The 72,089-nt window shown below is 40.8% G+C and overlaps 2 protein-coding genes, 2 long non-coding RNA genes and 3 pseudogenes across 4 annotated transcripts; 2 read left to right on the forward strand and 5 right to left on the reverse strand.

Moving 5' to 3' along the window:
* Nucleotides 1–707: 707 nt before the first annotated feature.
* On the forward strand, nt 708–1,914 carry LOC145055787 (uncharacterized). Its single transcript, XR_013685346.1, has 2 exons — nt 708–1,035; nt 1,544–1,914. It is a non-coding gene; the product is annotated as an uncharacterized LOC145055787 (long non-coding RNA).
* A 624-nt stretch (nt 1,915–2,538) lies between these two features.
* Nucleotides 2,539–10,582, reverse strand: LOC145049313 (protein FAR1-RELATED SEQUENCE 5-like). Its single transcript, XM_078997740.1, has 4 exons — nt 10,177–10,582; nt 9,649–9,857; nt 9,034–9,319; nt 2,539–2,564 (listed from the first exon to the last, which is right to left on the reverse strand). Exons 1-4 carry the CDS (start codon nt 10,580–10,582, stop codon nt 2,539–2,541), a joined length of 927 nt encoding a protein of 308 aa, XP_078853866.1.
* On the reverse strand, nt 4,134–4,261 carry LOC145056300 (5S ribosomal RNA; annotated as a pseudogene).
* Nucleotides 6,537–6,654, forward strand: LOC145056292 (5S ribosomal RNA; annotated as a pseudogene).
* A 3,492-nt stretch (nt 10,583–14,074) lies between the features above and the next one.
* On the reverse strand, nt 14,075–14,536 carry LOC145051915 (uncharacterized). The gene is made up of 2 exons (XR_013683865.1): nt 14,417–14,536; nt 14,075–14,313 (listed from the first exon to the last, which is right to left on the reverse strand). It is a non-coding gene; the product is annotated as an uncharacterized LOC145051915 (long non-coding RNA).
* A 2,175-nt stretch (nt 14,537–16,711) lies between these two features.
* LOC145051916 (DTW domain-containing protein) lies at nt 16,712–17,984 on the reverse strand. Its single transcript, XM_078999746.1, has one exon. The coding sequence runs from the start codon at nt 17,859–17,861 to the stop codon at nt 16,848–16,850; it is 1,014 nt and encodes a 337-aa protein (XP_078855872.1). The 5' UTR covers nt 17,862–17,984; the 3' UTR covers nt 16,712–16,847.
* A 49,996-nt stretch (nt 17,985–67,980) lies between these two features.
* Nucleotides 67,981–68,098, reverse strand: LOC145056285 (5S ribosomal RNA; annotated as a pseudogene).
* Nucleotides 68,099–72,089: the final 3,991 nt, after the last annotated feature.

Raw genomic sequence — 72,089 nt, forward strand, 5'->3', positions numbered from 1 at the left:
AATGGATTGTGTTTTAAATGTATTTTCATTGTTATAAGTTTCATCAAGTAATATATAATACAAATAAAAACATATAAGGTCAAAACTGAAGAATAAAGACTTTAAAAATAAAAAATAGACAATAAATATGAGACGGAGAAAGTATTATTTATGACTAGTACAATTTTATCAAACAGCTATTATTTATGAGTAATACATAGTAATCAGTTACGTAAATCTAAATTGTGCCTCCAATCTCTTACGTATTTCTCTTCTTCCATTTGTCGTAATTGAGACCATTGCTTACTTAAAGCAATCCCATCATTCTTAGTCCATTCATCCATTGCTTCTTATAGAGAATGCATTCCCTTTTGTGAAGTCAACGATTCACGTGCATGAAGCAATCAAAATGGGCGACAAATTTAATTGGAGCGTGTAGTGGATTTTTTTTTTTTGGGTGGGGGTAGTGTTTTCAATACTATATCCTCTCTAAAACAATTGTAAAAGAAAGATAATTTTTTTAATAAGATTTTTTATGTTAAACCGTATTGTCAAAACTAACTTTAAGATACACATATTAGAGAAATGATTTCTATATTTTATTTCTATAATTGTTCCTATCCATTTAAATCAAAACATTTGTCACAATTTTTCCATGTCATCTAATTGTATTTGATATTCCAAAACTACCCTTAATGAAACAATAAATAAAAGGAAAAAACCATGTATCAACTATCAATCCCCAATTCTCGATTATGACTATCTTGTGCAGGCCCTTCTTCATCTTCTTCTCGTCTGATGTTCCCCACCGGCTTTAGTCGACGTGTCCGCGCCGACTTCAATCGACATCTCCAGTCGGCAGCCAACCACCGACCGAAGACCATCGATACCTAACTAGCCACGCCACGCCACGACAAAACCATCGCCGACGGTCCCACATCTCTACCGAGAATCTAGCAAGTATCAGCTACAATCAGTTAGAAATTTTTGTGGCAATCATCCGAATTTCTTTGTGTTTGAAGAAGTTTATTTGGGTTCATTTAGTAGCAAATTGCAGTAAGCTAACCTGAGTTTTTCCATTTCTGATATTTGCATAACCTGATTTTTTCAGTAGCAATTTCCAAGAGCATTACTTGATTTTTCATAAGCAGATTCCAATTTTTTGAGAGAAATAGAGCACACGATTAACCATTTTTTTTGTAAATTAGTCAAAATTTCCACCTGTATATGTTTACCAAAATCTACTATTACAAAATCAGGGATCATATTGTTATGGGTGTGTGTAATTACACAAAATTGAACTTCACATTGATCTTTGTTTCATGGTTCCTCCTTTAGGTTTTTGAATCCCTTGGTAAATGGGGTAAACTGGTCAATTCGGATAAAGTTGGTTAGGAGTTAGAATGATGTTATAAGAAGTATTATAAATACGAATGGAGTTAGTTAGAATGAGTTACTTCAGCTTTGATTTAAGATAAAAGGCTTCATTTACGTGTGTTCCATTTTATCTTACTTTATGTAATTGATGCATTATCATTGTTTTAATGGGTTAAAGTTACTGCAGCTTCGATTGAATAAAGAAAGGATGTTATAAGAGTACATATGTGATCTAGTAGAAAAGGAGTATGCTCATTCAAGATCCTTGGCACTTGCTCAAGCTCAGGTGCTTAATGCCATGAAGAAATATCAATGGCAACCTAACAAGTAGTAGTAATAGATAAAGAGGCACCTGTAATGGCATCTTCAAGGCTTTTCTTATATTGCACTTTCAGAGCTTAATAGAGAGAACTTAATAGAGACGATATGTGGTTATATGAAAAATGTTCTATTCTTATCTTCTGAACATTGTAATAATCATTATTAAGATTGTTTGATATTTTACAATGTACTTATACGAGAATGGTTTAATATAGCAATGTAGTTTATTTTTGTAAACACTTTACATGAGTTGTATTTTTTGCATCTGGAATCAAATGTCCATTAATTTCATTTCTCGTTTAGGACACAAATGCCCTTGAATTGTTTTTTTTTTTTGTAAACCTAGACAAAAATGGCCAAATCTTCCATTTTGTAAATCTGGACAAAAATGCCCTTGAGTTAGAATGCACATAACTCAGTCAACTGAAGTCGGATTTACTTGATATTTTTTCAGCATGTAGTTTAGAGTTTGTGCTTCATTTTAGACTCTACAAACACATATTTTGGTTACATATTGAATCAGATATAGGCCCGGGAAGAATGCGTATCAATGTTGTTTAATTTCTGTTTCAACACTTTTTTTTTTGCAATCTGTCCCACTTTTAAAAATACACATAACTCAGTCATATGAAATCGGATTTACTTGATTTTTTTTCCAGCATGTAATTTAGAGTTTGTACTTCATTTTAGACTATACAAACACATTTTTTGGTTATATATTGAATCAGATATAGGCTCGGGAAGACTACATATCAATGTTGTTCAATTTCTGTTTCAGCTCTTACTTTGTTTTGTTCCATTTGTATGTACACAATATTAGGCAACCCCATAACATAATAAAAAGACCAAAATGCCCTCTACTCATATTCTTGTAGCATATTTTGATCCTTCACAGAATAAAATTACAATTATTCAATAAATGACAATTGTGTGTTTTATTTTGAAACCAAGAAATCCAATTCGTAACACTATCACAATGCTATTCGGGTCTTTCAAAATCATTAAATGCAAAATAAATGAAACTAAAATTTAATCTTTTTTCAAAAAACCTATATTATACTATTTCCACCTACTCATCGGTCTTTAACATTCAAATCGGTACATTAAGATCAAATTGGTAGTTCGGCTCAGCATTATAGGAATTTGCTCCATGCTCACGACTTGAATCTGGTTGATCTTGTTGTATGTTGTCCGTTTTTTCACGTACCTAAAAAACTCGGTTATTATAAACTATATTAACCAAATTAAGAAAAAAGTCTAAATACATAAAATATTACATTTTTCTTTGTTTTCTTCTTCATAACTTGTTATACTCTAGATTCCTTTCTCTTGGATGGTGGACGGCCTTTACTACGCACTTGCAAGGGTGGTAACAATTTCGTAGTCGAGTCTGAAACACGAACATCTTTAACTACCAAATTGATGTTACTACTACAACCCTAAACCGAATCATCATTTAACTTTTTTTTAGCCATATTTACACAATTTAGCAAGTACTCATACTTTTCGCGGGAATTAGCAATATGCGCAACCTCGTAAAAATTGGAACACAAGTGGTTAAATTATTTAGCGTTTTCACAACTCATCAAATCTTCATAAAAATTTATCACTAAGTAGTGACCATGCTTCACATCTTTCCTCCATCGAGACAAAATATACTGTTGATGGATTTCTTTAACATCCTTCTCAATCAATATTTTCACCACATGCCTACAAATAATTCCTCGAAACTCAAACAAATGACAAAAACATTGTATATCACATTCAATCTCATCACACCCAATGTAACACCCCCCTCTGGCACGTATCACAATATTGTCCGCTTTGGGCCACTCGGCACGAGGACTTCCCAGGGGGTCACCCATCCTGGTACTACTCCCGCCCGAGCACGCTTAACTGCAGAGTTCTTATGGGATCTGCTGCCCTCACGGCTTTAAAACGCGTTGTGATAGGGAAGGTATCCACATCCCTTATAAGGAATGCTTAGTTCTCCTTCCCAGCCGATGTGGGATCAGATCTAACCCACTTTCACCCCCCATTATAGCGTTCGATGTCCCCGTCGAACACATCGACCCGTGCCCTAGCTCTGATACCATTTGTAACACCCCCCTCTGGCACGTATCACAATATTGTCCGCTTTGGGCCACTCGGCACGAGGACTTCCCAGGGGGTCACCCATCCTGGTACTACTCCCGCCCGAGCACGCTTAACTGCAGAGTTCTTATGGGATCTGCTCCCCTCACGGCTTTAAAACGCGTTGTGACAAGTAAGGTATCCACACCCCTTATAAGGAGTGTTTAGTTCTCCTTCCAAGCCGATGTGGGATCAGATCTAACCCACTTTCACCCCCCATTATAGGGTTCGACGTCCCCGTCGACCACATCGACTCGTGCCCTGGCTCTGATACCATTTGTAACACCCCCCTCTGGCACGTATCACAATATTGTCCGCTTTAGGCCACTCGGCACGAGGACTTCCCAGGGGGTCACCCATCCTGGTACTACTCCCGCCCGAGCACGCTTAACTGCAGAGTTCTTATGGGATCTGCTGCCCTCACGGCTTTAAAACGCGTTGTGACAAGTAAGGTATCCACACCCCTTATAAGGAGTGTTTAGTTCTCCTTCCAAGCCGATGTGGGATCAGATCTAACCCACTTTCACCCCCCATTATAGGGTTCGACGTCCCCGTCGAACACATCGACTCGTGCCCTGGCTCTGATACCAACTTGAAACGACCCAAAAATTTCTTTTTTCAACATAACCAAAACCATAATTTGAGTGTCATATCATGAAACCATACATAATGCATCTCAAAATAATAAACCACGGTTCGGAAAACTGTATCATATCCATGACATATAAAAATCAGGAACTAAATCAACTCCCAGGATGAAAGCTGAAGCTGTGGTGTGTGCAATGCCATCAACCCGAGCTCCCCCCTCTGCTAGCGGAAGTACCTGAAACCAAAACTGAAACTGTAAGCACGAAGCTTAGTGAGCTCCCCCAAATTACCACATACCATACAATAATATATATATATATATATATATATATATATATATATATATATATATATATATATATATCAAGCACATACTGGGGCCTTGCCCCCCTCCATCGGACCGAAGTCCGAAGCTGACTGACCGGGACCTTGTCCCCTACATCGGACCGCAATCCGAAGCTCACATCAGACCGAGTCTGAAGCTGACTGGGACCTTGTCCCCTACATCGAACCTGAGTCCGAAGCTGACATCGAACCGGAGTCCGAAGCTGACCGGGACCTTGTCCCCTACATCGAACCTGAGTCCGAAGCTGACATCGGACCGAAGTCCGAAGCTAACTGATCATAACATAACGTATCACTTAGCATGAACACACATAATCCTGTCTGAGCCACGAAGGCTTCAAACATACTAACTACTGCGTCGGATAAAGATATGGATACTACTGCTAGCTAAACGGGCCGGCATTGTGGCCTTAGACCCGCTACTACTGGAAAGGAACTCACCTCGTGAATAGGCTGCTAAGTGAATAGCTCTGAGGGCTAACTGCTGCTGCTCCGGTATCTCCCCGGCTCAAATAACTCAGATTTGCCCTTGGATCTTTGCACTACACCTCTTCTCCTTGCTCCTTGCTTCTTCTCCTTCTTCAAACCTTCACAAAATGGCACAAAACACTTAGCTCACACAAGGGTGGATTAGGGTTCTTTCTCACAGTGTTCTCAGGGTGAGGGAGGCGAGAATGGGGCTATAAGGTGACTTAAATAGTGGGCAATCCGGGGATTTAGGGTTTCACCCAGTCGGATGGACTCGCCGAGTCAGGGATATGGACTCGCCGAGTCCCCGGCTCACACGTGCTCAAAGTCGCGACCCTACTCGGCGAGTCAAGCTATGAACTCGCCGAGTCCCTCTTGCAAAACTACAAAATAAATACCAAGGAATTACCATACCGGACACGGGTCGTTACAATTCTCCCCCACTTATCTCAGACTTCGTCCTCGAAGTCTGCTACGGCTGAATCTGCAAATATCTTTGGGTAGTGCTCCCTCATCTCCTCCTCAGCCTCCCACGTCCACTCAGACCCCTTCCGGTGCTGCCACTGCACCTTTACCAACTGAATTTCCTTGTTCCTCAAGGTCTTGGTCTTCCGGTCCAGAATTGCGACCGGTCTCTCAATATAATTCAGGCTGCTATCAACCTGAATATCCTCTAGGGGAACGACTGCTGACTCATCCACCAGACACTTTCTCAACTGAGACACATGGAAAGTGTTGTGGATCTGGCTAAGCTCCTCCGGAAGATCTAACCGATAAGCAACCCGACCCACCCGGGCCAAAACCCTGAAAGGACCAATAAATCTGGGGCCTAGCTTGCCCCTCTTCTGGAACCTGATGACAGTTGGTATCAGAGCCAGGGCACGAGTCGATGTGTTCGACGGGGACGTCGAACCCTATAATGGGGGGTGAAAGTGGGTTAGATCTGATCCCACATCGGCTTGGAAGGAGAACTAAACACTCCTTATAAGGGGTGTGGATACCTTACTTGTCACAACGCGTTTTAATGCCGTGAGGGGAGCAGATCCCATAAGAACTCTGCAGTTAAGCGTGCTCGGGCGGGAGTAGTACCAGGATGGGTGACCCCTGGGAAGTCCTCGTGCCGAGTGGCCCAAAGCGGACAATATTGTGATACGTGCCAGAGGGGGGTGTTACAAATGGTATCAGAGCTAGGGCACGGGTCGATGTGTTCGACGGGGACATCGAACGCTATAATGGGGGGTGAAAGTGGGTTAGATCTGATCCCACATCGGCTGGGAAGGAGAACTAAGCATTCCTTATAAGGGGTGTGGATACCTTCCCTATCACAACGCGTTTTAAAGCCGTGAGGGCAGCAGATCCCATAAGAACTCTGCAGTTAAGCGTGCTCGGGCGGGAGTAGTACCAGGATGGGTGACCCCCTGGGAAGTCCTCGTGTCGAGTGGCCCAAAGTGGACAATATTGTGATACGTGCCAGAGGGGGATGTTACACCTAACAGTATGAACAACTCTTTTTTTTTAGAATCTCCATGTTTCCATTCCATAATATCCGTGACATGAAATACATAGTGTGTACCATCCACTTTGACCAATGAAGAATTGCAAAATAACATACTGTGACATCCCCAAAATCTCGGCCAGAAAAGACCGATTTTCATTTATGCTTTTACATATTTTCAGAGTAAATCCTTTTGATTTGAAAGAGTTGCGGAATTTGTTCCCAAAAACAAAACATGATAAAACATTGTTTACCGAAGCATTTCATAAAAGAAATGTATTTTCATTATAATCAAAACTCGGGGTGTCATGTTCCGATACAGACCAATAAGCATAAACGAATACATTACAAGTCATATGACAAATATAAACATATGCAGACTTGTAAACAAAACAACTTGATGGTTCATCCATCTCATGCCCTTCCGCCACTACCTGTAATACAATTTAAAACTGAGTGGGTCAGGCTTGGGAGCCTGGTGAGCATATAGGGTTTTCAACCCACAATAAATATCATATTTAATTTTCACCAACCAACAATAACCCAATTACCCATTTCCGTTATTCTCACTTTAATGTCCCTAAAACAACTAACATAAGGGACCTAGTCTAAGAATATTTCATCGGGGCGACAACACATGCTTCGGGGGTACCTCAGCAATATAAGTCAAATAAGGCAACCATGAGGGGGGATGGAGTACAGCGAATGAACACCCAAGTTCATTAACACCTACAGGTGGCGAACCTGCTAATGTTTCCACAAGACTGTCTAGAATAGCCAGTGGTCGTCATCTAAACTCCGCTAGATGACTCAATCAAACAACAACGAGGGCTCTCATCTGTTTATTACACACCAACTGTCTACCCATGTTCTACCCAACATATTAGTAGATAAAAATATACATTTGTATACATAGTTTAAAGAAAACCTGTATAGCATGCTTTAATCAACACATATATCACATAACAGATGAGGCACACACACACATAACACATATCTCATAAAGAAATAAGCAGATCTATAAGATAGGAGAGAGTGAATACACATTCACACATAACACAACCAAATATATACACATAGCACGTATTTTTATATAAAATACTTCGTATTATTGTATTAGAAAGAAATAACTACACACTCACACTTATAAACAACAATATTCTTAATACACACGAACCAAACTTGTATTATTATCGTGTTTATGAAAGTTAGTATACACTCACTTGATCAGAAGATGATCCGACAGCACTACGGCTTATAGAAGTAGTATTCCTCAGTAGATCTGGAAGATCTCTTCGAAAATCGAACTTCTCGCGGGCAGAGCTTCGACTCGGGAACCGCACTTCTCGGGATCTTCGGAGTCTCGGGACTTGCCTCGGGGCTAGAGTATGATATCGGGGCTTCGGGGTATCTTCGGCACGAAAAACGATGCAAAAGACTAGAGAGAAGAGAAGAAATGAACAAGAAATATCGTTGTCTTCGGATCCCTTATATAGAGGCTGGAGCCTCGGAGTACGCGGGGCGTACTGCAGTACGCAGCGCGTAATGCTTCCGAAATCGTCACTGCATGCGTCATCCGAAGTGTCGACACTATCGGAGTACGCGATAGCGTACTAACGTACGCAGCGCGTACTCAGGATCACACCGGTGACTCGGCTTCGGATAAGGCTTCCGATTTTTGATTTAAATTTAATTACAAAATGATTAATAAACTTCGGAAATTCATAACTTCTTCATACGAACTCCGTTTTTGACGTTCTTTATATCCACGGAAAGGTGAGACCACGCTCTACGACTTTCGTTTAGACTCCGTCGGCTAATTTTGATTTTATTTTTATTAATTATTTTTAATAGGCCGCGACAGAAACTTTCGTTATAAATTCATAACTTCTTCGTTTGACGTCCGTTCTCGCCTAACTTTTTATCGCTTCGATACCAACAATGAGATCTTCGATTCTCATTTAGATTGTTTCGGCTAAAAACCGCTCGATCTCAAATCGAGTATTTCAGGCTGCATACCGCTAAGCCGGAACTTCGATAAATCATAACTTCCTCATACAAAGTCAGATTTGGGCGTTCTATATATATTCATAAACCTCGTTTCGACTACTACAACATTAATCAAAGATATTAAGTTTATTTTAAACTTAAATTTCGACGCTTATTTTTATTCTTAATTAATCAAACCACATAATTAAGCAATTAAGCACAAAACACATAATACTCAAATAATATAATCTTATTATTTCAAAACGGGTTACAAAGGTTAACCTAGACTATTATATTGCTACAAATGGCAAGCCCGGAAACATAGGCGTTACACATACCTCGTAACTCATCTTGAAACAACTTAAATATTGCATTTGTGTATGCTTCCTGAAACTGTCTCTCAAAATAAAACCCAGTTACTAATTTATAAGAACAATTGAGAGACTCAAAATCAGCCTTATTTTCTTTTTCAATCTTGCTTTTTAGTGCATTGTCATATTGCTCAACAAATTGTCGCAATGAGATTTTAGAATTAACATATGCATCAAAAAAAGCATTAATGCTTTCACTTCTTTGTGTATTAGACATCCCTGCCCAAAAGTTTTCTTTCACATATATCGGCACCTAACACATTCGATCATTAAATAAAGAACTTAACCACTCATTTTTTTTAAGTGCCTACTTTTCAACCAACTTGCGCCACCCATCTTCAAGCTCTTGAGTGTCCGTAGACTCATATACAAGGTTTTTAGAGTCTTCTTTATTAATTTATATTGAGGCAACCTACTTAATTTTTCAGTAATCTTTTTCATAATATGCCAAAGACAAAGATGATGATGAGAATCAGGGAATATCTGTGCCACAGCTCCTTACATTGATCGACATTGATCTGTTATTATTGCTTTTGGTGCCTGTTCATTCGTGCATTCTAACCATGACTTGAATAACCATACATATGTTTCTGTATCCTCTCGTGAAAGCAAACCACATCCAGATAAGATAGATTGTCCATGGTGATTTACTCCAACAAAAGGCGCAAACGGCATATTATATTTGTTAGTCAAATATGTGCTATCAAACGAAATAACATCCTCGAATGACTCGTATGTTGCCCTTGACCTTGAATCTACCCAAAATACATTTCGCATACGACATTCATCATCTATATCAATCACATAGAAAAAATTTGAAGCCCTTTTTTGCATACAGACAAAATAATTACGAAGTGCCTTGGCATCCCCAAGCCCAAGTCTTAGATATCTTACTTTTGTGATGTAAGATCTACAATCTGTCTCGCCAAAAGGCAAATTTTCATACCCTTTCGCTTCAACAACTAATGAGTGAAAAAATTAATTTAATGGAATTCTAGCATAATCATTCAACTCAAGTCTTCTTTTAGCATATGAATCCATTTTCTTATGTGATCGTTGGAAACGAGATTTTTTTGGGACTTAAAGCATGATTATGTTCGAGAAACATACTAGAGATAACACATCTTCCATCACCATATGCAATTACACTAATTTGTGCTTTACAGTTTGTTTTAGAAGACTTTTTATATGGTTTGCTTGTTTTAGGCACATATACCCCTCCTCTAGCACATCCAAGTGAATAGTATGTTTTAGCACAAGAATCTTTTGTTCTTGTACTAGATTTTCGTATACCAAATCCAGTATGGAATGCATATGTTTTAAAGTAATTGTAAAGGTCTTTTTCTGAATCAAACTTCATTCCAACTTTAGGAATTTTTTGATCTTGAGGATTGATATTTGTATGTTCTTCAACTGAATTTGCAGCCTCTTCAACTGAAATTGCAGCCTTTTCTATTGAAATTGCATCCTTTTCTACTGAATGTATAGCCTCTTTAACTGAATTTGCAATCTCCATGATCAAATATCAAATATTTTGTTAACAATAAACCAAAGATTTTATCAATAATAAAGCAACATAACCTACTATAAGTTGTAATATTAATCAATAAATAAGAGTTATCTTATTAGAAATATAACTATACAGTTATATTATAAATGCAAATATAACTGACCAATTTCTATAATCACTATTCACTATTATTCTATTTTATCCGTCACCTATAGCTGCCAACAGAAGTCTTAACAAAAGATAAAAATATTTAGAACCCACAAACAAAATCATATAGCTTCAAAAAGAAAAATGTAACAAGATCGAACTTTAAAACACCATTAGTGTGTGTAGCCTTCACATAATTAAAGCAAAATTTACCTGAATGTTGTTGTTGTGATTGTGGTTGCTGGCGCGCTTGGTTGCAGTTGTCATGAGCAACAGAATAACAAGAAGAAGGGTTTGAAATATTGAGAAAGAATCAGGATTGCAGGTTGCTACGAACGATCATGTATCTTACATGATATTTTTTTTTCCTTTTTTCTCAATTACTTCATTAAGGGCACTATAGGAATATCAAATTAAATTAAATGAGATGAAATATTAATGACAAATGACATAATTTTAGTGGATAGGTATATTAGTAGGAAGAAATAGTAGAAACCAATTTAATTTCTCATTAATTAATTATATGTTTACAATATAAAAGATATGATTATAAATAACCAAGTTATTAGTTATTTTAAAATACACGTTATCTAAAAAAAAAAAAAAAAAAAAAAACCTTTCATTTGGATATACGGATCTAAAATGGTAGGTGAATTTCGGATCAGTGGATTAATCATGATCGAGGAAACACTTAATATTTAATCAGATAAGTAATGAAGACAATAATGAGATTATGATTTATGACCGATACTTTTTTTTTATTCTTTCAACATAAATATATTTAAAACTCTAGTTTCTTGTAGCATTAAAAAGAAATCGTATATTGTATCTAAAAAAGAGTTTTATTATAAGCATCTTGAACCGAATTTTTTTGAATACACGACTAACCAAATATCATCTGAATTAAATAAAATATTTTAAATAACTTAATAATAGTAATTCATAACAAAACCTATGAAATTAATAAATTAAAACCAAACCTTTTAGTTACTTGACAACAACCACACATTGGAAGTGCATACCCCACACACACCCACAGACAAAAGAAAGAATCATAGTACTAGATTCGTGTTCACACTGGCTAGATCCGGTTCCTAATCCCTTTCACACATAAAATATATCCGGTTCGTCCGTTAAACCGGCCATCAAACCAACCAACGTCACTTACTTAATATAAATAAAATTAAATACAAATAATGTCCCCCAACTATTTTTAAATCACTAATTTTAGTTCAGTGACATATTTTTTTGGCATTTACTTCAACATAATTATTTTTTAATCATTAGTATTTGAAATCAACATCCTTAAAGATTAACATTATGTTTATGATTTTTCAATTATGAAAAAGAATGATGTAAAATATGTCGTGGACACTTACGACAACAATGATAAAGATCGATGATAAAGTTAAATCGACTAAAATACCCTCACTAGTGTATGTGTTCTATTAATATTTTCGATAAAATTTGTACTAATCTTTTTCTTCAAATGGTTTTACCGATATAATGTCGATAGTGAAAATGACCAAATATGATAATGAGTAGACAATTCAACAGTCATGAATACTTGATCTAATTAAATACATCATTTTTACATGTGTTTTTTGAATTCAACCGATATAGTTAATTTAATTTGGATTGAACATGACTTTTATTTTGTTATTACAACTTATAAGTAATTGTAATCAATGATGTTTCTTCAAACTAGTCGGACCTAATTAAAAAACAACAAAGGCTGAAATTTCAATTTTTATATAGCCGACTCAACGCATTTCGGGATTAATCAAACCATAATTGACTAAAAATCAAAATTATAAATGAAATCCATAAAAGGTAGGACCGAGCTTTTGCACATCTTGGTATGACTACCCATATTTGAATGTTTATCATAAATATTCAACACTTAATAGATTATTGATTGAACGGCATGTACACACAAAAAATAATAATAAATACTTTTGCAATCACAAATAACATACCAAAAACATATTAAATTGTATATATCAAGTCAATTATAGTATTTTATAAAGAGTAATTAAATATGCATTATGCATACAACATACGACGAAAATTTAAAAAGAATGAAGAGCCGACAGCAATATATAGTTGTTTATCAGATTATGATGATGATGATTAACCTTACAAATAATTAATATGTCAAGTATGAATGTAAAAACTATGTCATAAGCCTTTAGATTTTTGTATCTAATAAAAATTTTCAAGAATCTTTGTATGAAATAACTCTACCCTTGAATAAAATTATAATCAATCCATAAATTTCAACATCCTTAAGTACATAATTTTCCCTTTACTACTGCAAACTACTCATCCTTTTTAAGTTTTTTTCAAACTCTTTAACCTTTTTCATTTGACATGGTAAATAAATAAAAATAAAAAATAAAAATTACCCAAATGGATTCATTTAATATCTGCATACTACATTGAGTATATCACAATATATATCAACAAGGTTGATCGTTCAAGTCTAATCATGAACATATATAAATTTAAAGAGCAGTTTAAAAATATGTTATATTTGCCTTTCAAAAATAAAAATAAATTGATATTATAAAATAAGTAGCATTAATTATTGATTATTGAGTAATTGAGTTTGATAGTTGGGATAGGGTCAAACCAACTATACGTACTGCACCTGCCAGGTAGGACACATTGACACCATCCTACGTGGCCATCCACATCTCTTTTACCCTTTCTTCTTAACCTATACGTACACGCTTTTTGTATATATATATATATATATATATATATATATATATATATATATATATATATATATATATATATATATATATATATATATATCCACCCATCGTCACTCTTATATATTATTCATAAACACCAATCTGACTCCCAAATAATCTCTACTTTCTTCGTTAAATTTCTGAAAATCCAAGAAATCGAATGGGAAACTGCTTGAAAAAAGATTACGACAATCAATGGGGTGGCGATTACTGGGGATCACCAGCAACATCGCCAGAAGAAGCGCTACTTTCATGCGAACCTCGCAGTAAAGGTGAAAAGAAGTTGGTGGCCGGAGACGGAGATGGAGATTCCGATGACCTTTTTTCTTCTTCCGGCGGTAAAAGAAAAAGACGGACGACGGAGGTGAAAATTAAGATAACGAAGAAACAATTGGAGGAGTTATTGGGTATGCAGGAGATGCAAGGGCTGACGTTACAACAGGTGTTGACTCAGTTGATGAACAGCAGTAGTAATATTAATGGAGGATTTGAATCAAATCAACGGCCTTGGAGACCTGCGCTTCATAGCATACCAGAGTAACTGTAATCCTTTACATGTATGTATGTTTAGCAAATTAACCGAGTGTAGTGATTGAACCTATTTTTAATTTCATTTTTGTAAATAGTGTCTTGAATTCAAGATTTTCAGCGAGTATGAATTATAGGTTTTTCATGTAATGTACATAATCTTTCATTTTTTAAATCGACATGATAAGTTGAAATTACTAGCGGTTACAAATCATTCAAAGCAGTTTCCATGGCTTTCTTCCCTCTCCAGAGAATGATCTGTTCGTGTTTATACAATATAGGCACACAAGGTACCAGATCCTGTGTTAAAGAGCCAACAGTGAAACAAGATTATCAGATTTTTATCAAAAAAAGACATAAAGATGGAAACTTTTTATCAGAATATTTGTCAGAAAACACATACCCTTAGCTTCACAGCGATCCTTTTGCAATCGCTCATACCCACATGGGCACAATCGAGATTCACTACTTGTTCAACTTCAAAGGCCTCTCTCACTTTTTCAACCATATTAACATACACACCATTTCGAGTAACCAATGTCAAAGAATTTCCCAAATTTTGTCATTTTTTAACCATATATAAGACATATGGGTAATGGTCATGTACTTAGTCTTATGAGTGGAGGATAGCTAAGCCCTCGGTTTCTCATTTCTTTTGTTTCTTCAAATGTCAAGCCATCTGCAACATTCTTTATGATCTTCGGATAAATTGATGGATATGGCTTCCATCGCATCAAGGGAACGAGAGGTCTATTCTTGGAGTTGTAATTTCGTCCACGATAGAGTAGCACGATGTTAATCTGCCGATATATGATCTTCCCCCCAGTCTTGTCCTGCAAAATTCTATGAATCTGTCAGCCAAGAGCCCAAGACAAATGCTTTGTTACTGGATTCAATTCAATTTAGTAAAAGAAGTGCGAGGTCAAACCTCAAGGTGGTAACAGACATTGTCCATGTCAAGAGTTGGAATTCCTAAGCACTTGATCCTCACACCTTCAGCTTTCTTCCAATGGTTATGGATGTCATCGATCATGTTGTGGGTAACCCCACCCTTCCCTAACACATCATAAATGTCAATTTAATCCGATTAAATTGGGTTTCTACATGAATAGTTAATCAATTTGAAGCAATTTAGTAGTAAAGATGTGATTTTTACCCAAATTGATTTGGCCAGAGCAATCACTATGCCGATATCGTTCAACTAGTTTAGATACTTCTTCCTCTGATAATGGATTCCCAAGAACAGCATTCCTCTCTTCTACCTTGGTGATGTCGATTGCTTGCTGCAACGGAGCCACCGTGGCAGTTAGGGATGTGCGTTTGGACCAAATATCCGAACCGAAACCGAAACCCGGACCGAACTGACCCGAATAAGTTATTTGGGTCGGTTCTCGGGTATCTATTTTTGCCCAATTCGGGTTTTAGGTTATTCGGTCCGGGTTACTCAAATAAAGGTTTAATCGGGCCAAAAAGAGCGACCGGAAAGTGAATAGTCACTTGAACCGAATAACCCAAATGAACTGAAATGACTCGAATAACTCAAATAAACCGAAATGACCCGAATAACCCAAATAAGAAAATTCTATATTTAGTTCAAGAAAAAAAATATTAAATTAATATTTTTTTTTTCTGGAACTAGATATAGAATTTACTTATTTGGGTTATTCGGGTCATTTCAGTTTATTTGGGTTATTCGGGTCATTTCGTTTTAATTTGGTTATTCGGTTTGAAAACATAGTGTAAATGTTTATTTGGGTTATTTCGGTCCTTTCGGGTTAATAACCGAATTGAAACTCGTATTACCCGAACCGAACCGATCTTGTATTAGTATAATCGGTCCGGTTTCGGTTCCCAATTTTCATCCAATTCAGATTCGGGTCGGTTCCGGCCCGAAGCACGTCCCTAGTGCCACTTCATGTCCGTTCAAGTCAACCCGGCCCAAAAGGAGAGAATTTAGGGGTCTCTCGATACCTAATAGGTTCGACGGAAGGGTTGGTCTCAGAGTACGAACCTGAAATCAAAGGGTAAATTCGATTTTGTAGGAAATTCGTTCTTGGGGTTCTTGTTTGATGCATTTCCTTTGAGCTTCTTGTTGTTCTGACTTAAGGGGTTTGCAGTTTTGAGGATTGGGGAAAACGGTGGGTCGTCTTCAAAATGGGATTGTATCAGATGACAGAATATAAAGAGGATTGGTGGTCGGCTGTGGCTGTGGAGGTCGTGTCGCTGCCGTGTGAAAAGCTTTAGCATTTGCAGGTGAGAGGAGGAAGAATTTTTGTTCGGTGATCAAGGTTTAAGGTTTAGGGGTGAATTTACCGGTATCGTGCTACCATTTTACCATTTTTTTTGTTCTCAAATTTATTAATGATTGTTTCTATAATGATATTTCAGTTTTTTGTTTTAAATTGTGCAATAAAATGGTTTAAAAAGAATACATTTTATGCTAAAACCTAAACATGCAACATTTTAAGTAGTAACCAACAATTAGTTAATTTTTGTTCTAAATGGCAAATAAGTGAAACTAAACTTATAGTAAAATATGTATAGAAAATGGATTTATAAAACAGTCACATTTTTACTAGTGTATGAAATGAGTAGTTGTTCACTTTTTTGACACATAGAACGTATGGAAAAACTACTCATTTCATACACTAGTAAAAATGTGAAATGTCTCGTAAATAGAATGAAACATGATTATGCATTTCGTCATTAAATTCAACTGTAATTGTCCATTCAAGATTCTATAAACAACATAAACCCATTGAATCTTTTTAGTTTTCAAAGATGATCACTGAAAGCACAATCTAAAATCAATCATAAGTTCATAACAAGGTCTTCTACATAGACCTGATTTCACTTTCAAACTTCAATCTTTCATCCTTGCATCTCCTCTGATCTACAACCATTGACTCAAAAACATCCAACAAACAATCCAAACCTTCAAGATCTTCTCCCCCAATAGCCTTGAGTGCATAAACAATGCTCTCAATCGATGACAAACATCCTGCTTTTGGTTGTCGCCTCACTTCACCATACAAACTCAGCTTATCAATATCCAACTTCAAATGTGGCAACAGTTTCAACCATGGATTTTCTTTGTACATCTTCGTGGCTTTAGGCCATGTTCCATCTAATACAATCAAATTCTTGACACTGAAATTAACATCTTCTATCCCAATCGAATTCTCACTTGGGAAAAGAAGCAATGATCCTGGAGGAACTTCAATTACAAATTCTTCCATGTATATTTGATCCCTCCCTCTCTGCGTCCTTTTCACAGTAAACCCATTTCTTACTCCATCAATCGCAACCAAAAGTTGATTAAAATCTTGGTTTTGATCCCAATTATTCACAAGAGATGTAATGGCACCTTTTTTCTCAATAGTGAAACTGATATCAGCAGGTGGTAAATGTTCAGTCTTTTTGCTGTTTTCGACTGAATCACGAGGACCCATTTCAGAATTAGATTCGGAAAAGTGTAAATCAAAGTGGGCTTCAGAAAGAACATCTGAAACACAAATTACATCGACGTTCTTCAGACCTAGTTTTGCTATTTTAGCTGAATTGAGTGGGTGTTTCTTCTCTACGCTGTGTTGGAGAACTGTGACGGCTATGGAGTTTTCAAGAACTGGGGTTTTAAGTCGAGTGCAGAGGCAGAAGCTAGTTGGCCTTGAACAAGATGGGCATGTGGGTCTTCGATTATCAGGAGCAGAGAGAGTCGCCATTGCTAGGGTTAGGGTTTGAGAAAGATTGATGACGACGGGTGGCGGGTTCTGTGGAGATTTAAATATGGAGAAGAAGGGGTTGCTTCCGGTTCGTAAACGGATTCCAGTTCCAAAATTGGCGAACATTTCGCATTTACTGTACTAACCAAAACAGCTTCAGTTTGGGAACAAGGATATAGGTCATGGACTCATGGCCTCATCGGTAGTATGTAGTCAGGGCAAAATCTCGATTTTCAGCGACTTTTTATTCTTTTATGTTTGCATAGATTTCGATAATTTTATTGGTCTCTTTATATTTTGGACCTCAAACAAGATTTCGTATTTTGATTTAAAAGTCACAAGGTTTTTTTTTTTTTTTTTTTAACCGGCAAATATAATATATAATTACTTCTAAACTAACACCTAAATCCACTATGTCCACAGGATTTAAACCTTCAACCTTAAGGAGGGAGGGCAGTGCTGATACCGTTAGGCTACAAGCCCTTTGGTGTTACAATAATCGAATAACATTATTTTGATATATATATATATATATATATATATATATATATATATATATATATATATATATATATATATATCAAAATAATGTTATTCGATTATTACTATTAAATATTTGAAATATTTTTCATTTTTAAAATGGATAAAGTTAATTCAACTATATAAGAACCTTTTCAGTTTTTATAAAGTAAAATTGCTCATTTGGCAATAAAAAATAGAGAAATTTATATTATTGGTCTATATATTCTGATCAAATCTACGAGTTTGATCTCTAAACATCATGGTTTTTATAGTTTTATTTTTCTTTCAAAATTAATCTAAAATTACTATTTTATCCCTAATTTGACTTTTTTTCATTAACTTTTATTTTCATTCTCAAATTTAAATTAACGTTCCGAAAAACAATAAAATAACCTACCCTAACCTAACATGTTGTTTTCGAGTTTCATATATAATTTTTGGGGGGTAATAGACTGATAGAAAATGTTTCGAGGTGTGGAAGTAGGGCTGCAAACGAGTCAAGCTATTCGAGATCGGATCGTTAAAAGCTTGACTCAAAATCAATTTTAAACGAGTCCGAGCCGAGCTCGAGCTTAATATTAAGCTTGTTTATTTAACGAGCTCGAGCTCAAGCCTATGTCACTAAGCTCGATTAGGCTCGCGAGCCTAAACGAGCCTTTATATAATATAATTTATTATTATTTATATATATATATTAAAATAAAAACATATTAGGGGAATTATAAATTTAGGGTATTAGTAAACGAGCTTTTTAACAAGCTCGAGCCGAACTTAAGCTTATTTAGGCACATCAGATAAAAACGACTCGAGCTCGAGCCCGAGCCGAGCTTGTATAACTCTTTACGAGCTCGAGCTGAGCTTAGTAAAACTAAGCTCGAATTGAGCCGAGCTTGATTTCGAGCCTCATATAACTTAAACGAGCCCGAGCCGAGCCTGGTCAGGCTCGGGCTCGATTCGGCTCGTTTGCACCCCTATGTGGAAGTAGGACCTTACACAACTAAAAGAATCCACATAAACGAATGAATTGAAATTGTAGTTCACGTGGATGGCCATTAATCTAAGAAATCGATTATCACAACCATACCTTTGATCCTAGAAATCGATTATCACAAGCTTATTAACAAATGAATTGAAATTGCAGCCACGAAATATATTAGCAAACTATTAATTGATGAACAAAGTGACTATGTTTTAGTTGCTATCCTCCATGCCCAGAACTTCAAGAACACAACCCAATAGAAAGGAAACTAATTTGAGGGGGGAGGGGACATTATGTTCTCTAATTGAGAGAAGTCATTGGAAGAAGGTAAGTCGAAAACTGATCTTGCCCCTACTCCGAAAGAAACTCTGGATCACATTCAAGGAAGATGAAAAGGGTGTGTAAACCCAGTTTAAGAACAGTTTAATATTTTGTTTTTTGGGTTCAAAATTTTTCTTTATGGGTTTCTGCGATGGATCGATTTTCTATCATTTTCAAAATCAAGTCAATTTGTTGTAGATCTCTTTATAGGTGGAGATGTGTGTAAAAGATCGTGAACTTAGTTGTGTGGATTTGATAACGACGAAAATAGTTTCAATTCCTAAAATTGGGAGATAGAGAGAGAGAGAGAGGTATTTTATTTTTGTTTTATTTTAATTGTTTGTTAATTATTGTAACAAAATAAAAATAAATAATAAATAATAAGGGGCAAATCCGTCATTATAAAAAAGCTCATAGGAAATTGGACTAAACTCGCAACAAAACGAAACTATTGGACCATCCTTGCGAGCCAAACCCATTTTGGACCAAAGTTGCTAGCTTTGACATACCACAGGGACCATTCTTGCAATTTTGTCTAATTCAAGGTATAAATGTAGTTTTCGGTTTTAGGAATCTAATCCCAAAGCCAAACCGAAAAAACCTTCTTTTTGGAATAAAGCAAACCGAAAACACTAATGGATGAAAGCTAGACCGAAAACACTTTTTTTTTTTTACCAAAAACTGAAATCTCATTCCTTGTTGACTTTAGGACCAAAAACAATACTAAGGCCCATCATGAAGGGCCGAAATCACATAAGGACCGAAAAATGCTCCTATATATATATATATATATATATATATATATATATATATATATATATATATATATATAGTTTCAACCGCAAGTTCAATTCATTTCTCAATTTCCCAACCGTAAACACCCTCATTTTGCACTCAAAAGTCACACAGAATCTTCATATCTTCAAGAGTTTTCCACCCAGATCAACATAATTTCCCCAAGAACACCAAGAACAATCTTCAAATCTTCAAGCTTCTACCTAAGCTCACCGAAAACCCCTCATGCACACCGAAAACGCCTAGCAATATTCCAAATAATTCCTAAGGTTTTTGTGTAAGTATTCCCTACATAACTAAAGTGTTGTCTAAAACTTTATTATTATTTAAGTCACAATTTAATTTATTATTTAAATTAATATCTTATTAATTTAAATACGATGTCTGATATAATTATTTTTAGGATACGACTACTCATGCGGGTTCTAACCCAAGGATCATCGCTACCACTTCGCATCCAAACACGAACTTACATTCGATGTGAGTTCATACCCCTACGTTTTCATTATTTTTCAATGTTTTTAGGGGGGGATACAAGTAAGACACAAGGACTCTTATGTTAACATTCAAATGATTTGCAACTGTTTCAAACCATTTGCAATTGTTTCAAACTACTTTATTACTACAATTTATCAATATATATATATATATATATATATATATATATATATATATATATATATATATATATATATATATATAAGGTTCAATAGACTTAGAATTGACAATTCCATCCTAAATCATGTTCCTTGTCTGGTTGTGGGTTTAGGATAGTATTACTTATTCGATTGTCTTTTCACTCTTAATTATATTTGCTTAGAATATATATGAGTATAAAATGTAACGACATGATATTTCAAACCAAAATTTTCATTTTTAATATTCATAAACACATGTCTCATCATTAATCTCTAAAACCAATTAACAAGTTTTCAAAACAATTATTCAATTCCAAGATCCACAAATACTGCTCCAAATCAAAAAGTGTGTGTACAATCACGTCGGTGCCTTCCCGTGATCCTCTAAGGTACCTGAAACACATAACACATAACACGGTAAGCACGAATGCTTAGTGAGTTCCCCAAAATACCACATACAACAATTCGCCACTCGAGGCTATACTATGTACGACCCTCTGGTCAATGTGTCTCAGCGGGAACCTCACATCCCGTAGCTCGTTGGACCCTCTGGTTCGGTCTAGCTCGTTGGACCCTCCGGTCCGGTCAGGTTGAGGACCCTCTGGCCTTGGAAATCGTTGGACCCTCCGGTCTGGTCAGAATAACACATAGCATACATAATCACAAAACACGTAATCTCAAGCAAACACGCATGACCTTCCGGTCCAAACATAGATACCACCCTAGGTAATGTATAGTGAGAAGACTCGCCTCGGGTAACTTGAATGATCTCGAACTCGAAACACTGATCTAGCCTCCGCCTAATCACATACATAAAATATCTCTACTTAATAAAGGCTCTTAAAGGCTAGGTTAATCCCTTACTAAACTCTCTCAGGAGGGTAAAAGACCATTCTACCCCTCTAATGGTCCAACAATCCATTTGTTGACTAAACCCTAAAAGTCAACAAAAGTCAACCCTAAGGAGTACGTGGCCCGTACCAGACTCCTACGTTGGGCGTACTCGACCGCTATGCTGATATTGGGCTGATTGAGCCCTACCCCCCGCGTACTGGGATTTACGCTCAGCATACGTCCTAGTTTCACTATTGTCTCACTTATGGTCTTAATCAGTTAAGACCTTGGCTCAAAATACAGATCTGGACCCCCTACAGCCTCTTAATCCATAAAGTCGAAGACTATACGCCTTTGCACAGCTATAATGGTCAAAATCATCCAAAACACACCACTTCCTTCAGTAAAGAGCTCATATCTCATGCATGGCTCACTCCTAACGTCCAAGATTGGATTTTTATGGATCTATAACAATTTATACACTGGATATGGATAGATCAAGGTCTTATGGAGCTCCTTTACTCATAAAGTCTCCACCTTTGGGACAAAAACCCTAGAAATGGCCCATAATACACAAATCCAAAAAGGTTAAGAAATCTATGAGCTTTTTACCTCCAAGTGATGCTCCAACCTCTAAAAATCTCAAATCCAAAGCTTACACCCCAACTCTAGTTTCTTCAATGGCTCCTTCTTTTCTTCAAAGGCACACAAGAACACTATTAAGCTCAAACACACACACAAAAGCTCTAGAACGAGGGTTAGCACTCTTAGGGTTTCACTCTTTGGAAATGGTGGCTAAAAGTGAGGCCATAATGTTCCTTATATAGGGCTCACCCCCTCAATTAGGGTTCCAATCTGAACCTAGTACGCCCAACGTACTGGGTAGAATTCGCGTTAAGGATACGCTCTACGCACAACGTACTCTCCCTTACGCCCAACGTAATCGAAGGCCAAAAATTCTATTCAAGGTCCAATTTTGGCAACTCGTGGAAAGAAAAGGATCAAAGAGATATACCTGAATTCTGGGATGTTACAATTCTCCCCCACTAGAACCAGACTTCGCCCTCGAAGTCTTGCTCGACAAATAACTCAGGGTACTACTCACGCATCTCCGACTCCGGTTCCCAAGTCAAATCGCCTATGCCTTAAGACAGCTAAAGACACACGAGGTCAACTATACCACACATGATATGGAGTTAGGAGCAGTAGTGTTTTCTCTGAAGATCTGGAGACACTACCTATACGGTACGAAAAGCACTATCTTTACAGACCACAAAATCCTTCAACATATATTCAACTAGAAAGAGCTCAATATGAGACAACGACGGTGGGTTGATCTACTTAGTGACTACGAATGCAAAATTCGTTATCATCCAGGTAAAGCCAACATAGTAGTTGATTCCCTAATTCGGTAAGAATACTCTGGTCGTAGAGTCAAATCATTGACTATAACTATCCATTCACATCTGTCCACACAAATTAAGGAGGCTCAGTTAGAAGCCTTGAAACCTAAAAATGTTGTAGGTGAATCCCTGAGAGGGATGGATAAGAACTTGGTAGTCAAGGGTGGCAGAGCCTTATATCTCATGGATCAGATTTGGACACCGAAACACGGTGGTTTCAGAGACTTGGTCATGACCGAAGCTCACAACACTCGATATTCCGTCCACCCAGGTTCAGATAAGATGTATCTGGATCTTAAAAAGTTATATTGGTGGCCTAACATGAAAGCAGAGATTGCTACCTTTGTGAGCAAGTGCCTTACTTGCGCCAAGGTTAAGGTTGAATACCAGAAACCATCAGGTTTACTTCAGCAACCGGAGACACCTGAATGGAAGTGGGAGCGGATCACAATGGACTTCATAACCAAGTTTCCCAAGACAACGGGTGGTCTCGATACCATATGGGTGATCGTAGACAGGTTAACAAAGGCCGCACACTTCCTGCCTATCAAAGAAACTGACAAGATGGAGAAACTCACTAGAATATACATTATGGAGATTGTACGACTGCATGGTGTTCCCATATCCATTATCTCTGATAGAGATAGTAGATTCACTTCGAGGTTTTGGCAGTCGCTACAAAGTTTCCTTTGGGACTAGGTTGGACATGATTATAGCCTACCATCCACAAACCGACGGAAAAAGTGAGAGGATTATACAAACTTTGGAAGATATGTTGTGAGCCTGAGTGATTGACTTTGGAAAGGCATGGGATATTCATCTACCCCTTGTCGAGTTCTCCTACAATAATATTTATCACGCGAGCATAAAGCCTGCTCCATTTGAAGCCCTCTATGGCCGTAAGTGTAGATCCCCTCTATGCTGGGATGAGGTGGGCGACACCCAGTTAGCTAAAGGGCGAGTTCCTAACAACACTCTCACAGGTCCGGAAATCATTCGGGAAATGACAGAGAAGATCGTTCAGATTCGTGAGCGATTAAAAGCCTTTAGAGATCGACATAAGAGCTACGCAGACAAGAGAAGGAAACCTTTGGAATTCCAGGTGGGCGACCATTTTCTAATGAAGGTCTCACCCTGGAAGGGCTTGATACGCTTCGGAAAGCGTGGAAAGATAAATCCAAGATACGTAGGGCCTTTCTAAATTCTCGCTAGAATTGGCCCTGTAGCTTACAAACTCAAACTACCTCGCGGACTCAGTAACGTACATTCTACTTTCCATGTCTCGAACTTGAAAAAGTGTCAGTCCAATGAGACTCTTATAATTCCACTCGACGAGATCGAGATCAACGAGAGCCTCAACTTCGTGGAAAAACCAGTAGAGATCATGGACCGAGAGGTCAAGAAAATAAAGCAAAGTCATATCCCGATAGTGAAGGTTTGTTGGAATGCCAAGCGAGGACCTGAATTCACTTGGGAGCGCGAGGATCAAATGAAACTGAAATATCCTCACCTTTTCATTTAGTTATTTGTAATAGCTTAATTGTTTAAACTCTAATTTCGGGACGAAATTATCTCTAACGGGGGGATGATGTGACAACCCGAAATTTCTATCTTGTACAACCGTTCGATCCAATCAAAGTCAGACTCGTTTCTGATATCTATTAGCATTGTTTAGAGTCTGTTTGATTGTTCTAAGCCTAGTACTGTCAAAGTTAGGGTTTAGAAATGAGTTCCTTAAGTTCATCACTTTTCAAAAGGGCTAAACACTCCTTCATGAGGAGTGTACGGCCGTACACATGGGTGTACGGCCGTACAACCCCCTCCTGGCCGTACACTCTCACATATATATATATATATATATATATTTATATATATATATATATGTGGTACTTAGCCATTTTTAATCATTTTTCACTCCTTCAAGCCAAGAAATTGATTCTCTCTCTCAACTATCATCGGGGTTTTCACCTAGATCTTCAAAATGTAAGTGTTACTTCCTTTGATTAGTTGATTCATTACACTAGCTAGTGAAGATCCATGATTTCATCCATGAAATTACTTCTTTTGGTTAGATCTTCAAGAACACCAAGAACACTAAGAACACACACTAGTTCTTGGACCATAAACACCCCTAAAGGCTTCAAATTCATAAGTATCTCTTCCATCTTCTACTTAGGCTTGTGAATCACTCCTTTTCTAGCCTTAAAACATCATAATGCATGAACACAAAGAGTGTACGGCTGTACAACCTTCATATGGCCGTACACCCCTTGTTTAGTGCATAATTGGCCTAAAACTCATGTTATATTCCAACACAAAATCAAGAACACTTAGAGGATGCTAGATAGAGCCTTAGACCACCTTTTTGGACATGTTCTTCAAGGAGTGTATGGCCGTACACTCCATGGCCGTACACACACTTGTGTGGTCGTGCACCCATTTTATGCTATCCTTTGTACTTCTAACACTTCAATCTAAGTGTTTCCTAGTTCCTTGGGTGGTTTCCTTTCATAATTAATTGTATAAACACTAATTATATCCATATATGTATCATTATATGCTTATTAGGATCCGTTTGTGCTCGAGGTTTCACTTGACACTTAGCATCCTGTATTGACCTTACATTCCTATCACTCACTACAGGTGAGTTCATACCCCTTCAACGTATCTTTTAAATGATTTTAAATGCTTTTATGGGGGAGAATACAAGTAGAAAACATTATAGTTATTATATCAATCACATGTGATTAATAACTACCAATCAAGTAGATTTCTTATTCTTCAAAACTGTGTTATCAAACTGTTTCAAAAACCTTTTTATAAACTGGCATCAAGTCATCAAAAACTATTCAAATGGTTAAAACCCCCTTTTACATGTTAAATTCTGTATTAAACTCTTTTAAACTTATATATTGTGAAAATCATGTCTATATGAATATAGTTATATAAATAAGGTTGAAAGGGCTTAGGACTGATAACTCGCCTTATTTCCTATTCCTTGTTTGGTTGTGGACTTAGAGTATTCGGTTGTTTGTCCGAATGTCATTTGAATCTTAGTTATATATATTATATGTGTGTGTGTGTATATATATATATATATATATATATATATATATATATATATATATATATATATATATATAGACATAAAAATCCTTTCTTTCAGTCTAATACCTTTGGGTAGCAAAGGTGTTCAAACATAATCAGTCATTAAAACAAATTTACTAGTAAACTATAATTGGTATAGTTTAGGAAGTCACTACTTACTATTTCTAGAACAATGAAACATACAAGAGTCAGTTCATACATGAGTCAGTTCAAACATACTATAATGAGAAACTAAGAGAACATACTACATACTAGAACAGAGAGAACATACTACATACTAGAACTAGAGAGAACATACTACACTAATACAATAACAAGATAACATTTATGTGAGCCACTACTTCATGGCTCAACAATATATTGTCGTGTCACGTTTTGTAACCAGAATCTCCTGGAGGGAGAGCGTGAATTTGTGTATAGATCTATACGGGATTGACCATCCTACACCTTGCTACTAGCTACAATGGGACTTGCAGGTCTACGGGTGAAGAATGTCATACCATTTTGACGTATCGAATGTTGTGATTTACTAGTCAATCAAGTATGGTTATAATCTCATCACAAATTACCTTAATTAATCAAACAGGTTTAAGGTAGTTGGTACATTGGTAGTTACTTAGATAAAACTACAGTACATCTTTATTTTCCCTTTTTCATTCATATTGTGATCTTCTCATATAAACGGTAAATGAAAACTATATTTTGGTAATGATAGTCATACTTTGGGAAAACAACCACTTTTACAAGAGAACAAACTTACAAAACAGTCGAGTCTTGATAGAAGACTACTTTAGTAGAAAATATAGGATTTTCTAGGAAGCATGCAAACATTTATAGTCAACACTTACAAACTTTTACATCAAACATTTACAACATTTCATTCAAACTTATACAAACAATGACATTAAATACTTATGAACTCACCAGCTTTAATGCTGATCTACGCTTTCAAAATAACTTGTATTCTTAGGTCACCAGTAGACAGTCACTGATGACCAAGTTTTGAGAAGACGGAGCTTTCAAGACTCGTCTTTATTTTGATTATTCATTTTTGGTGTCTTATAAACTACAGAACATACTTGTATTAAAATTTATATTATTAATGCAATGGATGATGTTGTTGCTTGTTTACTATTATGCATTGTTGTGATACATTACATGACGTCCTCCGCCCCCGAATGTTTCCGCCGTTCTGGTTTGGGGGTGTGACACTTTCAAAATCACTTGTATTCTCAGGGAACTGGTAGATAAGTACATTACAGGTTTTTGAGAAGACGGCGCATTCATGATTTCACGTCAATATTTTTTGCTATACTGTTTGATGTTATACAAACTGTAATAACCCATTATTTTCAAGTCAATAAAAGTCAAACCCTTTAAATAAAATTTCGAGTTTCATTTATTTCGTTAAGTTTGTAAGGGTTAGTATATGATTTAAATTATATAAATGATGTTTTTATATAAGTATTTTAAAGGTTGGAATAAAATGCACTTAAAAATCTTAACATTTTTCCTTGGAACCGAGAACCTTCGCACCGAAAACCCCTTTTTCGGCCGAAAACCCTTAGACCGCAAACCCCACCGAGAACTCCCCGGACCAAAAACTCCCTTTCGACCGAGAACCCTCTCGATATATATAATCTCGCACGAAAACTTGAGTCCTTTCTCACTTTTCCAACCAAAAACACACTCATTTTGCTCTCAAGTATCATCCAAGAACCTTCGTATCTTCAAGCAAAAATCCTTCAAATCTTCATAATTTTCTCCAAGAACACCAAGAACAATATTCAAATCTTCAAGCTGACCGAAAACTACCTGGACCAAGAACTCACTTAGACTGAGAACCCCATAAGACCGTGAACTTGGTTCTTGGTTGAGGTTTTAAGACCGAAATCAAGGAATTTCGGTCAAGGCTAGACCGAAAACACCTATCAACACTCCAAAATAATTCTCGGTAATTTTTGTTAGTAATCCTTACATAAATTAAGTGTTGTTTAACACTTTAATTATTTATTTCTCTTATTTAAATACGATTACGTGTTTAAATAATATTAGGATATCGTTCTTTCACGTACGCTTGCCCGAGGATCATCTCTACAGTGCCGTTATCCACACTCGAACACAAACTAGAGGTGAGTTCATACCCTTATGTTTTCACTACTTTTTAATGTTTTAAGGAGGGGGGATACAAGTAAAACACAAGGACTCTTGTGTTTATATTCAAATGATCTTAAACTGATTTATCGTTGCAGTTATCAAAATAATTCACATATATTTTAAATCCTTTTTGTAGCATGTCGAGCAAAAGGGTATTTTTCACAAATTTCATATTATAATCAGAAATGCTTCATTTATTTACAGGGCATACATTTAAACTATAATTGGTATAGTTTGTGAACCACTACACTATTTTACAAGCTCATGAACACTATACTGAAACAAGTATATAAACTATAATAGGTATAGTTTATGGAACACTACAGTATTTCACTAATTCAAGGATATGCTACTAAATAAGTATCTAAGTATAATTATTTTACATTACAAGTATACTACTACAAGGTATTACATACAGAGTCGAGTACATGAGAACACTATAACACTACACGTAAACTAGTTAATATTGGATTCAGAGCAATACTTCATTGTATCCATCAGGGTACAGGTTTAAGTCCTATAAATTATAACCCGAGTCTCCTGGAGGGAGAGCGTAAACTTGTGTATAGATCTATATGGGACTAACAATCCCACATATGAACTGCTAGCTATAGTTAGGCCAGAAGGCCTGGGGTGACAAATTTCGTAACATTCTGACGCCTGAAAAACGTCGTAGTGGCCATTAGTCATTTTAGCATGGTTATATGAAACTCACAATAGTATCAACTAAAACATTTGTTTACAAGATTAACACTACTTCAAAGGTTTTATTTTAAATAATAAAACTACAGTACACTATTTTACACTACAACCGGTGGATTCCAGGCATTTATACAAAAAGGGTTTTCATACAAACACTACTACGATACACTACTATTTCAGCACAGAGTACACTAGTACAACATATAATTTCAAGAACATTCATGATATAGTTTTATTTATCAATAAGACTACAATATCCTATTTCAGAGTACAATTAAAAATATACATTTTGGTCTTAAGGCCTAAGACTACATTTCATTAATAAAGAAAATATTGGATTTTCTAGAAGTACACTATGACATTTTCAAAGAATAAGAATAAGATTTCCATCTCAAAAATATACTTATGAACTCACCAACTTAAATGTTGATACACTTTCAAAATCACTTGTATTCTCAGGGAACCAGTAGACAGGCACACCTGCAGGATTTTGAGAAAACGGAGCTTTATAGAGTCACGTCTTTTCTACTTTTGCTATACACTTTTGATGTTATACAAACTATGTTATAAACAGATGTAAAAAGTATACTTTATCAATGTAATGGTTGTGTTTGCTTTGATTACTATTATAAAATTGTTGTGATAATGTACATGACGTCCTCTGCCCCCGAACGTTTCCGTCGTTCTGGTTTGGGGGTGTGACAGATTGGTATCAGAGCATTGTTTATAGTGAACTAAGTATATCAAACCTTACAAGATATACAACTATAAGCACTATGGGACCGAAGCACTCTAAACTAAAGGTCTACTTTTAAAATATAAGTATTTTACACGAAGAATATGAATATGCATACATATCAGAAACAATATCACAATAAGAACTACATAAAAGTATTTGGATGACTTGTACACTACGGTTAAACCTGGATAGTTATGTAATCATATTTGGGATAAATATAGCATGATCAACTATATTTATTCAAGATACAACCAACATGTGTTTGGGAGTAGCGATGGTGTTGCAACGAGTCTAAAACTTACCAACACTATATACAAGAGAAACTCTAGAACCAAACATAAAGTTAAAATACTATAGGACTATACAGATTCGTTACAAGTATTACTAATTCTCACAATTGAAAATTTGTGATTGTCTACTTATTTTAGTGAACCTCTATTGTAATCGTTGATAGAAAACTATAAAAGTCAGGTTATGATGTGTTTAAGACTAAGATATAACCTGTTCAATATCACATGACTCATGACCACTATAGAGGACTTATTGTCATTTCCTCTTGAATCTTTTTAGAAAAAGATGCCTCCAAAGAATTCCAACATGAAGAAAACCAACCCTCTAACGAATCCACCATTGCCATCACCTCCTCAGTACGATCATGTTATCTTCCAAGCAGCTGTAACCGCTGTCGTGGCAGCCGCCATGACGCAGATCAATGCTAGTGGCACTAGTGGGGCTGGTAGTGGTTCCAACCCTTCTAACCGTAGAGATTGTCATGGACACCCAAAGGAGTGTTCATACAAAGACTTCACAAACGCTAAACCCAAAACCTTCGATGGCACCGGAGGTGTTATTGCTTTGACTCGCTGGTTCGAGAAGACCGAATCAATATTTGAAATCTATGTGTGTCCTGAAGCTAGAAAAGTGAAATTTGCAGCATTCACTTTCACAGACAGAGCCCTCCCTTGGTGGAACAACCAAGTCAAGTCATTGACTCTTCCAATAGCTAATGCTATGAGTTGGGATGATTTAAAGGAACTTATGCTAGCAGAATACTACCCGAGAGGCGAGATGCAAAAACTAAAGCAGGAGCTCTGGAATCTAATGATGAAGGACTCCGATATCACTGCTTACACATTAGGTTCAGTGACCTGGCTCTCCTGTATCCCTGGATGGTCACCCCGGAGAGTAAAAAGGTGGAAAGGTACATCTGGGGATTAACTCCCCCGACTCAAGGAAACGTCTTAGTTGCCAATCCACTTACTTTTGACAGTGCCAAGCATCTGGCATAGACCCTAGTGGATCACGGAGATCGCCACGACTCCATGACAGTTATTCCCGAGCAACCCAAAGAGAGTGGCAGCAAAAGAAGTTATGGGATAAACGAAAAGGCCAATATTCGTAGGAGCCCTCAAAGTGACAACAAACAGTGGCAGTCCACACTGCTACCATGCCTGTTGTTACTCCTGCTGCTCCAAAACCTCTCAGTCGATAAGCTTGGAATCTCCCGAAGTGAAATAAATGCAATTTCCATGATCACGGACCTTTCCGGGAGTTGCAATTCACTAACTGCAACAAGAAGGGTCATACAACCGGTTTCTGTAAGACACCAGCTCAACCAACCAACCAGACCCCTAGAAGAGGAGTCATCCAAGCTTGCTATGGGTGTGGTGAAACATGGCACTACAAGAGGGATTGCCCGAAAGCAAGGAATGTTGGCAGTGCAGGAAGGGCGATAACAATGGTTCAAGAGGAGACAGTAGCGGATCAGACAGTAGTCACGAGTACGTTCCTTCCCAATAACTCTTATGCATGTACACTTTTTGATAGTGGTAGTGAGAGGAGCTTCGTAAACCATAAATTTAAACATCTACTCAAACAAAAATCACAACCACTAAACGAAACATTCACTGTCGAGATGGCTAACGGGAAGAAAGAGAGCGCTAACGACATATTCATAGGTTGTACCCTCACTCTAAATGACTATTCTTTCCTAATCGACCTTATGTCGGTCTCCATAAAAAGATGTGACGTCATCCTCGGCATGGACTGGTTAGGTCCTCACCGTGCTAATATTCGATGCTACAAAAAAGCCATTCGCCTTAATCTTCCAAGTGGCGAAACCCTCGTTATCTACGGCGACAACCTGGTAGAAACCTTTGCATCATATCTTGCATCAAAGCCCAAAAATACCTGCGAAAAGAGTGCCATGCATTTCTAGCTCATGTAGTCAATAAAAAAAAGAAGTAAAAGGCCTCGAGAGCATTCCCAAAGTTTGTGATTTTCCTGACATCTTTCCCGAAGATCTTCCAGGAGTTCCTCCTGAATGCCAAGTTGAGTTCCGAATCGACTTAATACCTGCAACTACCCCCGTAGCCCAATCCGCGTATCACTTAGCGCCAGTAGAGATGCAGGAATTATCCGACCAATTAAACGAACTACTCAGTAAGGGATTCATCAGACCGAGCTCTTCACCCTGGGGAGCACCGGTATTCTTGAAAAAGAAATATGGATCGTTCCGCATGTGCATAGATTACCGTGAACTAAACAAGCTTACCATTAAGAACTGATACCCTCTCGCGCGAATAGACGACCTCTTCGATCAACTCCAAGGAGCCAACTACTTTTCAAAGATAGACCTAAGATCGGGGTATCATCAATTATGAGTCTGTGAGATTGATGATCCCAAAACAGCATTTCGAACTTGTTATGGTCACTACGAGTTTGTAGTAATGCCCTTCGGTCTAACGAATGTTGCCGTGTTATTCTTGTATCTAATGAATCTGTAACATCATGTTTCGGATCGTCCATGATTAGGGTTCATGGGCTACAAACCGGGCATGAGGAGGTCTTGGGGTTGCGACGAGTTGCTAGAAGCGTAGGGCATCTCGTCACCTTTCCGTGGGTATGAGGTTCATGGGAATCGGGGTTATATCGAGGAAGCGATGGAAGTTTGAAGTTGTGGCAGGTTAAATCCCTTATTTGAGAAAGGTGGCAGTTGAGTACGCTGGGCGTACATATGTGTACGCTTAGCGTACTCATATGCATGATTTTTAAGTGGAGCCACCTAGTACGTTGGGCGTACCAGAGGGTACGCTGGGCGTACTAGGCACAGAGTAGAAACCCTAACTTTGGATGTGTCCATATATAAAGAATGAGATGGCATCATTCCTGGCCACCATCCTCATTCAATAAACCCTCTAAAACCCTAATCCTTCGTTCATGGAGCTTGTGAGTGCATTTGAGAGCCTTAAGTGATTTTGGTGTGTTCTTGGAGTAAAGAAGGAGCTTTAGAGAAGAGGAGTGAGAAGTCCAGGCCTTGGATTTGATCATATATGTGTTGGAAGCTTCATATAGAGGTATAAAGCTTCAAGCTTTCTCACTCTTTTGTTTTGAGCACCATATTAGAGTATTTTAGGGTTTTGTCCTAAAAGGTGGAGACATTATGTAACACCGAAAATTTCAAAACAAATTTTCATTTAAAAATAATCGTTTAATTCTTAAAATAATTTGCTTAAAATCTCATTCATAATCGAATTACAAAACATAACTCCATTTTCACTTGCATAATAAACCAGTATCCTCAAAACATGACTCTTTCTCTAGTGTGTACAATCGAGTCGGTGTCGTCCCGTGATCCTGAGAGAAACCTGAAACACATAACACAAAACACTGTAAGCACGAAGCTTAGTGAGTTCCCCAAAATACCACACATACACATATTAGCCACTCGAGACTATAACTCTGTGGGTCCGTGGACCCTACTCTATGAACCCTCTGGTTCTAACTCTGCGAACCTTCCGGTTCTAACTCTGTAAACATGCACAACATAAATCACATAGAAATAATGCAGTACAACATATAACATACAAATACTCTGTCACATAACTCTGGTTACCTACTCAAGGTAAAGTATAGTGAGAAGACTCACCTGGAAATCAGAAAGCAATTATCTGCACATGCGAACCTCGGGCTCGCCACCGCCTAACACATAAGGAAAATATCTCTAATTAATACTCGAAGTCCCAACTCTAATTAACCGGCGATTACTCTTTCCCTCTCTAGTCAGGTAATGGGTAAAAGACCATTTTACCCCTCCCCGACCTCTATTACCTCTGTTGACCAAAACTCCCAAAGTCAACATAAGACAACTCAAGTCAACGGTCAACACTGACCAGACTCGGCGAGTACACAAGAGTGACTCGGCGAGTCCATGCGGGTTCTCGAAATTCTTTTTAACCTCTTAGACACGACGAGTTCCATCTCTACTCATCGAGTTACTCGGCAACGAAACGCGGGGCAACCCCGACTCGACTCGTTGAGTCTGCCTATGGACTCGGCGAGTTGCTCCCATGACAACCCTCATCTGACCTTCTGAGGTCAGATCTGCTTCACCAAACAATAGATCTAACTCCCTCAAAGCCAATAACCACGAAAATGTCGGACCTTGGGCACTCATGCAAGGTTCTACAAGTCATTTGGGTGAAACCCTTCATTACATAACAACCCTAGCTCAAAACTCCAAATAGAATGCATAAAGCAGGATGGAAGGGACTCTCTGGACCTCTTTGGGTCCAGATCTATGGCTTCACACTCAATGGGACACTATACTCCACAAATCAAGCCATAAAAGAAGCTAGAAAACCCTAAAATCACCAATCTTACCCAAAACAGAAAAGGGAGAACGATTTGATACCTCTATGGTGAAGATGCAAGCTCAGAAGCTCTGAATCGACACCCCCTTGACCTCCCTTTGCTGGAAATGACTACTCCATTGCACAACCACCTCAAGAATGCTCCAAAATGGCTCTTCTTTACTCTCTCAGCTCTCTGGTTCGATAGGAGTCTCTCAAGGGTGTAGGTGGCCGCCACTGAAGGCCATAAGGACATTTAAATAGGTCCCAAACCCGGACAATTAGGGTTTTCCTTGACAGCGCCGACTCAGCGAGTCCAAATACCCGACTCGTCGAGTCCCTTCACTAAACTGGTCCCCAAAACGCGATCCTACTCGATGAGTTGAGGCGTCAACTCACCGAGTCTCCTCATTTCCCCAATATAAAAATACTCAAATTCCCATACCTGGATATCCGGATGTTACAATTCTCCCCCACTAGAATCAGACTTCGCCCTCGAAGTCTCACTCTGGAAACAATTCCGGATGCTGCTCACGCATCTCGCGCTCCAGCTCCCAAGTATGCTCTGACCCCTACCGGTGCTGCCACTGGACTTGCACTAGAGGCACCTCTTTGTTCCTCAGAACCTTGATCTTTCGATCCCGAATAGCCTCCGGTCTCTCAACGTAGTTTAGGCCCATATCCACCTGAATATCCTCTAATGGCACTACGGCCGACTCCTCGGCTATACACTTTCGTAGCTACGACACATGGAAAGTGTCATGGATCTGACCTAGCTCTGCAGGTAACTCCAACCGGTAGGCTACCCTGCCTACCCTCGCGATCACTCGAAAAGGACCGATATATCGGGGCCCCAACTTGCCCCTCTTCCTGAATCGGATCACTCCTTTCCAAGGAGAGACCTTCAGGAGTACAAAGTCACCGACCAAAAATTCGAGCTCGGACCAGTGCCTGTCCGCATAACTCTTCTGGCGACTCTGAGCGGCCAACAACCTCTGCTTGACCTGTTGTATCTGCTCTGACGTCTGAAGCACAATCTCTGTACTTCCGATCACACGTTGCTCTACCTCTCCCCAGCAAATGGGGTCCAATACCCCCTTCCCTACAACAGCTCAAAGGGCGGCATACTGATGCACTAATGATGGCTGTTGTTGTTGGAAAACTCTGCCAAGGGCAAATACGGGCCATAATTTCCCCCCGAAATCTAATACACATGCCCGAAACATATCCTCGAGCGTCTGAGTCGCTCGCTCTCTCTGAAGTGTCCACAGACATCACCATGGTAAACTCTAGCTTATTTCTCACATTCATCTTCGATACCGAGCACCAGGTCAGCTTTTGGCCCCACAGCTGACCCCCCAAAAGGTCACACATAACATGATCCAAAACATTTCACTAAGTTCCTCCCCGTGACCACTATCACGGCCCAGTGACACGCAAGTCACGAAATTCCCTTTTCCACATAAAAAAATACAATCCAATCGAAGATCGACTCAGCTCTAACCTCTGGCGTCTGCTGCGCATATTCTCCCGCGCGCCTCGCCGACCCTCCCGACAGAGACGGAGACCCCAGTCTCGCCCCAGTTTAACCACTAGGCTTCCAACAATTCAACACTAGGGCTACTCAAGCCTAAAGCTCTTCTGCATCATGCACTTATCGGAGAACACTCCATCATCACACTCTATTGCCATCTAGTGGGTACTATGGATTCCCACAACATTACGACAGCCTCTAACTAGTGAGTACTACGGCTCCCCATAGTATCACAACGCCAACTAACTAGTGAGTACTACGGCTCCCCGTAGTACCACGACTCCCTCCCTCTGACTTGTGAGTACTACGGCTCCCCGTAGCATCACAACACCCTCTTACTGGCAAATACTACGGCTCCCCGTAGCATCACGACTCTCTCTCTCTAACTTGTGAGTACTACGGCTCCCCGTAGCATCACAACACCCTCTGACTGGCGAATACTACGGCTCCCCGTAGCATCACGACTCTTTCTCTCTGACTTGTGAGTACTACGGCTCCCCGTAGCATCACAACACCCTCTGACTGGTGAATACTACGGCTCCCCGTAGCTTCACCCTATACTCTCATTCTCATTACAACGCCACACTATGTTCACTAACTCATGCACCGAAGACTATCATAGATAGTTACACACACACATGCCCCGATATGCATTACAGACTCTGGCGGCAACCGCCATAACACAGTACCTAGCTCTGCGGAGATCCACTTCCTTAAATAATCCCTCTTGATGACAATACACAAAGGGCTCCCACTGGAACCGTGGATACATGATACATCACTAGTCATCTTAAAACCAAGACTCTAAATATCTCTGAAATCGGGATGCTATACGCGGAAACCACGGAACACCCTAACAGAGCATCTTAATGTCCTGGCTCTACCACTGATTCCCTTACTCCCAGCACCATACACATACAACAATACATTTCCTCTGAATCCCATAATAATTTCCTATTTCACTCAATGCGCAACTTCAGTGCATCCAAACACTCAATTGGAATACAAGGAAGGCGCTAACCCTTCAGAACACACTAATGATCCTCCGAAACCCTTTCCGCTACTGCTCAAAATCTAAGCAAGAATACACATCCGAGCCCGGGAGTTGGCTACTCGACAATCTTCTACCCATGTTTCAACCCAGAAGTTCTCAACTGCCCATACCATCATTACGAGTCTTCCACTTGAAACGACTCTGACCACCACCAGATTCCTGACCATTGACCACCCGCCGTGGAGACACCCATCCTTCTCTCAGACATATACCACATGCATTATCTCGCCCTGCACCTTTCCTTGATCACCAATAACCCTGATCTCATGAATTCAAGCCGCAGGTTTCTACATCCAACCCCTAACCGCTCTTGCACAAATCTCTGGTTCTCTCAATAAACCACCCGGTTCTCCCCCACTTAGGGTTCGAACCATCACTATCTGACACATCAACAACCTCATGAACTATTTTCACCAACAATAACGCACCTGCCCCTGGAAAGTGCTACGCAACGCCCGATAATCCCCTTTAAGGAAATCAATCGATCTCATAACTCTGAACCTCAGATGAAATCCTCAAGAACTTCTTGTCACGACTGCCTCTGGTCGTTCCAAGTCTCGTACCAATCCAATACCAAACAACTCAACTTTCCAATAACATCACTGACTCATAGACTGGACCACGAAATCATCATTTTCCCCCACCTCGACTCATCAACCGACGTTCCAACACATGGATCATCCCAAGAACAGAGACCCACTCCCATATTCAATACCCAACATAGATAGTAAAAACCACTGCACTGATTAACTCGACTGGACTCCCCACTGATACCTCTACAATACGCCCTACTATACTCAAATAGGTGTAACGTGGTCCTCGACTATCTCAGTCCCAACTGACTATCTGCTCATGGTAAATCACTGTCTCGCAGCACACATGCTACCTGATACCCTGATGGAAAATCATCATCAATGACAACCTGTAGGGTTTTACCCCCAAACCCGAAACATAAACATCAGGCCTCTCATGTTCCGCACACGAACATAAATAGCACCACTCAGGTCATAGAAGGTGACATCTCCTCTATCAACTGATTGCTCAACTCAGACCAAAATTCTCCCCTCCCTCTAACTCCTTACCAAAATACTCTGATATGCTCTCGACCTCCCTCTCAAGGGATGCCTCTTCGAACTCAATCATGGCCCACAGGCCTAAAACCCATAGCGTCCAATCTCTACCTCATCAATCGTGACCGGATAACCGGAGAACCACAAGCATCATTCACTACGAACCATGGTACTCATCTCATGACATCTCTTCTCAATATGCTCCGGTGTATGGTACCCGAACCATAGCATCACTCCTCCATCTGCTCCGATGTATGGTACTCGAACCATAACATCATTCCTTCATCCGCTCTGATTTATGGTACTCGAACCATAACTTCACTCCTCGATCCGCTCCGTTGTATGGTACTCGAACCATAACATCACTTCTCAATCTGCTCCGATGTATGGTACTCGAACCATAACATCACTCCTCAATCCGCTCCGATGTATGGTACTCGAACCATAACATCACTCCTCAATCTGCTCCGATGTATGGTACTCGAACCATAACATCACTCCTCAATCTGCTCCGATGTATGGTACTCGAACCATAACATCACTCCTCAATTTGCTCCGATGTATGGTACTCGAACCATAACATCACTCCTCAATCTGCTCCGATGTAGGGTACTCGAACCATAACATCACTCCTTAGTCTGCTCCAATGTATGGTACTCGAACCATAACATCACTCCTTAGTACGCTTCGATGTATGGTACTCGAACCATAACATCACTCCTCCATCCGCTCATTAGAACCTTCAGAATACTCCCTGTATCAAGTATGGGTCCTCTGCTTTCAGTAGTACGGGCCCATGCTACCTGCCACATCTACCCATACTTTCCACACGGACTATCCCGGAGCTCCTAAGTAGCTGCTCGACCTTCTCGTTCACCAATTCCGTTGCGCGCTCGCTCCCCAGCAAAATTCTCTACTCTGCCAGCGCACTCATCTGGCTAAGGTTACTCCCTAGGCTCTTCCTAGATTCCCACACTTCTCTGCCATCAGCTGCTGAAGAGCTCCTAATGATGCCAGCCACCTACCTCCTGAATATCGTCATATTCGCTTGGTAGCTGACTCCCATCATCGAGAGTTCCACAAAGCACGAAGCAAGCAGCATTCGAGCATCGAAGAATATATATGACTCACGCTGGGTGATAACTCCGCTGGCTCTGCTCATCCTCGAAAGTACCACCGAACTCTGCAACTCTTCCCCTCGTGGGTTCTAACTATTCTTTCTCTAAGTACCATGGTACTTATCTAGGTATCTCCCCTAGATTACTCCTCTACTCAAATCCCGTAAAGGAATCCAACTAAATATTCTCACTCATCACATACTCAAAAGCACATCGCATATAACAGCAATCCCTAGGCTAAGGCATCACAAATCAGGCCACTCTAGTCCTAAGATATGAAATACCTAGCTTGTCTCTAGCATGCAATAATATCTCATAAAGCGCATCATAAATATCTCATGACACAAAAGTAAGGGTATTTTGGGAAATCACCGTTCGGGCTCTGGCTGATTGTACACACTGCTCTTTCTCGCTTTCTCTTTGAAATCTTATTTGCTTTAGAAAATTATTTCTTTGAAAACTTTTCTTACTTCCTCAGTTTAAGTCCAGATTTACCCGAAGGCGCATCCGAATCCCTCAAACCAAGGCTCTGATACCAACTTGTAACGCCGAAAATTTCAAAACAATTTTTCATTTAAAAATAATCGTTTAATTCTTAAAATACTTTGCTTAAAATCTCATTCATAATCTAATTACAAAACATAACTCCATTTTCACTTGCATAATAAACCAGTATCCTCAAAACATGACTCTTTCTCTAGTGTGTACAATCGAGTCGGTGTCGTCCCGTGATCCTGAGAGAAACCTGAAACACATAACACAAAACACTGTAAGCACGAAGCTTAGTGAGTTCCCCAAAATACCACACATACACATATTAGCCACTCGAGACTATAACTCTGTGGGTCCGTGGACCCTACTCTATGAACCCTCTGGTTCTAACTCTGCGAACCTTCCGGTTCTAACTCTGTAAACATGCACAACATAAATCACATAGAAATAATGCAGTACAACATATAACATACAAATACTCTGTCACATAACTCTGGTTACCTACTCAAGGTAAAGTATAGTGAGAAGACTCACCTGGAAATCAGAAAGCAATTATCTGCACATGCGAACCTCGGGCTCGCCACCGCCTAACACATAAGGAAAATATCTCTAATTAATACTCGAAGTCCCAACTCTAATTAACCGGCGATTACTCTTTCCCTCTCTAGTCAGGTAATGGGTAAAAGACCATTTTACCCCTCCCCGACCTCTATTACCTCTGTTGACCAAAACTCCCAAAGTCAACATAAGACAACTCAAGTCAACGGTCAACACTGACCAGACTCGGCGAGTACACAAGAGTGACTCGGCGAGCCCATGCGGGTCCTCTAAATTCTTTTTAACCTCTTAGACACGACGAGTTCCCTCTCTACTCGTCGAGTTACTCGGCAACGAAACGCGGGGCAACCCCGACTCGACTCGTCGAGTCTGCCTATGGACTCGGCGAGTTGCTCCCATGACAACCCTCATCTGACCTTCTGAGGTCAGAACTGCTTCACCAAACAATAGATCTAACTCCCTCAAAGCCAATAACCATGAAAAGGTCGAACCTTGGGCACTCATGCAAGGTTCTACAAGCTCATTTGGGTGAAACCCTTCATTACATAACAACCCTAGCTCAAAACTCCAAATAGAATGCATAAAGCAGGATGGAAGGGACTTTCTGGACCTCTTTGGGTCCAGATCTATGGCTTCACACTCAATGGGACACTATACTCCACAAATCAAGCCATAAAAGAAGCTAGAAAACCCTAAAATCACCAATCTTACCCAAAACAGAAAAGGGAGAACAATTTGATACCTCTATGGTGAAGATGCAAGCTCAGAAGCTCTGAATCGACACCCCCTTGACCTCCCTTTGCTGGAAATGACTACTCCATTGCACAACCACCTCAAGAATGCTCCAAAATGGCTCTTCTTTACTCTCTCAGCTCTCTGGTTCGATAGGAGTCTCTCAAGGGTGTAGGTGGCCGCCACTGAAGGCCATAAGGGCCTTTAAATAGGTCCCAAACCCGGACAATTAGGGTTTTCCTTGACAGCGCTGACTCGGCGAGTCCAAATACCCGACTCGTCGAGTCCCTTCACTAAACTAATCCCCAAAACGCGATCCTACTCGACGAGTTGAGGCGTCAACTCGCCGAGTCTCCTCATTTCCCCAATATAAAAATACTCAAATTCTCATACCTGGATGAGTTATGAGATTTTCGAGATAAGGGAGTAAGTGTTTTGGGTGTTTGTGACCTTTCCATCCATGTAAAGGCTTAAAGTCACTAACTTTATGGAGTAAGAGCCATTAAGGAGTCCCGATTTGGGATTTGAGGCAATGTCTTAACTGATTAAGACCAAGTGAGTAGAAAGAGTGAATATGGGGAGTATGCTGAGCGTAATTCCTGTACACCCCGCGTACTGCCCCAGTGTCCCTGATGGCCAATCTGGATTGTGAGTACGCTAAGCGTACCAAGGGAGGTACGCCCCGCGTAACCTCACTGTGGACTTTGGGCTAAGTCTCATTTTGGGCCTTGAGTGTTGGGCCTGGATTTTGGGCTTGTTGCAATAGATTTTTGGACCAGAGGAATTCATATATGTGCTTTGGGCCCTTGAGTTGGGCTTGGCTTTTTTATTTGAGAGTTGGGCCTCAGGAGAGCCCATTTATTATTGGGCCTTGGTAGACCCAATGGGTTTTAGGTCATTGATGGGATGGTTAGTGGTCTACCTTTAGACCTAATGAGTGAGAGTTTGGACTTAGTTCCTAATCGGGATAATTGTGGTTTTGGTACAGAGTTAGTGGTCGGTGCGTAGCAGCAGCGTTTATAGGGTTGTTCATCATCCGAGGTGAGTCTTCTCACTATACTTACCACAAGTGGTATCTTTGTGTGACTGAGATGTCTTATGTGCTTATCTGTGTATTGCGATATTTTGCATTATGTATTTGTGATTTATGTCGAGTATTATTATTATGAGCTTATTGAGTTAGGACCGGAGGGTCCGCCCGAGTTGTGGGACCAGAGGGTCTCCACTGAGACACATTGACCGGAGGTTCGTATTGAGTTAGCCTCGAGTGGCTAATGTGATGTGTGTGGTATTTTGGGGAACTCACTAAGCTTCGTGCTTACCATGTTATGTGTTATGTGTTATGTGTTATGTGTTTCAAGTTTTTCTCACGATTGTGGGAAGGCTTTAGCTCGATTGTACACACCATAGAAAAAGTTATGTTTTAAGGATCCTGGATTATTAATCAAACAATATGGAGATGCGTTTTGTAAATTAACTAAATGAGTTTTGTGAAATGCTTTATGAGAATTATATGATTTTAAAAAGAACATTTTGTTTGGAAATTTATGGCGTTACAAGTTGGTATCAGAGCCTTGGTTTGAGGGATTCGGATGCACCTTGGGGTATATCTGGACTCAAAATGAGGATTTGAGAAAAAAATTCAAAAGAAATGATTTTTTCTAAAACGAGCAAGAGTTTCTAAGAGAAAAACGAGAAGGAGCAGTGTGTACAATCAGCCAAAGCCCGAATGGTGATTTTCGTCTACGTGTATTCAATCATTGACGATTCCTCCGTGTTTCAATTTGGGAGATGGGACTATTTCTAGGTTTCGAGTTGTGTAAGTGGAAGATCAGTGGTAAAGGCAAGACCGCTTGAGATGTTGTGATGGTGTACCGAGGTACGCGAGTCTGATGTCCTAATTTTTGGTCATGATAGGACTCAAGTTGTGAGATGGTGAGTGGAGTACCGAGTGATTTTGTTCCAGTGGGAACTTATCAGTTAATTGTCGCCGGAGTGAGACTGTCTAAGGGTGTATATGTGCTGATACTAGTGCCTTGCCTGCGAGAACTTACATCAGGAGTGGTGGTGCATAAGTTGGGTGGGTATAAGCACCTACCTATGTTGAGCTACGGAGCATGAGTTGGTGAACCCAGTGTGGTGATGACTTGATGATGAGATTATGGGGGATAAGAGAGCAAGTGATCCGAGTGGGGAGTATTCACTTGGGATTATCAAGAGAAACCGTGGAGTGAGCCATGGTAAGTCGGTGAGCAAGAGAGTGTTGTATGACTAATGGGAGTCATGGCATCCATGAGTCAGTAGAGAGCGAGAATGTGTCGTGATACTACGGGGAGCCATAGTATTCACTAGATAGTAGGAGAGTGTTGTGATACTATGGGGAGCCATGGTATTCACTAGTCAGCAATAGAGTGTTGTGATACTACGGGGAGTCGTAGTATTCACTGGTTAGAGAGAGAGTGATGTGATATTGCGGGGAGCCGTAGCATTCACGAGTCAATGAGAGAGTATCGCAAGACTACAGGGGAGACCGTAGCACTCGGTAGTCAATAAGGGTGAATACTATTCCGCGGGGAGCTGTAGTACTCACTAGTCCGAGTATGACACAGAGGAGTTCTTAGGCTTGGGCAGCCTTACCAATTGAGTCTTCGGGAACTTGGTTGCTGAACCAGGGGCGAGAATAGGGTCTCCGTGACAGTCAAGAATTGTTATATCCCGGGTTGAGAAGGGATTATCCTAATCGGAAGGAATTTGAGAGACGGTGTGTGCATAAATTCGTGAATCTTGGATCATGAGTTGAGTACCAGATTGGAATTGAGTGGTTCCAATTCTGTTGTTGAATCAGACTCTCGAGCTTGAGTATGGATTCATTCGTGTGTTGAGTGGGCGAGATGAGGTTTCCGATTCGTAGATGGTTTCATTTCGAGTGGTATTTGTCACACTCCCAAACCAGAACGGCGAAAACATTCGGGGGCAGAGGACGTCATGTACAGTATCATAACAACTGAATAGTAAAGACAGTACACACCACCATATTATATATTTTGTAAAGTTTACATGATTGTATCTATTACATGTTCAAAAGTTAAATACAATATCATGTTCCAAAAGATGTTATTAACGCCAACGCATAAATCCCCAAAAGTTGTCGCTAACCTGGCTTAGCGGTTCCCTGAGAATACAAGTTATTTCAAAGAAAAAGTGTCAACAATTAAGTTGGTGAGTTCATAAGTATTGTTTTCATAAAATGTATGCCATTCGAAAGTTCGTGTATGTTTTCCAGAAAATCCGATATTTTCTTAAGAATGATGTTGTAAATCGTTTTTGTACAAAATGAATGTATTTGAACCAGGAAAATCCTATATTTTTCTAAAATGAGATGCAGTCTTAAATGACCAAGACTGTAACCTGTAAGCAAATATGCCATGCTTATAAATGAAGATGTATAGTTTTATTATTAAGTAAAACTAGTTGTGGAAGTGCTTATCCTGAATTCTGAACATGCTGATAATACCCTATAATATAGTTATTACCCCCGAGCATGATTCAGTTATGTATTACTACGTGCATGATTCATTTTTTCCGCGTGTTGTGAGTTCCTCATAACCATACTAGACGTAGTACCTAATGTTGACATTTGTCACCCCGGGGACTGTAGCTAACAATCAGGGTGCGGAGTCGTTAGCCCCGTATAGATCTATACACACTTGTTACACTCTCCCTCCAAGAGAATCTGGTTATAGGTGGGTACTTTCGTTTGGTACAAACAAAGCCATATGACATCACATGATTGCTAACAATGATGTTCACGAGTAATATGAGGAAAAAAATCTTTTGACAATTCGAGATGACAATTAAGTCACATATGCAAAAGTGTGTATGTTTATGTCCAAAATGATAACCCTTTCTACAGTGTTAACAAAGGCATAATAACAAATTGTGATTTGTCGAATACAAGTAATGTTATAGTTGAAATGGTTACCCTTGATATGATGTAGTATGCAAACCTATAAATAAAATGTATTTCATTTATAAAACATATTGTATCCCCGGAGGGTAAGTTGTGTTGTGAGGTGTTTTGCATGATAATAACTTCATAAGACAGTTAAAACAACAGTAAGAAAAGTATAGCAAAGGATTGATGTTTCACACGATTTTAGCTGTGTGTTTACTTGTATTCCCCCCCCCCCCCTAAGAGTGTTTAAAAACATTTAAAAAGCACTTGATAAGTGGTGAATCGGGTCGCGTTTCGATAAGGATGATCGTTCTTGACGTAACCACGCGTTTCTGGTGAAAACCGGGCTTCACGTGGGCAGTACTTCGACTGGAAAATATTTATTTCTCGGGAACTTCGGGGTGCCGGGACTTGCGTCATGTCCTAGGGGTGTTACCGAGGCTTCGGGGTCGTTTATAGGGGCTTGAGAGGTGTTTTAAGGTGAAAGGAATGAGAGGAAAGCAATCAAACCCGAGCAGCCCTCACATCCTATTTATAGGAGGGGTCTGGCCTCCGAACGCAGCGTGTTCCCTAAATGAACGTAGCGCGTTCCCTGAATGAATGCAACGCGTTCTTCTATGCATCATGGCTTACGAACTTCGGTCTTGACAGGCGACGGGACAGGCTCTGGACCCCGAACGCGGGGCGTTCCCCATATGAACACGGAGCGTTCCCTTTTTGGTAAGCGTGCCTCGAACTTCAGAAATTCATATCTTTCGCATACGAACTCTGTTTTCGATGTTCTTTATATCCACACGTAGGTGGAAATATACTCTACAACTTTCGTTTAGACTCCGTCGGCTAGTTTTGATTTATTTTTAAATATTATATTTTTAACAGGTCGGGACTGGAAAAGTTCGTTAAAAATCCATAATTTCTTCATCCACTGTCCGTTTTCATCTGTCTTTTTACCGCTGTACTACTATTGATGAGACATTCGATTCTCTTTTAGGTTGTGTCGGCTAAAAATCGCTCGATCTCTATTTCAAGTTTTTAGCTGTCTACCGCTATATCCGAAACTTCGAAAAATCATAACTTCCTCATACGAAGTCAGATTTGGGCGTTCTTTTTATGTATGTTCACGGTTTAATGATATCTACAACTTTCATTTAGATACTTAAGGCTAAAAAGTATTTTATTGGAATTTCACATTTTATGCTTAACAGTGTTTTACCGGTATTGTCGCGAATCTTCGATCGGTAATAACTTCTTCGTTATAACTCAGATTTTAGTGTTCTTTATATTTCTGAAAACCTTGTTATGATATCTACCACTTGGTATATCCCAATTATGGTTTTATAAAAGTTTAATTTTGACCTAAATTTGACTGGTGTTACAATATTGTTCTACATCAGATGTCTTAAACTGGAGTGAGTCAGTTTCGTCGGTATGGGAAGAACCGTGAGACGCATGGATCCAGTGGGTGGTAGACGACAGAGGTCGGAGGTGAGACGATTTCATATGAGTTGTAGTATTCGCTTGGGGTAAAGCGAACTTCATGACTTGTGTGTCGCGGTGAGCCGAAACAGTTATCGTGAGAAGGAAGTCGGTGAGACGTTTTTGGTATGCAATGAGTAGCCTTTGTAGGTTCATCTTTTGGGTCGGGAGCTGACTTGATGCTCAGTGCTGAAGGGGATAATTGAGATGAAGTTGGGGGTTATGTCTATAGATATTATAAGTCTCGTGAAGGTCTAGCTCATCGAGTTAACCCCTAACCCGCCGAGCTATAGCATGGTCCAGGCATCTAGCTCATCGGGACAAACCCTAACCGACTCATCGAGTCGGCTCATCGACTCGGCGAGTCCATTCAGACTCATATCGTATTCAGACGATTTCAAGGTAGAAAACCCTCTCACACTCTAGATCTAATCTCTCAAGGCTTGTTTATCACGTAAAGCCACGAGCTTTACGTTCATGCACGACACTTTGGGCTTGAAATGCCAAGAACATGCTCTTTTAAGGGTTTTTCACTCAAAGGCTCTATTATGGCTGAATAATGTAGGGACCTTTGGACTCTAGGGATCTCACAAGGTCCATATCTGAAGTCCAAATCTTTATATGTGCTTAATACACTCAAAGTCCCGATATTAGATGGAAAAAGAAGCCCTAAACTCCAATAATATGAGATCTACCAAAACTAATGAGAAAGGTATAAACTTTATACCTTTTATAGAAGCTCTTGGATGAATAGAAACAGATCTAAGAGCCTATTCTTGTTCCTTGCTTGAAATCCTTCTCTTATCTTCCAAAGATGCACCAAGATACTCAATATTAGCTTAATGCTCTCTTTATTAGCTCAAAGTGCGATTAGGATTTCTCTCAGTGAAGGTAAGCAGCTGGTGAGCCACAAATGAGGCTATAAGTATCCTTAAATAGGCCCCAAACCTGGGGATTTAGGGTTTTTCTTCATAGCGTCTACTCGGCTAGTCGACTCTCTGACTCGTCGAGCAGATCATTAATCTCATGTGGCACAACGCGACTCTACTCGATGAGTTGTAGCACCAACTCGTCAAGTTTCTCAATAGTCCTCAAAAATAAAAAAAATAAACAATATACCTGGGAGTCCGGATGTTACAGTTCTCCCCCACTAAAATCGGACTTCGCCCTCGAAGTCATGCTCCAGAAATAGCTCTGGGTACTGCTCTCGCATCTCGGATTCTGTCTCCCAAGTCGACTCGGACCCTTTCTGATATTGTCACTGGATCCGAACCAGGGGCTCCTCTTTGTTCCTCAGAACCTTCACCCTTCGATCCAAAATCGCGATCGGCCTCCCAATGTAATTCAGGCTCACATCTACCTGAATGTCCTCTAGGGGTACCACTGTCTTCTCATCAGCTACACACTTCCTCAACTGGGACACGTGGAAGGTGTTATGAATCTGACTCAACTCTGCAGGAAACTCCAACCGGTATGCTACCTTACCCACTCTGGCGGTCACTCTAAAAGGACCAATGTACCAGGGTGCCAACTTGCCCTGTTTGTTAAATCGAATCACCCCTTTCCAAGGGGATACCTTCAAGAGTACAAAATCTCCGACCTGTAACTCCATCTTGGCTCGTCGCCTGTTTGCATAACTCTTCTAGCGACTCTGGCCGTCAGTAACCTCTGTCTGACCTGCTGAATTTGTTCAGTCATCTTCAGCACTATCTCAGTGCCACCCATCACTCTCTGCCCCACTTCTCCCCAACAAATAGGAGTCTGACACCTCCTTCCATATAAAAGTTCAAAGGGAGGCATACCAATACTCGAATGATGGTTGTTGTTGTAAGAAAACTCAGCCAAGGGCAGATAAGTGTCCCAACTTCCTCCGAAGTCCATAACACATGCACGCAACATGTCCTCGAGCGTCTGAATCGTCCGCTCGCTCTGCACGTCTGTCTGCGAATGGTATGCGGTACTGAAATGTAACCGGGTACCCAACTCTTCATGAAATTTTTTCTAGAATCTGGAAGTAAAGTGCACGTATCGATATGACACTATCGGCGTCGGCACTCCATGTCGAGATACCACCTATCTCACATAAATCTTGGCTAGTCTCTTCGCAGAAGAACTGTCACTGATAGCGAGGAAGTGAGCGCTCTTCGTCATCCGGTCCACAATCACCCAAATCGCGTCAACTCCACGTGCAGTCCTCGTTAACTTGGTGATAAAGTCCATAGAAATACTCCCACTTCTACTGGGGCATCTCCAGGGGATTTAATGGACCATGTGGATGTTGGTGCTCTGCCTTTACCCAAAGGCATGTCAAACACCTCTCAACTACCCAAGCAACATCCATCTTCATACAGGGCCACCAGTAATCTCTCTTCAGGTCCAAATACATCTTAGTGGCCCTGGGATGGATCGATAATCTCGATCTATCCGCTTCCTCCATCAGTATACGCCAAGCTTTGCTCATATAGGGCACCCAAATCCGCCCTCAGAAAGTCATAAGCCCTCGGCCATTTGTCACGAACTCAGACACCTGCCCAATTACCCGCTCCCTCTTGTGGTTCTCCGATCTCACAGCCTCCACCTAGGCCTCTCGAATGGTATCTAAGACTGGAGTCATCATCATCATCATCATCCTCATACACACATATCGGATCGGAGCACTCTCTGCTCTACGGCTTAGGGCGTCGGCTACCACATTAGCTTTGCTTGGATGATACATGATCTTGCAGTCATAGTCTTTCACTACATCCAACCATCTCCTCTGTCTCATCTTTAGGTTGGGCTGATCCATGAGATACTTCAGGCTCTTGTGGTCCGTGTATATGGTACATTGAACCTCGTACAAATACTGGCGCCAGATCTTAAGGGCAAATACCACCGCCCCCAGCTCTAGATCGTGGGTGGGATATCTCGTCTCATGAGGCTTCAACTGCCTCGATGCGTATGCTATCACGTGCCTTCTCTGCATCAGCACTGCACCCATCCCAAAAATAGACGCATCACAATAGACTACGTGTTGGGCTGAAAATTGTTTTGATGTTGCGTCTTTTGGGCTCGTTAGTTTAGCCATGTACACTCCGGTTTGGGCCTGTCCAACCGAGAGCCTTTTATGTATTGTATATAAGTTAATGCTTGCATGCATATTAGGTTAACAACGAGATAGAGATTTACGAATAGCGATTCATCTAGAGTACAACAGGTTTCTTAATCACTTTGTAACCTATCAATCCTCTACAGTTGATGTTCTTAATCGAGCTCTTCTGAGGATTTTATTTTAATCATTCGACTCGTTTGATTCAATCTTGTTTTGTTCTTTTTATTGCGTTCTTACTGTTTTTATATTCATACACTTGTTCAAGATCTAATCGATCTTCATAGATTAAAAGTTATTTTAATCCCATCAATTGGTATCAGAGCAGGAGGCTGTGTAATCGATACACATCTTTTCTGTGAAAAAGATTTCCATTAGGGTTTTCCGCAATCATCAGTATTTATTGAGCCGTCATCTTAATTGACGTATCTTAATATTTATTGTTTTGCCCTAATTTGCTTTATTACAAGTCTGATCTTTGAACAGGTTTTTACGATCATAATGGACGCGACGCAATCAAACCCTATTAATATTTTTAACAGCATCGGTTCGACGACAAAGATTCCAATCTTATACACCCATGATTATGAAGTATGGGCGCATCACTTTGAAGATTACGTGATTGGATCGGAGGATAATGGGTACCTCATATGGGAAGCCATCATCAATGGACCGTTTTCTCATTCTGCTACGTCTAGAATCATTAAAACACAAAAGGAGTACAATGATCTGCTAAAGGACGTGAAAGACATTGCACAAGATGAAAAAAGAAAAATTCCAGTGCAATATTAAGGCGTTAAGGTTGATCAGATTCGCCCTTCAGTCAGACAATTTCAGATTGGTCAGCTCATGCACGACGGCGAAGGAAGTTTGGGATAGACTTCGCGAACTGTATTCCACAGACGAAGATCTTGAACATTCTATCCAAACCTTGCTTCTATCTGAGTTTGGAGAATTCAGGAAAGGGGCCGAAGAAACGGTGACCCAGACGTTTGATCGCTTCAATCATCTTCTCAGCAAGATGATCAAACACGACATTGAAAGGAAGCTTATCGAACAGAAGGTTACTTTCTTGAACGGACTGAGGTCTGAGTGGAGAGCAGTGGTTTCCACAGTCAAAGCCCATGAGCAATTTAAATCATACTCTTTGGCGAAACTGGTGGGTATTCTAAAGTCCCAAGAGAAGATCATGGTACAAGAGAAGAACGTTGTTTCTAGTCTTGGTTCGTTGGCCCTCCTATCTAAAAGTAAAGCTGTGATGGAGGATGAAGAGCTCAACTTGGAGGAATATGACCTCACGTCTGAGGATTATGCCATGATGGTGTCCAATCCTAAGAGGTTCATAAAGAAAAGATTCCCCAACAACAAAAACCAAAACTGGCAGGGGAGTTACAGCTCTGAAAAGGTGAACAATGAACCGAAGGCTGAGGAGCCCAAGAAGGAACCGAAGGCAGATGGCGATTCCGGAGTTAGCTGTTTCTACTGTGGTGGCAAGAAACACTATGCTAAGGACTGTGTTCTTAAAAAGATGGCTGAAAAGGACGATGGAAATGATGAAGAAGCCGTGTTGCAGAAGAGACTGGATGAGTTGAGAAAGAAGAAGTCTACCGCTAACCCTTCTATTAATGCTCTTATTGTGCAGGGTTCGATTAATGATAACGAGTTCGGTAGCACTGAAGTTTGGTCTACTGACTCAGAAGACGAAGAAGTGAGGAAGCCTACCCATGGAAAGGCGTATGTGGCTAAGGAGGAAAGCAGTAGAGGAAAATGCTTCATGGTGACTGACGTATCTCAAATGAGGGGATACAACACCGATGGAGGAAGCGATGGACCGAAGGTACAGGAGGATATGTGCTTTACGGCCAAACCACTCAGCCAGCAGTTCAATGAGCTCGATGAACTGATAAAGAAGGTACAATCTGTTTTTATTTCATCTAAAGTACCACCATCCTCATATGAGAAAGAACTAAAAAATGTTAATACAAGAATTTCTCATTTAGATAGTAGCTTAACTCAAACTCGAGTCACCAATTCTAACCTGACTGATCAATTAAGCAGGGTGGCGTCGAAGAGTGAGGAGCGGCGAATGTGGATTGAGTTAAAAGAGTCGGAATTAGTTAAAGTTAAAGACGAAAACATTTATTTGCAGAGAGACAATTTAAAATTGTTAAAACAACGAAATGTTTTTTGTTTAATTGCTAAACGCTTATATTCCAATATTACTCAACTTCACTTGGACTGTGAGATAGGCCAAAAGATCCATCGCATGATTTTGCCCTTCCTAGAGTTTAAGGAGGATGAAATCGATGCCGAAGCCTACAATTATGAGAGTGTGATATCGTCTGATGATGTCAATCCAACCTACATGTATGGACTGGACAAAATTGAGTCCTTCATTAAATCCAAAGACCACAAAGACATGCTCAAAAATCTTTTGGACGAAAATGACAGACTTAAACTGAGAACCGAAATCATGCAAAAATTTGACTCTTTAAACGCCAATGTAAGTTCAGAAAACAAAATTGATGTTGAAAATGCATCTGAGTTTAACGAGGACGAAAACATGAGTGAAATTTCTGTAGAGGACACGGTTGACTGCTCAGAATTTGTTAAAAACGAAACTGAAAACCACAAAAATCTAATTTCTGAAAACTGTGTGGAGTTCGCTCGATTGTCCCAACAAAAGTCCCCGAAATTAGTAGAGAAAGCAGTTGTGTATCAAAAGGTCAGGACCACTCCGAATCAGGTATACAAGGTGACTGGAGTAACCGAACATCAAACAGCTGAACTCACAGCTATTGTTAACGAAGACAATGCTGATGGCTGTGATGAGTACTTCTGGGAAGCTCCAATTCACAATGCAAACGAAACCGTTGGCTTGTCTGAAAGAACCTCCTGGATGAGCAAAGGAAGATACATCCCTGAACCATTGAACAAGCCGAATAATTTCAATGAGCCAAGTACCAGTGATACGAAAGATATTCCTCAGGAGGATGATCGTTCAGCAAAAGAAGACATTCCCTCTTCTCCAATAGCTCAAAGTGGAACTTCTTCAAACATTCCTTCTACTCCCTCAGTGCAAACTGGATCTTCTTCGAATATTCCCTCTGCTCCCTCGGCTCAAAGTAAAACTCCTGAAGTTCAAAAGGAACCTGCCAAGGAGACAACAAAAACGAAAGCGAACGTTCATCATCAACCTAAGCAGATGAGAAATAAGAAGATAGAAAGGAACCAAAGATACAGGAAAAACCTTTCTGAAAGGAAACAATTCTGGCACTCCCAGAATGCATACTACTCACACCAAGACAAGAATCTGAAGTATGAAAACAATCCTGTAAGAAAGCCTGAATATTCCAACAACCAAAAGCCAAGGTTCGGTTCACAAGAAAATACCAACCGAACGCAGAGGTTCGGTTCTGAAGTCAAAAGAGAACAAGACTCTAAGGTCAGTCCTTCCAATGATCAAAAGCAAAAGGATCACCTAGAGTCACCAGCCAGGAAGTCTTCTCCATCCAAAACCTCTCATTCTAACTCTTCTCGTTCTTCTAATTCTTCTACTTCCACCAATTCATCTCAATCTAGCTCTAAAGCTAATTCTGTCCGTTCTCAACAATCTCATCCATCCGCTGAACAAAAGGGAAAACAGAAGATCAATGAATCTAAACCTGAGTCCAAACCGAACACATCCCATCCTAATAAGATAAAAGTGTTTACTATTAAAAAGAAAGATGAAACAACTCTTATAAAACGAACATATCTAGTTGATATCTCTCTTACTGTTCCTGTTCCCATGAAAAGCTCACGTGGACCCAAGAAACTTTGGGTTCCTAAATCTGCTTAATTTTTGCAGGTTATAAGTGACGAGCAGTTCGACGAAGAATGGTATATCGACAGTGGCTGCTCACGTCACATGACTGGGAGGAAAGAGGAGCTCAGGGAATACAGATCTCTTGCAAATGGTGGCAACGTCAAATTTGGAAATAATTCTTTCGGCACCATAAAGGGATACGGGATGATAACGAATGGAGACTTCACTATAAAGAAGGTGGCTTATGTGGAAGGACTCCAACACAACCTCATCAGTGTATCTCAGCTTGTTGGAGGTACAGGTCTCAAAGTCTCATTCGATGATGAAGGTTCTGAAATCATAGAGAAAAAGACAAAGAAAGTGATTCTAAAGTCAGAGCGAAAGGGTGAAATGTTTCCTCTGAACATGAAACCCATCAAAGGAAACCCAGCCATATGCCTGTTATCAAAAGCTCAATCCGACGAAAGCTGGTTGTGGCACCGAAGACTCTCTCATCTTAATTTCAAAGATATCAACCGACTTGTCACTGGAGGTCATGTTAGGGGTCTTCCATTGCTCAAGTTCGACAGAGAGCATTTGTGTGCTGCATGCGAAATAGGGAAGCAGAGTCATCAAAGTCACCCATCTGTAATCAACACAAAAGTTGTTGAACCACTCGAATTGCTTCATATCGATTTGTGTGGTGCTTCATCTATCGAAAGCATCGGTGGTAGCAAGTATATTCTTGTTATTGTTGATGACTTTTCACGATTTACTTGGATGTTATTTCTAAAGCTCAAATCTGAAGCGACTCAAAAGCTGAAAGTGTTTATCAAGCAAATTGAAGTCCAACTCAAGAAGGTCGTTCGCAACATCAGGAGTGACAATGGTCTTGAATTCAAAAACAGGGAGTTTGAAGAGTTTCTTGCAGAAAAGGGAATTAGTCACAATTTCTCAGCTCCCTACACACCACAACAGAACGGAATAGTCGAAAGACGAAACCGATCCTTGTGTGAAGCTGCCCGAACTATGCTAAGTTTCGCCTCCTTACCTCTTTATTTTTGGGCTGACGCTATTTCTGCTGCTTGTTTTACACAGAACAGGTCCTATCTCAATAAGCGATTCACGCTCACACCATATGAGATAATAAACAACAGAAAACCCAACGTGAAATTTTTCCATGTGTTTGGCTCAAGGTGTTTCATCTTTAACTCTAAAGAACACCGCAACAAGTTTGATGTCAAAGCCGACGAGGGAATCTTTCTGGGTTACTCACTCACATCCAAGGCGTACAGGGTCCTAAACAAACGTTCAAGAAGGATTGAAGAGACATACTATGTGACCTTTGACGATAGCTATGTCAAGAAGCTACAGGCCATAGAAGACACTGCCGGGGAAATCTTTCCTCAAACTGGCCAAGTCATAGTCTCGATCGCCAATTTATATGAGAAATTTCTGGAACTCTTTGACAAACCGGAAAAAGCTTCTCTCTCAGAAGCAGGTGCAGCTGACAACAAAGTTGATCACATGAAGCAGATTGTCGAAAACGCTGCAAGAAGAATGCATGAAGGAGAATCGCCCACTGATGAATCTCCATCCAACAATGCTTCAGTCGAGGGGGAGCCAAGTTCTCATGTCGAGGGGGAGCCAAGCTCACAAGTCCAGGGGGAGCCAAACTCTACAACTTCAACCGAAGGTCCTTCACCAACCGAAGATGCCCCTCCAAACGAAGGTGCTTCAACGCCTGAAAGTCCAGCACCACAAGAAACCCCTAAACCTCATGTTTCTCAAGACTCATCAATTGAGGGGGAGCATGATGATATGACGCTTGATTACGATAGCCAATCTGAGCCAGAAGAAATGATCGACGCTGAACTAGACCCAACCTTTGATCCGAGTTACCCTCTTCTTACCAAATGGACCAGAGATCATCCCATCTCTCAAGTAGTTGGTGATGTATCTGAAAAGGTTCTGACCCGATCTCAACTGAAGGCAAAATAGACATCCTTATTTTCAAAGGTTGAGTTTTGTATGTTTAACTCATTCGTATCAAAAGTTGAACCGAAGACAGTGAACACTGCCCTCGATCATTCTGATTGGGTTCAAGCAATGCAAGACGAACTGAACGAGTTTGAAAGGAATAAGGTCTGGCGCCTCATTCCAACTCCTCCAGATGCTTCGGTTGTTGGTCTCAAATGGGTTTTTAGGAACAAAATGGACAAGGAAGGCAATGTCATAAGGAACAAGGCTCGTCTGGTGGTCAAGGGACACTGTCAGGAGGAAGGAATAGATTACGAAGAGACGTTCGCTCCAGTAGCTAGGCTAGAATCTGTTAGAATATTTCTGGCCTATGCTGCTCACAAAAACTTTGAGGTTTTCCAAATGGACATCAAGTGTGCATTTCTCAATGGAGAACTCGAAGAAACTGTGTATGTGGAGCAACCTTCTGGGTTCGTGAACGAAAAGTATCCAAATCATTGCTATATTCTGGATAAAGCTGTGTATGGTCTCAAACAAGCTCCGAGAGCTTGGTATGAAACGCTTACAAAATTTTTAAAGATGTCCAAATTCAAACAAGGTTCGGTTGACCCAACCTTCTTTCGCAAAAAGGAAGGTAACCACCTTATGATAGTTCAAATTTATGTCGATGACATCATCTTTGGCTCCACGAATCCCAGCTTAACAGCTGAATTCAGAAAGTTGATGGAGACTAAGTTTGAAATGAGCTCAATGGGTCCTATTAACTTTTTCCTTGGTTTAAATATAAGACAGGGACCCGAAGGCATCTTTATAAATCAGAAAGCTTACACGAAGACTCTCCTAGCGAAGTTCGGCATGATGGGAGACTCAAAAGTCAAAGTCCCAATGGCATTCGACACCAAGCTTACCCCATCTTTAGACAAACCGGCTGTCGATATCACGCTCTATCGTCAAATGATAGGCTCACTGATGTATCTAACTGCTAGCAGGCCTGATATCATGTTTTCTATGTGTTATTGTGCTTGATTTCAGGCTAACCCACTCGAACCTCACATGCTGGCAATGAAGAACATCCTACGCTATCTCAAGCGAACCACCTCCTTAGGTCTATGGTATCCATCCAACTCAGGCTTCTTTGTTCAAGCCTATTCTGATGCTGACCTTGGAGGATGTGGACTCGACAGAAAAAGCACAACTGGTGGCTGTCAATTCCTTGACGGGAAGTTGGTTAGCTGGCAATCCAAGAAGCAAACGTGTGTGTCGCTGTCTACTGCCGAAGCGGAATACATTGCCGCTGCATCCTGCACATCCCAAGTGATTTGGATCCAGAGTCAACTTAGAGACTATGGACTCAATATGAAGAAGATCCCACTATATTGTGACTCTGAAAGTGCAATTAGGATCTGTCATAACCCAGTGCAACACTCTAAAACCAAACACATAGCACTGAGGTATCACTTCATCAAAGATCATGTGGAAGATGGAAATGTCGAAGTTCACTTCGTAAGAACCACTGATCAACTGGCTGACGTCTTTACCAAAGCTCTTCCAGAAGCATCATTCAATAAAATATTGCAAGGGCTAGGTATGATGGAATCAGAGTCAGTACCTCACACTACCTCTCAACCTCAAACGTAAGAAGCGAAACCAACCGAACGTTCGGGTTCGGTTCAACCATCTGACTCGCTCATTACTTCAAAGGTAGTTTTTCTGAGTTGTATATTATTTGTACAAAATTTGTTTTTCTTTGTGTAAAAAGTTTTTTCAAATTGCATGTCTAAACTCCTCGGTTTCTTAAAATTTTCCAAAACCGTAACCTACAAAAGGTTTGGGTTCGGTTTTCTAAAATTTTGTTGAACCGAAACCAACCGAAGGTTCGGGTTCGGTTTTTCAAAATTTTCCTGAACCGAAACTAACCGAACGCTCGGGTTCGGTTTTTCAAAATTTTCTAGAACCGAAACCAACCGAACGCTCGGGTTCGGTTTTTCACCTTTTTCCCAACCAAGAACAACCGAACGTTCGGGTTCGGTTTTTCATTTTTTTTCAAAAGTTTTTTTTTTCGTCTTAATTTTTTTTTCTACTTATTTTTTTTAACTTCTTTTATTTTTTTATAAATTTCAAAAACTCTAAAAATATTTTTTTTACTTCTTCTTGTGTGTTTGTCTGATTATGGGGATATCATCGATGAACTACTTAAGTGTCCCTAGAAGCATGCTGCTGTATGCGTCCCAAGCCTCATAAGATTTTGAATAATAGCCTTCATGCCCTGGTATACACAAACCTCGTCTTCCCAATAAGGCTAACACATTTATTCTAATCGTGAGCTACCTCACTCTCTTCTCACATGAGTTAAGAGTTTCCTGCTTGGTCCTTATTTTCGCAGCAGAGGTACTATGTTTTCTTACTCCATCCTCATTACACTTCTCCATTACATTCGTTTCATCAACGTAACCCTTGAAACTCTCAGAAACTACCACTGAGGTTTAAGGTTACACAACATCTGTGTTTATGATCTTAGTTTCGTGCCACTACGAGCTGAGTGAAACCCAAAATTCAACACCAAAGAATTGACGGTGAACAATTAATTTGCTCAAGCTTTCACCAAAGAATTAACGAATGTACCCTTATAAAATCTCAAATTTTCTTTTGCATGATTCCTATGAAATTGTTACACACCATAACATTTCTTCCCAAGGGATCCAATTTTTAATTTTTTCTGAGATCTTATATTACTCCAAGCCAATACAAAATAAATTCCTACCTACTTGTTCAACAGGCTACACCGGTCTCACAAGTACTTTGTTCACTTTCTTTCTTATATCAAGAATAGAATTGATGAATCAAAGCGAAACCACCCTTAATTAGCCTAACTAAAAGAAGACTTTCAACATTTATTAATAAGTGTTTGATCGTAATTCAACGGGATTCCACACTAACACTTTGAGTTCTCTCTTGACCTTGAAGGAAGAGATTCGTGCCCGGGATCATCAGTTTCGTGTCATTATTGACATCACAAAATATCCTAAAAAGAGTTGCTTTATTTCTTTTTCTTTTACACTCTTTGCACGAAAATCCTAGATTTTCCAAAATTCCATTACTAATTATTTTACAGGCTGGATTATTACTGGATGGTTAATAATGAAGTTGTGGTCAAAAACTATGCACGTGGGTCATTAATTCTAAAATGTCGTTTAAAAGGGATAAGACGAAAGGTTGTTGACTCGGCGGGAGTTAAAAGGATAAAAATTCAAACGACGGTAAAAAGGAGGGCGCGTGAATTTGAAACGGCCGCGCTTTTTCTGACACTTAAGGACGCGTGTGCGATATTGAAGCGTCATCACTCTGGCATCAAAGGCGCATGTGGAAATGGAAACGGTTCCTCTCTCTGAACTGGCGCTTATTGGGCGGCGTAATCCTAGGACCTGACACTATCTCTCCTACGTGATCATCGTACGCCCCAACTGTCACCAATCAGTCACTCAAAAAACCCGCTTCGTATTTCCATAAGAGATTTGAAACGATTTTTCTCTCTCCTATCACGCACTATAAAAAGCCGTCAACACCACCTTTTACCTCTTTACTGCCTCCATAATTCCCAAAGCACAAATACTCCCAAACACTCTCCCGTTCATCTTCTTCTCCAAACCTGCAACAATGGCTGAATCTTCTTCTGTTCATGCAACTTCTCAGATTCTTCCCATCCGACCCCAACAATGCCTAGTCATTGATCTTAACCCACTGGCGTATGATTCCTACATGTCGCCGGTCATAGAATGCCTCAAGTACTCCCAGCTTGCACCTGCATTGTCCAGAATTGAAACTGTGCCTATGGTGGCTCTATCGCAAGTCTACGCGACGGCTTACTACGACAAGGCCGTCGATCGGGTATTCTTTGAAGTGGCAGAACACAAGACTTCGATTTCTCGCCCCCGTTTCTGCACTATGCTAGGGTTTGCTGCTGACCCATCGCGAGTTAACCCGGAGACGATTCCGGTTGGGATGTTGTTCAGCATGTTTTACAACATGGGCTACACAGAGGTTCGCACCTCCGTTGCCAAGTTTAAGAAGTCTTGTCTGCCGCCCCAGTGGAATGGTTTATTTACAGTTCTTTTCAAGGGACTGTCAGAGAGGAGCTCAGGATCTGACGGTGCAAGTCGTCTTTTCCTATCGATAATGTATGGGGTGTACAACGGGATAAACTTGGACTATGGGTTTGTCCTATGGCAACAGCTGATTCAGAGCCTCTCTTCCTCATCCCGACACTCTGAGGTGTCGTTGGCCCGGTTCTGGATCTTGATCACAAGATGGGCCATGGACAAGTTCAACGTTCCTACTGCTGATGGTGCATCGATGTCTTCTATTGGTACGTTCCATACCAAGAAGATCATCGTCTCAGATACATCAAAATTTTCCTTCATTGGCTCCATCCCGGAGACAATGTATGCAGATGTGCCCTCTGACAGCAGATTAATTCAGACGATCAAGGAGTTCAGGCCAACTGGTCCCAGGGAACTGACACCGGATATGCTCAGATCGATCCATGATGCTGACAAACCGACCAACAGGGGCAAAAAGGGTGAAAAAGGGAAGCAAGCGGCCAAAGCACCAAAGGGCCCTTCTCCCAAAAAGAGGAAACAACCGAAGGCTGCTCAGTCCCCACAGCCGAAGAGGAGGAAGACCCAACTGAAGCGAAAGCTTGTGATTCCCTCTTCTTCAAGCGAATCTGAGGGTGGTAGTTCGGACTCTGAAGGATCTCAAGGAGACGAATCTCCTCGTCGAGGCAACACACCACCTCGGTCCCCAACCCCAGAGATGGAACTTCATCAATCCCCAATTCCTTCACCTCCACCAACTATTCTTATTTCCATTCCCACCATAAACCCCACTATTCCCCCAACCTCATTCCCTATACCACCACCCATATTCACCACATCAACCGAAACACCACCAGTTACCGAAACCCCTCCAGTAAGCGAACCACCACAAACTCAAACACATACAACTGAACCTACCCATACACAACCACCACCCGAAACTAATCCAACACCCACTCAACCTGAACCCACAAAACCCACAACACCCCCAGCTTCACCACCACCTCCATCTCCAGAAGACGCCTCCGATGGCGACGACCAATACCTTGGTGGTGATCACATGAACTTCGATTCGGTCTACTATAGTCCGTTTCAAGTTCAGAGTGACGAGGAGGATGATGCTCCAGTGACAAAGAAGCATCTCCGAGAGCTAAACGAGAAGGTTGATCTACTTCTCGCCTCCTCCACCAACCAGCAGTCATCTCTTTCTGAAGCTGCCCTTCAGAAGATTGTTGACGCCTTCTCAAGGGCTCAACATGATTCGGTAGCCTCAGCAACTGCTGCAATCGATGCCTCCACCCGAGCCTGTGAGGCTGCGACCGAAAAAGTCGATAAACTATTCACCGACGCTTCCGCCCTGCTGAAGTCCTTGTAGGAGAGCGCCGACGCCACTAAGACAACTCTGGAACCGGTTGTTCAACAATTGGCCAAGTTCATCTCGACGGAGCTGTCTTCGTTCGCTACACTCAGACAACATATCAGCGACGACAACTCGGCACTTCGTGCCTCCATCGATGCCCGCCTGGCAAAGCTACAAGAGGATCTTGCAGCTGAAAATTCTCTGATGGACGTCTTGGCGAGTAAGACAACCGCCCTTAAGGTCAAGAGCACGCAACTCTCCAACTCACAAGAACAGTTGGAAGCTCTTCGATCCGAAAGGGAGGTAATAAAGACGTGTGTTTCGGATGTCCACGCAGTGTTATCAAACATCCTGGAAGCACACGACCCCATCCTAAACCATTCGGTGAGGCGTACCCTCGCTGAAAAACTCTCTCCGGCCATGGAACTTTTAAGCAAGATTGAAGGCCTACCGAGTTTCGTGTCCATTCCGAAACAAGGGGGAGATGAGAAGAACGGATCGAAACCACCTCCTTCCTCCAAAGCTACTCACACAACCGAACCACCCTCTGCTGATCATGCTTCGGGTTCGGGTGTGAAGAACAAGGGCAAACATATAGCTGAGGGAGGAGATGAAGATGAAGATGAAGATGAAGACAAGGAGACCATTGCTGACATGTTAAAAAGAAAGAACAGTCGCAATGCTGAAGACGATGCCAGTCGTGTGGCGCGTGAGGCTGAAGAAGCCGAACGCAAGCAAAAAGAAGCCCACGATCTCCTTGAGAGCCGAAAGATGCTCTTCCCTGCCTGGACCAGGGATCGTATGATAAAAGAGGCCATAGAAACTCCAAGCATATTATGGCTCGAGCCGGTTATATCATTCGACTGCAACAACACTATCGATTCGCAGTTTGATATGCCGCTGACTCGAAAGGCGTTCATCTTCCACGCCTTCTCTAACATTTTTGAAGTCCCGCATCCGAACGATGAGCTTGACAGGGAGCTTATTGACTTCTACCTGGAGGCCACTCGCCCTCAATATCTTACATGGAGTGCCCAGAAGATTGTTAGCGTTCGGGTGCTGAAGCCTTATGCCATGGGGAGATTCACAAACGTTAAGTTCAAGCTCATTCGTGGATCAGCAAGAACTGCTCATATTATCTCCCTGGCGGATCTGCCGAATCTGAATCCTCATGATTGGATTGTCTTATACAATATCCTTCTGACAAATGAAGCCGAATATGGTCCCATCATAGACCATGTCAAAAGGATGTTGGCCTGCTATATCATGGAGGTTGCCCTAATGGATCAGGAGGTTGCCACAGTGTTTAAGAAGAAACCGAAGATAGCACCTGTGGGATCGGCCAGTGATCTAAATCAAATGCAAATGGGCAAGATTGATCCGAGACGTAACTCAGTAATGTTCACTAGAGCCGAAGGACAGAAATGTCTCTTCGCTTTAGCTGACAAGCACCTTTACACCACAGCTTGCTTGGAGCACGTCTTATCTATTATCAAGCGGTGTAAAGAGAATTCGGCTGATGACATCAAGTACTTCAATGATATGATCAATTGGTACGTCCGGTTTAGACAGACCATCCTCTCCATAACCAAGTGTCTGTTTAAACACCGTGAAGAAGAAGGTACCAGCTTCAGCTGCCGGCCCAAGTAAAAAGTAAAGGTCTCGCTCCAAATTGACACAAAGGGGGAGATTGTTGGGCTGAAAATTGTTTTGATGTTGCGTCTTTTGGGCTCGTTAGTTTAGCCATGTACACTCCGGTTTGGGCCTGTCCAACCGAGAGCCTTTTATGTATTGTATATAAGTTAATGCTTGCATGCATATTAGGTTAACAACGAGATAGAGATTTACGAATAGCGATTCATCTAGAGTACAGCAGGTTTCTTAATCGTTTTGTAACCTATCAATTCTCTACAGTTGATGTTCTTAATCGAGCTCTTCTGAGGATTTTATTTTAATCATTCGACTCGTTTGATTCAATCTTGTTTTGTTCTTTTTATTGCGTTCTTACTGTTTTTATATTCATACACTTGTTCAAGATCTAATCGATCTTCATAGATTAAAAGTTATTTTAATCCCATCACTACGAAGTCCTCTACTCCCTCTAGAAGGGCTAATACCGGAGCTTCGCACAATCTTTGGCGAAGAGTATCGAATGATGTCTACTGCTCAGGCCCCTATACAAAAGTAACGCCCTTCCAGGTCAATTTGGTGAGAGGAACCACAATCTTGGAGAAATATGTGATAAATATCCGATAGTAGTCATCCAATCCTAGAAAAATCCTGATCTCGGATGGGGATCACGACACCTCCCATCGCATAACTATCTCAATCTTGGCCGGATCGACCAGTATCCCATTCTGATTAACAAGATGTCCCAGGAATTGGACCTCTCGTAACCAGAAATCACACTTGGAGAATTGTCATACAGCCTCTTCGACCTCAATACCCCCAACAACCTCTTGTAAATGCTCCTCATGCTGCTCTATGGACCTCAAATACACTAAGATGACATCGATGAACACGATCACCGACCGGTCCAATATAGGCCTGCACACCCGATTCATGAGATCCATGAATGCTGCCGGTGCGTTGGTAAGCCCAAAAGGCATCACCACAAACTCATAATGCCCATAACGAGTTCTAAAGGCCGTCTTCTGAATATCCTCCTCACATACTCTCATCTGGTGATTTCCAAATCTCAAATCAATCTTGGAAAACCAAGATGCCCCCATGTAACTGATCGAATAAATCGTCGATCGTCAGAAGTGGATAACGGTTCTTGACCGTTAGCTTGTTTAACTCCTGATAATCAATGCACATCCGATGTGAACCATCCTTTTTCTTGACAAAAAGGATCGGTGCTCCCCACGGCGAGCTACTCGGTCTAATAAATCCATTCCCCAGCAGCTCCTGGAGCTGTGAGGATAACTCCTACATCTCTGGCGGAGCAAGGCGATAAGGTGCCTTGGCAATAGGCGTCACGCCTAGAACTAAATCAATCCGGATCTCCACCTGCCTCTCGGGTGGCACACCTGGTAACTCCTACTCCTATGGAAAAACATTCGGGAACTCGCACACTATCGGAACCTTGGAGATAGAACTCGGCCTCTCTGAAACAACCCGTGTATCCATCACATACGCCAAGAAGCCTATACAACCTTGCTGCAAACTCTACCTTGCCTTGGCAGCAGAGCAGAAGGCTGACCCAGATCTAGTACCCTTGCCATACACTGTAAGCACTTCCCCACTAGGGTCTCATATAGTCGCCAACTAACGCTCACAGTCAATCACTGCTCCAAAACGGCTTAACCAATCCATGCCCACGATAACACAAACATCACCCATCGTAATCAGTACCAGATCAATCGGAAACTCGACAACAAAAATCTCCAGCACACATCACACATCAGTAGCGAAAACCGCATGCTCGTCAGCTATAGAAACCCTCAAAGGTCGACTCAATGCCTCACGTCCGACACTAATGTGATGAATAAAAGCTAAAGAACAAAGGATTGAGTCGCACCCGAGTCAAATAACACTAAAGCAGGTACAAAACTCACGAGGAATGTACCTAAATATAGCACATAATAACCACAATAAACCTCAAAATAAATTAATAAGGAAATACGTACCAGCCACGACATCAAGTGTTGCGCGGACCTCCTCTACCGTCAGCTAAAAATCTCTCCCACTAGCCCTTGGAACCTTGGCCTTCACCAGACGACTATCAGTAGCATGCAAAGCAGCAGGTGCAGATCCCTGTGTTGATCCCTAATGAAGCTGGGGGTACTCGGCCTTCCGGTGGCCGGTCTGGTTGCAGTGGAAGCAAACTGCAAACCCCTTGGGGCAATCCTTGCCATATGCCCCTCCTTGCCACATTAGTAGCAAATCCCCGCTCGGCAGGACCCCTCGTGACTCTTTCCGCACTTCCCACAAGTGCGGCCCTTCTGGCCCCCAGTCCTCGAATCAGCGGGCTTAGCCTGCTTCGTCGCCAGCTGCGACTGCGCTGACCTCTAGTCTCTCCCCTGAGATTCTGCATCCTCCCTGGCCCGAGTCTCCAGCTCAATCTCCCACCTCCTGGCATTTCTCTGAAGCTCAACAAATGTACAATAAGATGAGTTCGCCACGAACTCTCGAATATTGTCATACCCCAAACCGTAACGGATGAAACGTTCGAGGGGGAGGACGTCATGTATAGTATCACAACAATTGAATAATAGTAATCAAAGCAACAACAACCATTGTATTAATAGAATAAAGTTTACATTGTTTTCGAATCATAATATAACTGAATCCAAAAGTAAATAACAAGTAAAGACTCGAAGCTACTATGCTCCATCTTCTTGAACCCTGTCTGTGTACCTGTCTACTTATGTCCTGAGAATACAAGTAGGTTTTGAAAGAGTATCAACATTTAAGCTGGTGATTTCATAAGCGTTTTGTTTTAAAAAAATAGGTTCCATATTCTTGAAAAATACGTTGTGTTTCTCTAGAAAACCTTATAATTTCTAATGTAATGAATGCTAAGTAAAAAGGTTTTTACCATTTTCCTTCTGCGAGTACTTAATGTATACAAATCATATACAATCCAAATCGAACAAACAATCGATTGTGTGGTTCTTCCTTAAGCCCACAACCAAACAAGGAACAGGAAATGAGGCGGAGGCCACACATTCCACTGGTTGTCGGATCCTCATGTACATAACCCTGAAGTATTCACTAGATACTTACAGAGTTGACTGTATTGGTTCTTTGAATTCTGCTGGAAGTGTTCCTCAAGAAAATCCAATATTTTCTAAGTAAAAGTATGATAATATCAATTCCATCTATAACCACTTAGCTCACACTAGCTATGTATAAATCAATATCGAACAGACAGTTAATTGTGTGGATCTGCCCTAAACCCACAACCAAACAAGGAACAGGGAATGAGGTGGAAACCACACATTCCACGACCTATCGGATATTCTTCATACGTAACCCGAATGCATAAACTAAGGAATTATAGAATTATTAATGAATATTTGTTAGTTGAATGATAAACCGATTGTTTGTCAAGTACTGATGTTATACCTGGAATATCCTGTATTTTCCTTAAGTGTAAGTTGTTGTCTTAACTGTTCCAAAGTTGAAACATAGAAGTATCTTCCATACTTATGTTGTTAAATCATTGCTCTGAATGAAAACCCTGGCTACTACTAGTAAAGTATAGTTGTTTTATTACATAAAATAAAATTAGTTGAAAACGTATTGTTTTGTATACTGAAAGTGTTGTTAGTACCCTCCTGTGATCACTTAGTACATACGAGTTATAGAAATCTAGATCGAACAGACAGTCGATTTGGTGATTTTGCCCTAAGCCCACAACCAAACAAGGAACATGGAATATGGCGGAAGTCACACATCCCACTGCATGTCGGATGTTAATTTCACATCACCCTGATGTATATACTAAACAATCCCTTAGTTATTAATCATGATGACTGTCTGTTAAGTATATTATTACGTGAACGAGTCGTTGTTTCCCCTGTGAGTTCTTATAACCATGCTAATGAACGATAAACACTACGATGTACTTCGGACGTCGCAAACTGAAATGACGTTTGTCACCCTCGGTTGACTGTAGATAACAGTCAGGGCGCGGGATTATCAGTCCTGTATAGATCTATACACAAACTCACGCTCTCCCTCCAGGAGACTCTGGTTCCTAAGGAGTAGACTGCACAGAAGTCGTGTCTCGCAATATAGTTCTCTCAACGAATTCACGAATAATACTATGAAAAACTCATTTTTGTTATTAACATGTATCCTTGTTAGAAAACTGTATTTGTAAATTTTGTATCTTAAGTGATTGTAAAATTGTTCGTAAGTATAGTAGTTACAATGTTCTTCATGATTAATAAGTTCTACGCTCAAATGTGTGTAAACGATAAGAGAATATAACAAACCAAATTATATTTTTAAAACACCAATTTCTTGTGCTTTACTTGTATCCCCCCTTAAAACATTAAAAAGCTTGGAAAATAATAGGGGTATGAACTCACCTTATGTTGGAGATTCGATTGAAGATATGATATATGATGATAAGTTTCACGAGTGAAGTCCCGAAGCACAGACGAGTCCTAAATAACATATAATGATACATATAGGCATGAAGTTAGTGAATCTAACCACAAAGGTGTTTAGCAAACAACCTAGGATGAAAGAATAACTTACCAAAGGAGTGTTAGAAGCAAGTTAGGAGGCTGAAAGGGAGTTCACGGCTAGGCTTGATGTGTTCACGGCCGTGAAGGGTTCACGGCCCTTTAAGGTTTGAAGGGTTGACGTCCCTTATGAAGGGTTCATGGCCGTGAACTCAAGAACAAGGAATGCTTGATTTGATGAAAGGATGAATGCTTGATGCTCCACAATGAGTTCTAAGGAGGATTGAGTGATAGATGAAGAGAAACTTGGGTTTTCGCTTGATGTTTTTAGAGAGAGAGAGAGAGTGATGTTCTCGTCCAGAAAAGTAAAAATGAGGGTGGATACACGTATATATAGGTTGGGTTCATGATCGGTGGTGGGTTCCACCCAACCGTTCACGGTTCACGGCCGTGAAGGGTTTACGGTCGTGAACACGATTGTGGCCGTGAACACCTGTTTGCTCGAGACTTGGCTGATTTTTGAAGAAAAACTTGATTTTCGATGCCTGGAGATTTTCGGGTTGTCACATCATCCCCCCGAGAGAGGGAATTTCATCCTAAAATTCGGATTCCAAGTGGTTGGCTAAGGTTAAGGAAAAAAGGTGGGTACTTTGGTTCTATTTAATCATTGCGCTCTTCAATGAATTCAGATCCTCGCTTGTTGTTTCAGCGGATCTTCACTGTTGGATCTACTATTATGATCTGTGGAGAGTGTGTAGATTTGACTTGCTTGACTATGCTCATCGAACTGGTAGGATATCCATTTGTAGTCCTGAGCAGCTTTTGTCCTGAAGTTCATGGTAGGACTCATACCTGGTTCATCTATCATCGCCTTGTGTACACAAGTCGTATATAACTAAGACTGATAAGTCGATCGGATGGGTGACTTTGTGTAACATCCCCCTCTGGAACGTATCACAATATTGTCCGCTTTGGGCCACTCGACACGAGGACTTCCCAGGGGGTCACCCATCCTGGTACTACTCCCGCCCGAGCACGCTTAACTGCAGAGTTCTTATGGGATCTGCTGCCTTCACGGCTTTAAAACGCGTTGTGATAGGCAAGGTATCCACACCCCTTATAAGGAATGCTTAGTTCTCCTTCCCAGCCGATGTGGGATCATATCTAACCCACTTTCACCCCCCATTATAGGGTTCGACGTCCTCGTCGAACACATCGACCCGTGCCCTGGCTCTGATACCATTTGTAACATCCCCCTCTGGCACGTATCACAATATTGTCCGCTTTGGGCCACTCGGCACGAGGACTTCCTAGGGGGTCACCCATCCTGGTACTACTCCTTGTAACACCAAAATTTCCAAAAACAAAATTTTTATTTAAATAACCAATTTAATATTAGAAACACTTGTTTAAAATCGATTTCACATTCGAATTACAAAACATGGTTTCATTTCCATTGTAATAGAAGACCAGGATCCTCCAAACAAAACTCTTTCTTCAGTGTGTACAACCGAACCGTCGCCATCCCGCGTTACTGTAAGAACCTGAAACAACATAACATAACCAACGTAAGCACGAAGCTTAGTGAGTTCCCCAATATACCTTACGCACGTACGCCTTCCGGCCCGGATCTTTCGATCCATATAATATCGCCTTCCGGCCCGGATCTTTCGATCCACATAACCTTGCCTTCCGGCCCGGATCTTTCGATCCACATAACCTTGCCTTCCGGCCCGGATCTTTCGATCCACATAACCTTGCCTTCCGGCCCGGATCTTTCGATCCACATAACATTGCCTTCCGGCCCGGACCTTTCGGTCCACAAGATAATCGCCTTCCGGCCCATACACATGTATAACACATAATGCAAATACTCTAACACATAAAGCACGTATATCACATATCATACCTGACCTCCCTGTCACATAATACCTTGCCTTCCGGCCAACATAAACATGTATATCACGCGTAGCAGCTAACTTTCCTTTTATAGCATATAAACATAACACATAACATACTTGACCTTCCGGTCACACAATCAAACCCTTCCGGGTGAGGTATAGTGAGAAGACTCACCTCGTAGTACGCAGGCTATAACCTCTTCGAGCTACTCGCACACAATCCGCTAGTCCGCAGGTTCCCTATAGTACCACAGCCTTAGTTAATGATCTCATCAAACAAGGCAACTGACCCCTCTAAAATATATATACAGGTCAAAGGTCAATCTTGACTGGACTCGTCGAGTGCAAAGGGTAACTCGACGAGTATAAGCATCCTGACACCACTCGCCGAGTCTGAAGAACAACTCGACGACTTCCAATAGATCTTCAAGCTACTCGCCGAGTCCGAAGAACGACTCGGCGAGTTTCAGTGAATCTTCAAGCTACTCGCCGAGTCTGATCATCCGACTCGGCGAGTCCACGCCATGCAGTCAATCAACTGCCTCCTGTAATTCGCATGATTCCGTAATATATAGATATGGGACTTCCTGGACCTTTACACATACTATTGCTGGGATTTAAACACTTGCAACAACTCTATAATCTATCAAATCCTTAAATGGGTTTCCTAAACCCTAGATTCGTGAACAACACCAAAACTACAGAAATGATCCGAGGGTTACCTGGAAAACGTGATCCCTGCGTCCCCAACCTTCAGAGCTCAACTCCTTGATCCTCCTTTGATCACCATCTTGCCTCTCCTTGCCTAACAACCTCTTTAAGCTTCCACTAGCCTTCACCCTTGTTCCAGATGCCCACAGCCGTTTAGGTTATCTTCAATCAGCCAAAAGACGAGACATGACGGCCCTAAAGACATTATATACGATCCAGAATCGAAACGGCTAGGGTTTCAGCTTGAACAGCGTCGACTCGCCGAGTCCATACCTGGACTCGTCGAGTCCAGTCGCGAACCCGCGACCAACTCTGCGACCCTACTCGGCGAGTCAAGGCTCTAACTCGCCGAGTCCCTTCTTAAAACACCCCCAAATCATAATTATATCAATATTTGAAATTCCGGGCTGTTACAACTCTCCCCCACTAGAACTAGACTTCGCCCTCGAAGTCTCACTCTGAAAATAGCCCCGAATGCTGCTCCCACATACCACGTTCCAGATCACAGTTCATTTCCGATCCCCTCCGTTGCTGCCACTGAACTAACACCCGAGGTATCTCCTTATTCCTCAGAACCTTGATCTTCCGTTCTCTGGTGACCACTGGCTTCTCGGCATAATTCAAGCTTGCATCCACCTGAATACCCTCTAACGGAACCACTGCCGACTCATCGGCTATACACTTCCTCAGTTGCGACTCCTGAAATACCATGGATTTGTCTCAAATCCGTGGGCAACTACAACTGTTAGGCCACCCGGCCTACCCCCGCAATCACATGAAAAGGCCCAATGTACCAGGACCCCAACTTGCCCCACTTCTTGAATCGAATCACTCCTCTCCAAAGAGAGACCTTCAGGAGTACTAAGTCATCGACCTGAAACTCAAGCTCGAACCGGCGTCTGCCTACATAACTTCCCTTTTAACTCTAGACGATCACTAACTCTCTTTAACCTGCTGAGTGTGCTTTGCCAACTAAAGTACGAACTCTGAACTGCTCATCACCCTCTGTATTCGGAAATTACCCAAGATGCACCCTGCTCCCAATATCAACGATCACTCAACCCATAAGGGTTAGGAAACCCTGAACCACCGGATCCCCGATCCAAAGCCCACTTTGTCCATCCCAGACCAACTGAGAGATCCATTCTCACTCCCAGAGTAACTCTCACAAATTCTCCTCTTGCCATCATATACCCATGCTGAACTAGCCCCAACACTCGTAGGTTGGAAGACCCGATACACTGATGATATCCTCGAACATCTCCCAAGATGAACCCCTACATCCACCCTACACTCTGATTAGATTCATACTGAGAATTTAAAATTTTCTCTCTCCCTGCATTCCTTCTGAGCCTCAACAGACATTCCAACCGAATGGGTTCCTACTCCACTGCAGCGAACACAACGCTCAAAACCATACTCGAAATACTCCAACCAAAACTCTGCTCTGCAACTTTCACTTTCGTGAACTTGCACCCCCTTCGGAGTTATCTACCCTCCTCTTTTCCTTTTCCACGGAACTCTCTTGAACATAATGCCACTCCAACCGGTGCCACGGTGCTCGCCCCAAGCGACACCACCCTTTTTGCGTAACCGCTATTCACATACTCTGATTCTCATTGCAGGGGCTCCCAATCCCACGCACTCTCTCCACTCATCAAAATCACTGCCTCCGCCAAACAAGATCAACAACCCAGGGCCAGACCTTCCAATGTAATCACACTGCAACATACGTGATCCGCAAATCTCAAACTAATCCAGCAATACCAACAGAGTCTCCAGTATGACTGGACCGACTCTCATAACACATACTAGCCACTCGAGGCTATATCTCCGTGGGTCCGTACACCCAACTCCGCGAACCCTCAGGTTCTAACTCTGGGAACCTTCCGGTTCCAGCTCTAGAAACATGCACAACATAATCCCGTAGAATTAATGCAGTACAACCATCACGTACCTCAAACGTACCAATACTCTGATCGCAAAATTCCGTTTACTTACTCAAGCTCGACCCCAACCTCCTCTCAGGCCTCCACAATCGAATGCCCTAGGTCTGTATCTCGCCCTGCATATCCAACACTCGCTCTCGTCGGCCTATACTTTGCGCTGACAAACACTGCTGAATCCCGGCAGCTAAGCACCCTCACATACTCATCGATCTCCCGGAGAATTTTCTAATTCTCCCCCACTAAAGCACTGACTAACTGCCACCGATCGTCATTAACGACCTCTCAGAACAATCCTGCACAAAGAGAACATTTACCCACTGACTGCTTCCCACAAGCGTAAGCAACCCTCAGCAAAACACATCTCCTCCCTGATCAATCCGCTCATAAGAATCCGATCTTTCAATTTTCCACTCCACAACTACAGATGCTACCCGTCATTCAACCCAGTGCCGCACCTCCACTATCAACCCTCACGAACGATGACCAACGAAACTCCCAAGCAATAACCCATAACCAAACCCAC

The sequence above is a fragment of the Lactuca serriola genome, chromosome 5 (genome assembly GCF_051521515.1).
Source record: "Lactuca serriola cultivar US96UC23 chromosome 5, Lser_US96UC23_V15, whole genome shotgun sequence".
NCBI classification, from domain to species: Eukaryota; Viridiplantae; Streptophyta; class Magnoliopsida; order Asterales; family Asteraceae; genus Lactuca; species Lactuca serriola.

Coding starts and splice junctions, on each gene's coding strand:
- LOC145051916 (XM_078999746.1), bottom strand. CDS start 17,861: ATGTTCGCCAATTTTGGAACTGGAATCCGTTTACGAACCGGAAGCAAC.
- LOC145049313 (XM_078997740.1), bottom strand. CDS start 10,582: ATGGAGATTGCAAATTCAGTTAAAGAGGCTATACATTCAGTAGAAAAG. Junction 9,858..10,176: donor TGGAAGATGTGTTATCTCTA/GTATGTTTCTCG, acceptor TGATTGATATAG/ATGATGAATGTCGTATGCGA. Junction 2,565..9,033: donor GTTTCAAGATGAGTTACGAG/GTATGTGTAACG, acceptor TATTCTGTGAAG/GATCAAAATATGCTACAAGA.